This window comes from Akebia trifoliata, chromosome 6 (genome assembly GCF_017979445.1).
Source record: "Akebia trifoliata isolate Shusen 1 chromosome 6, ASM1797944v1, whole genome shotgun sequence".
Taxonomy (NCBI): Eukaryota; Viridiplantae; Streptophyta; class Magnoliopsida; order Ranunculales; family Lardizabalaceae; genus Akebia; species Akebia trifoliata.
Window position 1 is genome coordinate 7,195,020 of NC_141380.1, and position 55,923 is coordinate 7,250,942.

Sequence of the window (55,923 nt, forward strand, 5' to 3'; positions counted from 1 at the left end):
ATGGAAGTCATTCCAAAAATAAAGAAAATTTTTATTGGTTATGGGTCCAAAATTACTCAAAGCTTCATTAGCCCAAAGAGCTTCTAAATCCATAGGGGTTACCTCTTCACTTTGAGCTTCTTGTTCAAGTTTATTTTGGGTTGTAGAAGCCCAATCTCAATCTAAGGCTCGATAGAGGTCACTTCAATGGTCGAGTCCCCAATAAAGTCAAAATTGGGCCTATTTACTGGTCCAATATAAATCATTTGATCATCTAATCATGTTTTTCAATGACAAATCATCTTACATGATCTACATTTGGATTCTAAATTTTCATCTCCAAAGCGACCTACATTTGGTAAAAATGAATTTTTGGACCAACCCATTTCACAAGATGGCCATATTTATCGCATCATGATCAACAACGTACATTTGGCGATCACCTACTCTTCATCAAAATTCACGTTATTGAAATCTATTGATTTTTTGGAAATTCATGATGATTGTTGATCACCATTAGTTTGAGGGATGATAAGAGTATTAGATCATAACAAGGTGTACAATGGCAAATTGAATCATGTTCTAGGATTAGATCAGATAGTGATTGCAAAACGACGTGAAGGGTGGATTTTCTTTTTTTTCCTATATAAACCCTCTTAAAGTTTTACATGTGATCAATTAATTCAAGGGTAAATTCCCAAATAATTACAAAAGTTTTCAGTATTTCCGAAATGTTGCTAATGTTGACAAAGTCGTCACATATTATTGACAATTTGATAACATTTTGTCGACATTGTGTGGTAATTATGTTAACATTAGCAAACTTTCGGAAATACCAAAAACTTTTGTAATTATTTGAAAATTTACCCCTAATTCAATTACCAAAGAAAGAATCTTTGGACTTGTCATGCCCATGAATTTTCACTACTTTTAACCCTTTTCAATCAATAGTTTTCAACTCACCTTAATTTAAACCAAAAAATAATCTACCCAAATTTACACTCTTCAACTTTTCCAAAAGTCCAATCTTATGGTTTGAAGGTTGAACTAGATTGCATGTTAAGATTGGAGATAAAGGCAAAAAATTTATTGACAAAATTAAAGATGACCAATTTTGGAAAGAAAAATTAAGGCTTTTTTACCACAAGTTGAAAACGAGAGCATTTAAAAATCATTTTACATAAATATTGAAAAAAGGGGGGGGGGTAATTTCGAAATATCTTGTGAGAAATTGATGATATTAGGTTTAGCTGTGCAGAAAGCAAGATTAAGTTTATCCCATCGACCAAAAGTCAACATTACTTTTTGTTGATGATTTAACAATGAAATTTTTGATTTTTTTTTTCAATTTTAATTTAGTAATTTAAGTTTTTGGAAGGCATCTTAAAGAAAAATCAAAATTTCACCATTAAATCATCAACAAAAATAACATTAATATTCAATGTAGGGGTAAACCTAGTCTTGCATTTTTTAAGGTAAACCTAATATCACCAATTTCTCAGATGGTGTAACTAAATGACCTAAATAGAAATTAGGTGAAGATAAACAACTTTTTTTAGTAATTTCCTTTTAAAAATACTATTTCTTAAGGAGTTAGCTTAGAGGTGCAACTTGGTCTAGTACAAACCAAGAACCAAACCAAACCGATAGTTTTTGGGTGGTTTGGTTCGGTTTGGAACAAGTTGCGATTCCATTTTTTATGAATAGATTAGTGATAATTGTATGAAATTTTATGTTTATTATATGTTTATTTTTTTATTGAAAAATATTACCTGCAATTTATAAAATATTTGTAATCCGTAGAATCAAACCGAACCAAATTGACTTTATTTCGGTTTAGGTTGATCTGATTTCAATGAAATTTGATTCGATTCTTATTCTTATTTAGTGGAATCAAACTATGTACGTGGGGTTCCAATTTGAACTCAAACCTAACCAAGTTTCACCCCAAAGTTAGGTGGCTTCAAGAATAGGCGGCTTTGAAACAAGTTTCAAGAGCCAGAAACGTGTTTTTTTATTCTGTCACATTTTATGGTCTCGAAAAGATAAAAAGGTGAACCATGTTTGCTGTTGGTGACTTACATCGTGGTCAAATCAAATATTACCCATTCTCAATGCTTTAGCCCATCTCTAGCCTTTAAATTTTGTGAAAATTAACCACGGTCTTGAAAAATATAATTTATCCCTAACCAACGGCAAAGATCTACCTCATAAGGCATTTGGTTCATCAACTTCTTTCTTACATTCGAGGTTTTGTCCGTAATATCCAAGTTCCAATTCAGCAATTATTCCGAGAGTGATTTGTTCCATTTAATATGGATAAATTCAGAAAAACTTTGAAAAAATTCAAATAATAATAATAATAATAATAATAATAATTGAAGATCATAAAAATTATGAGTTTAGTAATTTCTCAAGACTTAAAGATTGAACTTGAAGAAGATAAAATCTTTAGGTTTAAAGTGGGTAGGACAGATTTAGGAAAATTACTGATTAGTTCATCGATTCATTGATTTAATATAATTGTTGGAGAATTTTTCAAAATTTTGAGGAAAAAAAAAGTACCGAATTTTTTAACATATAGTTTGATCTTGATAAAAGCCGTCAGATCCCCCCAGTCTATGGTCAATAATGCACGTGTATAATATGTCATACACGTTTCTTTTATTATTTAAAATAAATAAAGAAATTAATAAATTATGTGTCACGGCTGCGACCAATATAAACAAACTTGTAGGACAGTTGACATTGGCAAGACCCAGTCGTTTGTAGCCAACCAAATAAAAAAATCCCACTTGTATACTTTATTGTTTATATATAATATATAACACAACTATCATCATCAATTATAAAACAGAAGAAGAAGAAGAAATACTTACTTACATTAATATTTCAAGAACCTTAGAAGCTTTCTTGTTTAGTAGAGAGAGAGAGAGAGAGATGGTGAGAGGGATATTAGAGGTGTTGCTCGTGGATGCATCTGGTTTAAGAGACACCGAGTTCTTTGGTATCTATTTCCTCCTTCAATTACTCTTCTGTTTTGATTTCATTCTTCACATATACTTCGCAAAACCAACACAATAAAAACGAGGACATCTGATTGGTGATTTTCAGCCATGGGTTTTATGAACATGCCCATGGTGGGTCCAAGGAAATCAAATGGATGGTAATCACCAATCTGGCCGTTTGTTTGGTGTGTGATGTCTTCTCAAGAGTGGACCAAACATTCATAGATCAATGGGTTTCAAAGAGTAGAGCGTGCCACATGGTACAAACAAAATGGAGAAACTCCTAGTGGAAATTAAGAGTCCACACTCTAATGAAAATATTAAATTATATTAAAATTGGATTTTAGAACTTGTTTTGCTTTTTTTCAGTCTCTTTAATAGTAATCAGTCATTTTCTATTTTTATTTTTTTTTAGTTGGTTATCTCTGTTCTTTCTTTTTTATCTAAAATCCAATTTTGATGTTGGCAGGTAAGATAGATCCGTATGTGTTGATTCGTTATGGTAATCAAGAACGCAAAAGCAAGGTTGCCCAAGGTAAAGACATATATAGGGAAAATCACTTTCATCTTGTGTTTAGGTTAATAGCAAGTTTGCCTCGTAGAAGCATTATCTTTGAGTTTGCATTGCGAATCTGAAATCCAAGTAAAAGAGGAGAATTATGTTACACTGTTAATCAACATAAAATGGTATCATACATTGGTAATGGGTCAAAATTTTCATTAACTTTATAATATATTATGGCAAAATAATCTTCATAATGAGGACAGACATTTGTACATCAGTAAATAACATAAAAATATAAACCACCATAATGAAGATGATAAGAGCTTATTTAGATTGTAATAGATTGACACTTTTTTTGTGTCACACTAGTAGATATATAACACATATTACGAAATTAAGTAGTTTTTTCTATAACAAGATCATGGGCCCACGTGGAGATGATCCAAGAATTGAATTTTGACAAAGACAGTTCCTTACTATGAGATGATTCTCACAGAAAATTAGGGCATCTCAACATCTTTACGCATATCAAAGTTGTATTATTGAATAGAAAGACATCTACATTTCATTATACAATTAACTTGAACTTTGTACATTTAATAGAATTAGAAGTTTGGGATGTCAAAACTATAAATTTTAATCAAATGGATCGATTTCCCTCTGAGCAAACAAGGAAATACAAGGATATAGCCATGGAAAATGGGAATGTTTTCATTAGCATGTATAAGGTCCTAAGTCTTGACTTCCAATTCTTGACATCCCAATCCCACAGGCATTAAAAGAAGAAAAAAAGGCCATAAGTTCATTGCTTACTATCATTACCAAAGGTGGCAAACATTTTTTTTTTTTTTTTTTTGATGGTTAAAGCCACGTAACTTTTGGATGCAGGGAAAGGTAGGAATCCAGTATGGAACGAAAGATTTACTTTCAAGGCAGAGTATCCAGGGAGTGAAGATCACAAACTCAACTTCAAAATCATGGACCGAGACATCTTCACAAAGGATGACTTTGTCGGACAATCGACGTAAGTTAACTATTGTTTTTTCACTATGATCAAGAATGATTTCAGCCGCCCTTATTTATAAAGTCGTAGGTTTCCCAATCCGAAACCAACTCTCCTCCTTTTGGTTACCCAAATCACCAACTCTCTTCCTTTTAGATCCTTCAACTTCCCTATTAGTGAGTGATCTATGCTTGCACTTGAGACTAGACCATCTGAATCAACTCTTACATTTTCACAAATGCTCTCATTTTTAATATTATCTTTGCTAATTTTTCCACTTAACATAAAACCCATCAAAACAATAGCCTTTCTAGCAATATTTTACAGAAGGCCTGGAATGGCATCATGTGCAGGATATATGTGGAGGATATTCTCTCATTAGGTGTGGAGAACGGAACTGCTGGAACACAACCAACCAAATATAGAGTTGTCCTTCATGATCAGACTTACCGTGGAGACATACGAGTCGCTGTTACTTTCACCCAAAAGGTATGCAACATGTACCGTCAAAACCATAACTTCAACATGGCAACTGTTCTGTAAAGCTCTCAGTAGTATTAGAATGCAAAATCAATATCTACCATAATAATATTGTTAGGAATTTAGAGAGTGTACTTGTTAAACGTAGCGGAGATCAAAATCTAGAGTCGTGTCATGTTGAGTTGATCGTCGGAGATCGGAAAGTACAAACACTCGTCACGTCGACGCTACTAAAACAATCATGATGATTATACGCCTTAAACCCTAGGATGTTCGATAGAAACCCAGAAACCTGCTAAACTTAAAAAGGAGAGGGAATAGAGAGAATTTTTGATTTTTTGATGTGTTTCACGTACATAATTTTACTCTATTTATATAGATAAATAGATAATGAGATTGCAATTTCCTAATCAAATAAGGACTCAATCTCACTAGAACTCTAACTCTTAGGAGAGTTCTAGAGTACGTGTATATGAGATGGGCCCACATAGACACCCAATAACTAACAAAAATATTGTCATGTTGTTGTTAGAATTTCTCCAATCCAAAGGCCTGGGATTCGAGAAATCAACCACAACATACGAATTTATGTGCTAACATTGACACCAACATGACCAATAATAACCGATTTTATAAACCAATATTATAAGATTGATGTTAATTGGATTTATGATTCTTCTTTGGTTATCAATAGGTAGAAGACGACATGGACGAAGACTTCGGGGGATGGAAACAAAGTTCAATCCCTCAATGAGTTTGTATTTGTAGTCTCCTTGCCTACATGGGAGTGTTAATTTGTGAATTTATCAATTTGTTCTCTGATTGGTTGTGTACGTGTGTCATTTGTTGAAGTAAATTTAAAAAAAACTGTTCAACTCAAGAGACTCCTTATTCTTAAATTTGTTCGTTTATGAGTAAGATTATGATAAAGATTAATAGTTTGGAATTATGATAAGATCATTAATTGGAATTTACTTGTAATTGGAACATTTTCATATTATGTAATTTGGACTATTGAAAGTTGGGTCCAATAATCAAATAATTATTTCTTTAGCATGGTCCATCAAAGTAATTTTTAAGAAAATGGTATTCATATAGTCATTTATTGGCCAGCCCTCCATGATTTTTATAATTTTATCATCATCGTCAAGTTCATCCCAAAAATTCAGAGTTCGTTAATAATGAATTATGTTGGGAGCGGATCCTTGGTAGCAATTTTTTTTCCTATAGCTCCCTCTAGCACTTTGAAAAAAACATAAATAACACGTAAGTTGTCACGCTCTCAATTTAGGATCTAGATTTTTCCAAATCTTGAGGGTGGAGCGAAAAAAATAAAAATCAAGATCTTCAAATCTTAAATACGATGTGAATTTCTTTCAAATAATATCGATAGAGTTTTTCCTAAAAATTAGACTTATAAAAAAAATTTCACCTGTAGAAAAATACTTGTATAATCAAAATTTATATATCCAACTACATTCCAACCATCATATCATATTGAATATATATAATTATAATTACAACTCAAAAATGTACATACATCAACTACACATCACACATCGACTGACAGATATCCACATCATAAACACTAATTCTCATTCTCTAAGCATATACATACAAGAAATCACAACACACATGATGTTAATATATACAAGAAAGTCCAAAAGTACACAAAATAATTACACTAAACTCCAATCTCATCTCACATATAATAATAATAGTGTGCATCATCTTGATCCTACAATCCTTCTAAATAACGTATTCCATCAAGAACAAGTATCTCGGTAACTGGGACATCTGTAATGTTTGTTGGTAGGATGAGTAATAAAAAAGTTACTCTATAGTAAACTCACATTTTAAGTTAGTAGTCCTAACATGAATAACTAAACAAGGTAATTTATTATAAATAATGCAGATTTTTAAATAAGTAAACAAAAAAAAAAAAAAAACTCGAAACATGTTAATCTTTAATAAAACAGTAACGAAATATCTCTTATTTCATAATAAAATAAAAGAACATAAACATATCATAAAAATATCAATCTCAATAATTTACTTGATAAGAATAACGAGGTACACAACCGATACAAAAGTATCAATCTGTATATCGATCCTCCAGTACTTAACCAGTGTGAAACTCACCATTAGTTCCTAATTTTATGGTTGGTTTGACAATTTACCATAATTTGTTGACTGTGTTTTATGACTCAAGTTGACTATTAATCCCTAACAGAAATTAGTCGTTTGACTACTATAGATTGTAAATAATCATTTGACAAGTCAACTTTATCGTACTTCTGTGATATGCATGTGTCATCAATCAATTAAGTCATTTGCAAATCGTCTTTATATTATAATTTGTTATTTTCCAATAAAGATAAAATTAAAAAAATTTGAATTGTAGGTACAAGAATATTTTCAAATGGTATTTCATATTACCGGAGAAAATATCAAATTCCTATTATTCTAAATTAATTGGTTACTTCTAGAAAGAATTACTGATTAATCATATAGGCATTTATTATCCTTTTAATGGATAAAAATAATAATTATTATATTTTTCAAATTTCATTTGAAATAAATTAAAACAAATTTACAAGTGTGATGACTTTCCCAGGTATTCTAGAATTATAAACATGTAATAATATATTGAAAGTAGTAAATAATAAAACAATAAAATCTTATAAGTACACCGTCCCATGATTATCATCATAATTGCATTTCATGCTCTATTACACAATGTTCAAAAGCACTTTAAATCTGAAAATTCCTCAACACAAACATATGGTCGAGAATCTCATTGTTGATTATTAACAATTGAAACTTTCATTCTCAATTCAAATTTAAGCTTAAACATATTTTTATATAAATTATTATATAATGAAAATACACTTTCAAAATAAAGAAAACGTATAAAATAAATTTTGGTGAGTTTAATTAGAATATTAATCCATTATAGTTAAACTCACCAAAATTCACTTCTTTTTATTATACAATTTTAAAATATCAAATAAAACATTTAAAATGAATTATTATACAATTCGATTCATGAATTTTGAATTTAAAACAATAATATATTTAAAATTAATTATCAAAATCATTGAAAATTATATTACGGATTTGAAATTATAAATTTCCTACATTTGCAGGTGGGTTTTACATTTTTCTACAGTATTAAAATGATTTTTCTAGTTAATTTCCAAGGCGATTCAACAAAATATTATTGTTACTAAGTAGATTTTGATGTCGTGAATATTTTATTCTTTAGTGTTGGATCTTAATTCATATCTGAACACATTTAAATCTCAATCGAAGGTAATGTACACGAATTCACTATCAAAATCCATCCGTATCTGATTTTTGTTTTTCTTACAGGAATGAATGAACATCATGTTACATTATAATATATAAAATGAATATACCTAGGTATCTAAACCGTTAACACGTTTATAACTTATAATATATTATAATATTATATTATATATTATAATATTATATTATATAATATAATAGCATAATAACATAATAATATTATAATATTATATTATATTAATTACACCTCACCCCTTTAATATTTTAGTAATTTAAAATCAATCATTCTTATATAAATAATACACATAAACCCAATTTAAAAAAAATATTATTTTAATATTTTAATGAGAAATATAATAATTAAATAATATTTTTTTCATATATTTTCATTTTCTCCGTCATATCCATTATATTAGACCAATTTGAACTGTATATCTCGAATTTTCAAAATTTCACATCGATTTTTCTCTATTAATCAAAATACCCCTTAAATCCTAAACTCTCTTTAATAAAATTAATTTTCTCGTAACTTATCCTACTAAATTCGGATTTAAGTTTATTGACAGTCTAAACTATGTTTTTCGATGCTTTTGAATTCAATGATAATGTTCATTTGACCAATAGAACTTCCTATAAGATTTTGAGTTTTATCTACTTTGATTAAATATTTTAATTTTAAAATTATAATCATAGTAAAATTTCTTTAATTGTACATTTCATTTGTCAAATTCTCCTTCTAACAAATCCTTATTTTAAATTGACAATGTCACACTTTATTTTTAATATTTTTTTTAAAACTAAATAGGAAAAAAGATCAGTATAATTGACTTAATTCCTTGATATACGTAATAAATTTTTATGACGTTACATAAGTCATCTAATTTTTATAAGCTAGATCAATTTTTTTTAAGCAGAAAAACTCCTAGAGTTTTTTAACCTTAATCAAGGCTTTGAAATGAACGACCATTGAACTCCTAAATTTGAATAGGATGAATTTAGTGTCTCATGCATGGGGTGGTCTCTCAACTTATCTAAAATTTCTACATGAAGCTACGAGAATACAGTGCTACTCACAATTTGTCCCCATTTTGTTCATTCAACTTTATCTAAAGCCATATGATTAGAATAAATTAAGACTCCAAATGTCAAGTTTTTATATAAAGCTACGATCACAAAAAAGACTCTTCATACAATTCAAAGTTAGTTGCAAAAGGCTAATCAAAATCATTACCACATTTTTCATCCCATGTAGCTTTAGTTGTTAGTCGATTGATCATTGAGATTTTCGAGTAATTTTTTGCTTACAGGCTCTTTAGTGGATCCCACATTAAGCCTAACGAGGGTAATTTTGTAAATTGAGGATGCATCCAATACATGCGGGCTCATGTGATTGGTGGATCCCGAATTCTGTGAGCTATATGAGCAAAAAAAAATAATAATAATAATTCAAGATTTCCCCTTCAGCATTTAATTGGTTACTCACCCAATAAATATTCTAGAGCTAAGTTACCAAACTGCAAATTCATATCGAGGGAATTAGTTTGAGGTAGACAGGGGTGGAGCCAGGATTTTGTTTTCGTGGGGGCAAATTACAAATAGAAAAATTGTCTGATTTTCTATGGGGGGTAAAGCAGTAGAATGTTAAAATTTTTTGTGGGGGCAAATTACAAATAAAAAAAATTTCAAAACTTCTGTGGGGCCAAAGCAGTAGAATGTTAAATTTTTTTTTAAAATTATTAATACCTCCCTATGCATTTTAGAAATTCTTGTGGGGGCAATTGCCCCCACTGCCCCCACTGTAAATCCGCCCCTGGAGGTAGAGGTTCTTATGACTTCATAGAATACAACAAATTGTTTACCAACAGATCTACAAATTCTCATTGCAGTTGGATGAATGTTTTTTTTGTTGGGTTCTGTTGTGTGGAAGCATAACAAGAGTAAAGATTTAAAAAAAACAAAAAACTGAACACACAAGATTTATATGGTTCGGCAAATTGCCCACGTCCATGGAGGAGAGGGAGAAAATTCAACTATCAACTATAAAAATTACAGACTCTTTATCCACAATCGCAAGGAACCTCACAGAACAAAACATAAGAAACCCCACTCAAAAATACAATATATATCAACAACAAAAAATTATTTTGCCTCTTGCCGTCCATTTTCAACTTGGGTTAAGTTTTGAAAAGCTCTCTTTTTTTTTTTTTTTCTTTTTTTTTAATCTGAATTTTTGGATGAAATCTAAAAGTTTTTGGTGTTGGATTTTATAATCCATGTGGGCCAGAGAACCTTAATAAGATTAGAAATCTTACTTAGTGAGGTTAGCCTGCTTCATATGTTAAGATTTGTTGAGTAACAACCTTTATCGGAAATTTTGTAGTAAAATTGCACAGATGCCAGGTAATTCTCTCCTCTTTAGTTGTAGGGCCATCTGGTCATGTGATCAACTATTCCCGAGAGTGTGCCACATGTCATATTAGATTCAGACTCATCCATAGACCAGACAAATAGACAATGTAACGACACCTTTCCAAAAATGTCAGTGTTACGTCAACCAATTCGAACCTTCAATTGGTGGGTCAAGCAAATTGGAAAGGAGAAAGCCCAAACGCATGAGTTCCATGTTAACAAGAATGATCCTTCTCTATCAAACTATAACTTCCCTTACCAACCGTTAGTTATTATACTGTTCATGCATTTCATGTCATCCATCCACTCCACTATCTATAAATCTAGGTGGACTTCATGTGATGAAGGCGGTGGTGCAATGTTTCAAAGCCAGATCCAAAACTGTCCACCGTCAGTAATCATTTTCTTTCTCCTCTCTTTTGTGTTCTTCTCCAGCTTTAAACTAACCTTCATCTTCATTTTCATTTTAATAGATACTACTGTGTCTTCTGAAAACCCATTACTTCTCTCAGACTATTAAATTCAAAGTGTTGTTGTTCCATCTCTTTAGCGCATAATGAAATTCGAAGATTTCCTGATGCAACAAAGGGAAGAGCAGAGGAAAAGACTAGATCTCGAGGATTCGGTGAGATCATAATATTTCACCTGGGTACCAAACATAGTTTAAATCATATAAAAATTAACATTCTCACAACAAAATCTTAACTCTTATGTTATATATCTATATAGGTGGTTAAATTGCAAACAGGTTTAGAAGAAGAACAGAAACTGAACCATGTTCTGAAATGTGCTTTACGCGGATCCAATATTTCTCAAGCATATATTTCTTCATTGCTTCCACCCCAGGTACATTTTTAATTTGTGTCAGAATATAAGGAATCCCAAGTATATCACAATTAAACTTCTATGCAAGCAAAAACAGGGAATTGTTCGATGCAGGTACAGGTTCTTCTTGCAGAAATAGCACTGGTGGAGGAAGAAATAATAAGCCTAGAAAGAAAAATTGAAGAGTTGAAGATATGTCTGCATCGAGAGAAGAAGCAAAACAAAGAGTTCAAAAGAAACCATAGGGGGATTGGAGATGTTGAACAACATCCAGCAGGACCATCATTCAACAATGCAGAATTCAGAAATCAGAGATGGAGAAGAGAAAGGAAAGCTTCACTGGGCTCCGCTTCAGAGATTCGAACCATGTCATCCACACGGTTAAATGGTAAATTTCTCAAAACAAATAAGAATCCTAACACAAAAAACTCCAACTGAAAGAGAAAAAAAAATGATCAACGTAGAAAATTAACCAAATCGGATGGTTAAGAACATCTGATAGGTAATTTATTAGAGGTAGGTGATCTGATTGAGACACAAAATGATGGGTCTCAATCTCCTGCATGTCAAGGTAGTAATCACATTATAATAGCATAACTATAGATTTAACCATTACTCTAATCACATACTTGATGACGGGGAACAGATGAGATTGAAAGATCAAGAAGTAAGGAAAAAAGCCGAAATGAGAGGCTTGGCGGCCATGGAACCAATACAGAGAATCCCAATAGGCTCTCAGAAGAACTGATCAAGTGCTTGATAGGTATTTTTCTCAAAATGAACCGACCATCATCTCAGCTCAATTGTGAAGGATCACCTACTATCCCTAAGTTGGCTCTCTCCTGCATGAATTCGAAAGGCCTTGTGTCCAAGACCACATTCAACTGTAAGGCACCCATGTTTTACTGGGAAGAAAACAAATCAATTCTTGATCCTTATGGCATACAGACAGATCTAGATGGCACAGTCAGAGATGTGGGCTCATATAAGAACTTCATCCAATTCACAAGAAGCTCATTGGACATGAGTCGTGTCTCTGACTGCTTTGAGAACATTGGGAAATTAAGGTAGCGTTCAAGCTTTGCTAGAATTACATGTGGAAACATTGATGTTTGGGGTGCTTAAAAGTGCATTTTACATTTTTTTTTTTTTCTGGTCAGGGATTTGATGCAAAAGCTGTGTACTGTGGACCTAAGTTTGTTGACATACAAGCAGAAGTTAGCATTCTGGATCAATATCTACAATGGCTGCATAATGCATGTACTGTAAGATGCTTTTTTCAAATTCAAATGCAAATGCAAATGCGCACATATCAATAATTGAAGCTTACTTGAACAGTTTCAATTAAATTTCAGGCATTTCTCCAACATGGACTGCCTTCCACACCAGACAAACTTCTCGCGTTGATGAATAAGGTATGTCATAGACATAATACAATCGATACAAGTGAGGTGACCATTTAAGGGGATTTGAAATAATCAGAAAAGCTAATTTACATAGTAGAGGCATGAACAATGTGAGCAAAAAATTCTTTTGCATGAACTATAAAGTAGAAGAAAAGTGAACTACGTCAACAACTTGATGAGGTGTTTACACTATATAACAAAGATTGAAGTAACAATATACCTTTTTTGTGGTGCTTGATCTCATAGAAGTATGACTAATGATGACTGATATAAAAGGTGTTAGTTGTGATTCAGGCTGCACTGAATGTGGGTGGAATAGTACTAAATGCTCTAGCTATCGAGCATTTCATTATCAGGCATCCTTGTGAATCCAAAAATGTGAGTAGACTAGCAAAGTAAATGTCATTCTACATCTATATAAACATATATACATATACATACAATTACAAAACCAACCAACAGTTTCTCACTATTGATATTCTGATAAATTCATCGCTAATTAAAAAGGGTGTCATGGATAAAAAAGAAATGCTGCTGCGGAGTGCCTATGGTCTTGGGTATCCTGAACCAAATGTCACATTTGCCCTTTGCCGAGGCAGTTGGTCTTCACCAGCAGTAAGTAAAGCATTCCTCTCATCCAAGTTTCTGAAACATACTCTGTATCTATTTATTTATAGGAATTTTAAAAACAATAAAGGGATGATATGAATGTCGTTTGCAGCTAAGGATTTATACAGCAGAAGATGTGGTGGATGAATTGGGAAGAGCAAAAGCAGAGTATTTAGAAGCTTCAGTAGGGGTTACAATAAAAAAGAAAATTATCATGCCCAAGCTTCTTCACTGGCATATGCAAGATTTTGCGGATAAGATTGAGTCTTTGCTAGAGTGGATTTATAGCCAATTGCCACGGTCTGGATCACTGAAGCAATTGATAATGGAGTGCCTGAATGGGGAGACCAAATCTTCGACATTAAAAATGGTGGAAATTCAGCCTTATGAATCAGAATTCCGTTACCTGGTGTCCCTATAGGGAACAGGTGTCCAAACTTAAGGGAACCGTGTCACCATATCCAAAATTGAGTATTGCAAATAGGTTTGTCTTGTCAAAATCTAATGAGACACAAATTATGTATCTTAATTTCAGTGAGTGGCTCAATAAGTTGGAACACAAAGAACCATAAAGTGAGATTGATAGGCATCCATCACAGTTTCAAACAATACAAGTACAAAACGGAGGTAGTGCCCACCTTGGGGACCTTGCCTCTATCAACAATAGCAGATACGCCCATCAGTTTGGACTCATTGCCATATAGCACACATGGGATGGACATGGCTTAATAATTACCCTCGTCAGACTATCACATCCACTGAATCAGCTCTTTTTGGCAGACAGTAAAACTATGTGCAATAAAAAGTCCAGTAATCAGAAAATTATGATGCAGTTTTCTATGAATAGCTCATGATTCAATTAAGATGATTGATGACCACATACCACAATTGATACGTAAAGATAAAATCAAGTAGCAATCATATGATGGGAAGCTTCTCGCAATAACTTGTCTCCAGTTAGCTCAACATTAGATAAGAAAGACAAGTTATACACAATTCAGAGTTAATAATTATGGTTAATTTTGCATATGATGTCCCTATATTTTGCCTATCACTTCCATGTTAAATGACAGCGGACAATATCCAAGTTAAATGACAGCAGACAATATCCAAAATAAGAGATTTAACCCAATCGAACACATCAAAGAAAACCACACCAAGTCATCTTAGTACAATAAACAAGATCTCCAATGAAACAACTATGCTTTGATCTTAAAAATACATGTAACAAAGATGTTTCTACTATTCTCAAAAAAAGGAAGCTGGTCGATAAGGTACAATTTCTAGAAATAAACTTCCATCACATAGTAATACAGCAAATCATGTTCAAATCTGTATCTGTTTCTCCCAAAATAAGGTGGACAAAGTAATTGTGAACAAGGTGAACCAAATCCCCTTCGCGTTATTTTTCTTCCCAAAATTTAATCAAACCAATTCTAAGTAGGTAAATGGGGGTGCTCAACTCAGAAATGCCACTATTCTGTTCAGCAGATTCAAGCCAAATATGGTTTCTTCACAGTTGACTTTTGCATAAATATTCAACTGTGCAGAGCATTTACCTTCAACAGTAACGGTTATTAGGCAGGGAATCAAGTTGCTCAAGATCTCACCACTGAATCTTAAGCACAAACCAGAAGCATCGTCAAGTTTGGCAGCAACTGGCATATCCACAGATACAAGGAAAACATTTGCATTGCTGAGCATCTTTGATGCTAGACTCCGACAGACTAGAAGAAGATTATCTTTCATGCTATGATCGTCCTCACAATTTTGCTCCATGATATGATCGGTGAAGGTGCAGCTGTTGCAAAACAATACAATAATACAGCCAATCTTTTAGAGAGCTTTGTTGGGAAATGTTTTCTATAATACAACCAACTTTAATATTACAAAATAAAAGAAAGGACTCTGGGAGGCATACCTAACATCTAATCCTTAGGTTGCTGGTTCAAATCTAGCAGATCAGATTTCTGCCATGGAGACCCTAATATATATACATACATACATACATACATACATACATATATAAATATATATATGGACCAAAGGACCACTTATTTCTATGGACCACAACCATGGGGAATCCAAAAACACAATCAGGTGAGACATCGATGTAGAGCATAAAATTTTATTAACTCCCAATATATATATATATACATATATATATATATATATATATATATATATATGGGTCCCTTCAGCAACAAACATTTTGACAAACATTTTGGCAAAACATTTTTCAAAACATGGGTTAGAGGTTTTGGAATGGGCTGATTTTTGGTGAGGATGATCTCTACGGTGAGGAGATCATCCTCATCAAAAATCAGCCCATTCCAAAACTTCTAGTCCCATGTTAACAGGTTGAAAAATTGTGGACCGTCCATTTTTTGTAAACCATTTTTGATGGGTTAGAAGTTTTGGAATGGGCTGATTTTTGGTGATGATGATCTATTCCCTGTAGAGATCATCCTCACCAAAAATCAGCCCATTCCAAAACCTGTAACCCATATTTTCAAAAATGTTTTGCCAAAATGTTTGTCAAAATGTTTGTTGCTGAACATTTCCCTATATATATATATATATATATTGAAAAAGAATCACCATTGGATTTAAATGTTACATTTGGGAGTTCAGTGGACATCCATTTTCAAAGTCAAGATTCGCACCCCCCCACCCCAAAAAAAAAAAAAAAAAAACATTGTTTGGAATTTTTCTTTTCAAACCCAATCATACCACGAAATCTAGAGGGCTGATGTCATTTGGACACACGTGGCAGTCCACATGGCTCAAATGAGGACCTCGGTTCAGGTTCTACATGGTCCTTCGGTACACCCAATCCACTTAAAGAACTGCCCAGATCCAGATCAGAGCAGATAACTAGGAACATGTTAGTTGTTACCTTCCAACAACTTGGCAGGAACCAACAGTTCCGAGGCATAAATTAGACTGCCGTATTACAATTTGGTGTAAAACAGTCTACCTCTAGGATTTGGAAACATGAACATCACCCAAAAGTTACATTTTCAAATTGACAATGGAATAAATTTGAAGTTAGTGTTACATTTTGGGGTATAATTGAGGCTATCTTCTAGTATTATGAGTCACTTTCTCTGAAAAAAAATGAAGGAAAGAAAAGCTGGCTTACCTTCTTTTGTATTCGAACATTCCGCGGAGCTGAGATTCTTTATTCAAAAAAGTTTCAATATCCATTGTAAGTGGCTTTACAAAGTATCCAATGTCAGGCCACAACTTAACAGGCAATTTTTTTCCATTACAGCATATGACCAGCTTGAGAGGTAGCAGATGGTGATGAAAACAAACTTGAAGGGTTCTTTTTGTCGTCTGACCAGGTTCTAGAGATGCAATTTCTTCCATATGAACTACCATAGGCACGACATCAGAGGTTGAAGAGCTGCAATATTGCATAAAAACCTCTCAAATAAAATAAACAACAAAAAGCCATATACTAACAAATAAAGAAAAGAATACCGTGGTGGTGACACCATAAATTTATAGACCATACATGTGCCCCCTCCAATCCATTAGTAAGAATGTGAAGTAGGCGACCACCTCACTTACTGGATTTTATACAGCCTAAAAACATGCCAACAATCTAATAGACCTGACCTCAAGTTTAGGAACTTCTTTTCCAACCATAAAATCTGTGTTCTACTTGACCAAATTTTAGCAGTAGACCTCCACGACTGCCAATCATCATGATTTTTTGCTATACCTCAGTGAAGAGATGGCTGCCATAGTTGCTAGGTTACAAGAATGTGGTGCATGATATTACCAGCCTCTATGGAGCCAACACCTTCATATATTTCCTCTTTTTTTTATAGATGCACCTTCACATTTCCAGATAATTACTAGAGAAATTTCCAAAAACATGTGGAACTGTTGTTAAACTTCCCATTCCAGTACACTTTCATTTTTATTCCGAAAACATGCACAGTGAGATCGCAGGAATTTTAAAGTGACAATCTTGCAGATAAAAGGTAGCGAGATCACTGATATTTTTTTTTTTCGAAAAGTGACAATCACGCTAAAAAGTAGCGAGATTGCTGCTATTTATTCTAAATGTGATGATCTCGCTGGTTTATAAAAGTGAAGACGTCGCTAAAAAACATGTTTTGGAAATTAAAATGAACAGAACTAGAATCTGAAATTTGCCATATTCAGCACACGAAATGGTAATTTACCCTTATTACTACCTACTAGGTGAACAAATAAAGCAGCCAAGTAAGAAGAAAAATGAGAAACCAGTAACTCAACAACCATTATGGATTGAAGTATAGCAAGAGATCACCTTTCGTATGTTTCAGATGCATGGTCAGTAGATTCGGGACTTCGATTAGATTCTTCATCTGTCAAAGTTATTGCTGTTAATGGTTCTGTGGAGCAGTTTTCCAAGGAAATCTCCACACATACAAGTAATGAGGATACGCTTGAAATCTCAGATGAAAATGAATAATCCACCTTGAGGCCATTTCCATTAGTAGGATCTAAGAGTGTATAGATATTTGGTCTAACTCTAGCACCAACATCCCTTATAGAGATTCTTGCTAAAGATGGTTGCACAGGACTTTGTGTAGATGAGGTCAATTCTGACGAACCAGGTTGCCCATTCAACCAAGATTCTAATGATCTGTTAGACATCAACTCCCCAAGGTCATCAGATAATGGAATAGAATTATTTTCCACGGTACTATTATTAAGCTTATTAGAAGCAATGCCAACATCTGAAAACTGAATCAGTGGACCAGCTTCTTCATCAACTTCAATTTCAGATCCAGATCCTTCACTCGCACCTGAAGTGCTCAGAGAATGCTCAGAACTATAACTGAAACCACTTTCTTCATTCAAAGAACCGGATAATGTGTCTGGATCATTTGCTCCAGAGGAGTCACTGTTAGTGGTTCCATCCCCTGCAGTTTTTATCTCCCGGACATTCTCTGTGTGTTGACCAAGGTCATCATAAAGTAGACTACAAGGCTTTGGGAGAGGTTTGTACCCCGGAGCTGCGTGAAGAACTATCTGTGAAAGAGATCCAGGAAGATAAACACGAAAGTTATTTGATGCAGTTGATGCCAATTTCATTTTCCCACCAAATATGTGCTCTGCAACCACATGTTGTAAGTCAGTATTTTGTGGTAGATAGAATGTTCCATCCTCCATGGGTTGAGCTGTTATGTAGCAAGATAAGAGTTTCTCTAGAACAAAAGCTCGATCACGGACATCATAGTCTATATCACATTTAGCAAGTTGAAGAATGTAACTGAGGACCCTTTTGAATGTCAAGGAATCTTCCCCTGGCGCATTTAACACGACCTGGAAAAAGTCCAAGAAAACAATAGAGAACTTCGTGAAAATGTATGTGGGGCATGGTAATCAAGTTCTACAAGTGATTTTTATGACATTCATTTTTAATAGCAAATGCAATAAACCATGACATGCATGTACCTAGTGATTCTAACACTTGGACAAAGAATGAGGATAGAATCATTAAAATAATAATCAAAAACTAGAATAAAAACAACAAAAGCCATATGTGGCCTCGTATACTTTTTTTTTATAAAAAAAAAAAGAATTATTAAGGAAAGAGGGAGATTGAGATTGCCTCCTACACTAGGCCTAAAAAGAAAGAGAAAGGTGAAAGGTAAGTGGAAAAATGAATAGTCCTCAAAATTCATTTCGTAACAAAATACCTTAACAGTAGTACTAAGAATCTGATGCTTCGTTTCCGATGCTTCTGATGTAAAGCAGCATGCAAGGTACTTAAGTACAGTCACTAACATCCTAGGAATTATCCGACCGATAGAGTTGTACTCTCCAACTATCCAAACAATAGTTGCACGAGCTGCAGGCACCTTGATTGAGTCCAAACTTCGAGCCAACTGAATAATCACCTTCAAATATATAATGAAATAGAAGATCAGGAACAGAGTAATCTGGAAGATCCATTAAAAGAACATGTAAATCATATAAAATTCTTAGAAAAGTCAAATCAATATTATATATTTTGAGGTGTATTGGGATATAAACTTATATATCTGTAACAGAGCATATAAATATAGAAAATTCTAGATAATGAGACATCTATATAAAAATATTTACATATTGTAGTGACGAATACTTGACTAAATTGAAGAGAGCATCAGGCTGCTTAGATGAATCCAAAAGGATTTCTAGAAAATATGTAACCCATTATTCCAGTATTAATTGCTTGGCAGTGAAAAGGAGTAGCTGTAGCCTGGTGACCGATTGAGTTCATCTGCAAAAAATCTTGTCTTGAATTAGACACACACATACAAATATATTCACCCGGCCAAATGGAGACTCTCACCCAGATGGATCTGCAGCATGACTCTTTCGGATACACCAGTAGGGAAGTTTTCCTCGAACATCATAAGCACTACACCCAATAATATATGTCTAGGGAGGTACAGATTTTGACCATAACCTCCAATTAAAGAATTGTAGCCCAGCTCATCAGTGATATTGGAGATCCAAGGTGTTAAGAGTGATCTTGACATGACCCAACTACGTCTCTCCTGGTCCCTTGTAGATAAAAGAATGATAACAAAGAGAAGGGGACCAGACTTAATATTGGGGATCACTTCCTTTCCTTACAGATCACTATCCTAGATCCTATCATGGTTGGATCACCCAATTTCAGTCCATTTCTAGCAAACACCGGTTACACAGGCTTGTGAATGTATATGTGGCCATATTATGAATGATTTTCGAAATAGACCATGCTTGTGTATGTGTCATGGATATTGGAAAATGACCTAATATACCCCCTTCCCATACCCATGCTCATACTCATTGCCATACCTAGGCATCATAGAAAAAATATGACTAGACCATCCCACCAGCTCAATCATACTGAAGAAATTATGTTGTGAACCACCAGGTTTTTTGACCTATTGATAAAAACATCTACTAATTCACAACGTAGCCTACATTCGATAGACCTTAAGAATTGGAGGGAAAGAACGACAAACATAAAAAAAAAACCATCCCCTGAGTAGCAACTAAGTACACACACAATGCAATGAGAGAAGAAACACTGGTGAAAGAACCATGCTTTCACTAACTCCTTTTTATTTGCATCCCTTGAGACCATTCATAGTTCACACACCACCAAAACCTCTGGGAAGAAAATGGTCCATGTGACGGAACAGAATTAAGGCAGCACAACCCTTTTCATATTTTGTTTGTTCCTTTTACATTGGGTTCCATCTATAAAAAACATGAACACACTACAAGCATAGCATTAATGGATAATTAACAGGGAAAAAACACATAACATTATAGCAGTTGCATTGAAACTAAAATTACCTTTTCATGACTAGCTGGATCTTGCTTTATAATTGCTTTGATGGACATGATTGCTTGAGCCAAAATACCCGCTTCCCCATCCATCGAGCCCAAATCACAAGTCAAATATTCTGCAATGTAGGGTGTAATTCAATAGAAAATAGATTTAAAAAAATTATGAACATATGAGGCTACTAACTATATATAGAAGGAATTGCCACAAACCCTGTCTAGTCAAAGCTAGAAGCCCTTCCAAGCAAGTATCTGCAACAGTAGGAAGTCTTTGCGCACATAAGCCAATTGCAGCAATTGTATCAGCAACAAATCTCCTATCTGGATCTTTAATGTAATCCTAGCAAACCACTAAAGGATAAGTATCAGTTCAAGCTATCATAAACTCCATCAAGAAAACTGATGGTTAACAAATCACACTAAAGGAAACAAAAAGTACAAATACTTTAAATCAGATGAGGGGAAATAACTTAAACTATGTTATGAAAACATACAGAAAAATTTTGATACATCTGAAATTTTGAAAAATAATACCTAGTTCAATTATGCCAAAAACTCGAATGTTTCGGCCAAACATTTTAAATGAAACAAAACTTTTAACCAAAATATAAAACAAATACCTGAAACTCTTGAAAAATAAATGGAATAGATGATTCAGTAGCAATGATAGACAGTATGTCGAGCTTCAAAGCTTTTATTTGATATGAATCTGAAGAAGATATGAAAAAATCTTCAAAATGAGGTGCAAATAATGACGGCATTGCCTTAGCAAAAACTTGAATGTTACAAAGGACCTGCAAGAGAAGGAACATAATCAGCCTTAGCCTCTCATCAATTGCAAGCCAAACGGTAACAAACCAAATATAAGTAACTGAAAATCCCGACGCAACAACAAGAATAATCAATAAAGCAAGAATAATAAGAAAAGAATGCCACAACTAAAATATAGATATAATCCTAACAATTAATATGTGTCCATCCATTTAGCCCTTAATTTTAACTAATCTATTTGCTCATATCAAGAAGAAAGGAAAGTTTGTCACAAGAATATGCATGTGTCAGGCCAATTGAAGCCATCAATCCATCCACAATGACAAACATGCTAAAAAGGGTAGCAGACATAAATCATAAAAGATGAGTTGAATTAATAGAAAGGTGAGGTACAATGTTTTTGCATAGCCAATGATTGCATGTGAGAAGAATATATCTCACAGAGGTAAGCTAACCACTTATTTCACAAAGAAAAAAAAAAAAATTAAAAGAATTTGCTAGTTAGTAACATAACCATTATGTAGTGGGCTCACGTTATGTAAAGCCCTTTGATTACCAATATTTTGAAAAGAACAATAACGGCCTATGGTAGTTAAACCACCTAGTATTGTTATTTTACACCTTGGATATAACGACCATTGTTCAGAAAATTGCATCGTTTCATAGTGGATCGGCCAATACGTAACACTATTTGAACATTCCAGCCGGAATCAAAGCTTCAATTAATGTTTCGGTCTGGGCTACTTTGTCTCAAATTGTTTCGGTGTATTTTGATTGTTCTGGTTAGTATCAAAATGTTGTTTTCCAGAGTATCGATGACTGTTTCAATCTGTTGCTTTGTCTTGATTTGTTTCAATATGTACTGATTTGTCTCGGAATGTTTCGGCCAAAAAGATATTACAACAAAAATTGGAACATAACGAACCAAACTACAAATCAAAAAATAAAATAAAATAAATAAAAGAGGAGATAGAGAGAGGGGAAGTTTGAAATAGTGACTATTTCGTGGGGAGCGTGCACCTCCACTTGTAAGGAATATTTGAGATACCCTTCTATGTTTAATCAAAATGTCCTCACCTACAACTTCTAGCAAAAAACCCTGATTTTTCTCCTCAAAATCTATCATATGCAACCACTAGGGTAAAATTTCCCACCCTATTTTTAATCTTGAGAGTATATCTCCTTCAACCTCCACACACTATGAACAGGATAGGATTTTGGGAGAAAAACGATGGATTTATAAATGTTTATCAGCATGAAAAAGGGTGATACATTTGAAAAATAATAGTTGTAAGTTTTTATCAATTTTTTTACAATTTTTATCATGAAAATGCTGATTATATGAATGTTTTGAAATGTTTCAAAAAATATTCGAATGTTTCATTCTGTCTCGGTGAATGTTTTGGTTTCCTTGACCAAATTTTAAGCCTAGATAACGACTACCCATTAAAAATAATCCATTCAACATAGAGATGTAGAGTAAAAAAGATAAGTATATTTATATCAGCAAAGAGTATCAATAACTATGGTAGTTTTTAACCAAATAATATTGTATGGAAGACAAGAAACACCAACCCTCTCTTAGAAATTGTTAGGAAAGAATCACTGTAATATGGTGACACTGCGTACGTGTTAGATGTGTGTTGGAACAATCATTACCATGTTTGTGAATTATACACGTACTTTACATACATATTCATTAGTTCACACCAATCAATTTATAAGTGTCATACACGTATTATTCGTGAGCTTAAAAAAACATTTTTTTTAATAAAAAAAATTTTACTTTTATTTTCATTGTCATTTTTCCGACTTTTTGAACAATAAACCTGAATGATACTCAGAATTTTCCCACATCGTATGTTTGATGTGTGCCAAATTGTTAACCATGGTCAGTAAGTGTTGAATGCTGATATACCTCGAAACAGCCAGTCCTTGTTACATCAGTCAGAAGCCTACTTAGGGTCATATATGGTATGAGGGAATTAACAAGATAAGACAAGAAGTGATCACAGACATACATACACAGTAATACAAATACATCTAAAGCTTGATGGCAAATGCAATATAATTGAAACTCGGGCAAGTTCAGAAGAAACCGGAAAGCACCCGAAAGAGAAACCAAATTTTAAATAAGTTGCGTCATAACCATTCTCTTTAGAAATATACTTGAAAATTTTACCACATATTTCGAGGCATGGAATGATCGCAGAAGAAACAAAAGTGGCTTAGCAATTCTCTTGATGTCCTCCCTTGGAGACATAATCCAATGTACTCCAGCAGCTGCAAGTACGACTGCACTATTATTACTCCATAACAAGGGTGATGTGCACTGCAGCAAAACCTTCACGTCATCATTATTTTTGTTGGATGCAAAACTTGCATAATCCAATCCAACATCCCTACTCAAATGACTTGAGCAAGAAAAATATTCTTTGGGTCCTTCTATGTAACACCTACATAACGAAGTAATCAAATCAGCCAAGTAGGCCCCATCTTCCATATTGCCACTAACACCATTAGATGCAACATGAGCATCTGGACCATCCTTTTCATTATGGGAATTATGAGTGCAATGGGAAGAAAACATAATGGATTCTTTCACAAGCCCATGCTTTGCAACTACGTATCGTAGAAGAATCCCGATCAAAACAATCTGGCCCCACTCCTCCACATCAGGAAGTGTTTCACATAGCCTTCTGAAGTTTTTGCCTATCAGTGATAGACTATTAGGACAAACAGAATTAAATGCAGCTGCTGCAGCTCCAACTACTCCAGGGGAATTGTCACTTAGCAATATACCGACTATCTGCATAACATAACATCACCTCACTGTCTAGTACTGGAAAAATAGACGGCATTTAAAATATATATGTTATTCCATAAAAAATGAGGAATCTAGATTATCTATAAAAGGTGGAAGATCTAAACCTCCTCACCCCTCGTCGTACAAATGGCACACAATCAGGGGTATGGTTTAAAATACCAATATGGATCGTAAAGTATCAGCTGATACGTATCGGCAGCGGCTGATACTGATACGAAACATTGAATGTTTCAAGAATGTATCGGGTGTATATCGAAACATATCGGTCTGTTTCAAAGGTATCGGCCGATACCATATCGATTTGTTAATTAAACATTCAATTGATACGACATTTTAAACCTTGATCCGGGGTGTCAAAACCCACCATCAGATGGATCCCAAGTAGGAGACCCAATCAGTCAAAATCAGGCCAGCGACAATGACCACTATCATTCAACCCATATACTCCTGGATGGACTGCTCAAAAAGATATATATTATATCAAATGGTCAAGGAAATCTTGTAGATCGGAACCATTAACTAATAACCCCTGCATGCATATCACCTGTACAGCACAGAGGTTAAGGATACTCAACTCCCTGACCTCTCATGAAAACCCTAAGTTGCTTAAAAGGGGATTAAAGGAAGTTGACCTCTTCAAGCGCAGAAGCATTTTCGTCCTGCCGCAAATCATACAATTTGGGGAGAGCATTGGCAGCACATTTCCTAACGTATACAGATGGATCTCTGGCACACTTACCAGCAGCTACCAGAACAAGAGGAGCTATTGCATGTAGACGGATTCCGGCCATAGCACGGAGTGCCCATGCACGGACCCATGGATTAGAATCTGATAAGTCCTTTTGGAAACAGTTGATTGATAATAATGCTTCATTTGGGCGCCTGATGCAAAAAAATAACAATGGAAACAAATGAATGAAATGAAATATCCCTCAAATGTTGTGCATGTTGAATGTATGGTTCAAAGTATCACACTTTCTTGGAAAAGATCTCTAGTGCCAGTACAAGGTATGCATCATTTCGTAACAGAATCCTAACCTATAGAGTCAAATTTTACTAAAATAACAGCTGCCTTTTGTAGCCTATAAAAGATACATCATATTTTTAGCTTAGTTAACACAAAAATTGTATGAAGTGACAGCTTAGCTAAGTGGTAAGACATGTGGAGTGTTGCCCACACGTCCTAGGTTGAAACCTCCTTGAACCCAACCTCACTTGCTAACCACTGACCACCCTATACCTATTCAAAAAAAAAAAAAAAAATTGAAAATTGTTCATACATTTACATATTATGTATGATGTACAAGGATTTTCCAATGTGAGCGGGGCATCTAGTACCATCAACTAACCGAGACCTGGAACGGGACTGAGAATTTAAACCTTGGTTAAAGGAGTAGCAGCCATTTCGGCAATCACCCAACTTTTAAAGAGAGGGTTCGAAAACATATTTATTCTGACTCAGAGGGAGAAATGCACTGGAGTACTAATGTGTACCATGCACCCGAATATACATATGGTAATGTTCATCTCCTACCAAAAACAAGTCATTTATGGATATTATCAGGAGATCCGTACAGATCCAGTATAGTTCCTTTTTCGCTCCACAAGGATCAAGATCAAATGAATGTTAATTCTTTTTCTCTCGAACGAAGATATATTTCTAACCTCTCAGTGACTAATGATCAAGTGAGACATAAATTGTTTCATTCAGATCCTTCTGATAAAAAAGGGGAGAGAATTCTGGAAGTTGGGTTATTCTGGACCTGATCGAATCATATGCAATGGTCATTGAAGAATAAAACAACTAATCATACATATGCTTTTAATTCTTTTGTTGATAGCAACATCTATTCAGGCAAGACAGACCTATTCTTCTACCACTCAGCTACTATTTGCTAAAAGTTTTGGGCGGCTTATGCCAGAGTATCTAACTACAAACCCAATAAAATGCATAAAACTAAGATATTCAACAGATGTCTGCATGAAATTATGATGATATTTCTGCAACTAACCTAATAAAAAAAGATAGTCCTAATAGATTTATAATATAACAGAAAGGAAAATGGAATTACTATTTATGACATACTTTTCAGCATAATGTAGCAGATACAAGTAAACGAGCTTCTTTACTTCCAATGACTGAGATGCCACATTCTTAACAACCTGCAGATCCATTAGACAAAGAATTAGTCTCTCGAAATGTTTCCGGCCTGAAAATGTCACATTATGATCTGATTCTCTCTCTCTCCCCAAAAACAAGCAAAAAAATTTTACCTTTTAAGAATTGCTGGTGATCGATTTGAATTAGTGATAAACTACATTAGCTCTAATTCATCTTTTTGGTAAATCCATGATCTAATTCGCCCTCTCTGAGCTCTCCACAAAAACACGGGATTTTTTTTTTTTTTTTGTTTACGTTTTAAAAATCGCTGGTGCTTGATTAGAATTGTGATAACTATCGAAAGTCTAATTTTCATCTTTTTAGTTAATCGATGATCTAATTCGCCCTCTCCCCACAAAAAATAGGACTTTTTTATTTTTTAAAGATTGCTAGTGCTAGATTCGAATTTGTGATAACTATCATAACTCTGATTTTTCATCTTTTTAAGTAAATCCACGAAAGAGATCGGAAAGAAAAATGGTAAAAATCTGAAATTTGATCGATGCAACAGGTATGAAAATTGCGCAATTCAAATCGGATGTATTACAGATAGAAATAAATTGTAATTATAGATAATTAGGGATTAAATAGAAGAAAGTGACCTGGGGAAAGAAATTGGAGACATCGATGCCCTGAGCGATCAGAGCGAGCAAACGCTTCAAAGCTTCGCATTTCTCGGAATCAAATCGGCTATCGAGAAGAGCAGCAATGTTGACGTCATCAGGATCGTCGTAGAGATGAGCATCTGTGCCGATCCGAAACATCACTGAAGAGGCCTTGCTGAGGGTTTCAGCTGTGGCTCCGAATTGGGGGAACATTTCTCCTTTCGATTTAGGGTTTTTGTGATTCAGATTTTCGGATTTTTCTCATGTGGAGGATGAGATATGTAGAGGATTTCAGGAGGAACTCTCTGTAAGACGAGAAGTCGAAGAAGAACGCTCTGTCGCAAGCTCTCGTCTCTAAACCTCAAATGGCATCCAATTTCGGACCTGGACCAGACCCAAACACAACTAATTAGATCCGACATTTTTGGGTAATCCGGTCCACCCATTGACATTAGATTGGATAAGCGGGATAATAGGTTCGATCGAGTGAACCAGTGGTTTTTGTGAACCGGTGTTCTATATAAAGTTTGGTAATAAAGAAAATTTTATTTTCAAGATAAGATTTTTTGAAAATACGTTATTATTTGTTTTATATGAATATTCTATGATAATAAAACCAATAAATTTTATGTTATTCTTTTTGTTAAATTAAAATAATATAATTTAGAAAAATAATTTAATCTAATTGAAAATCCATTGGAAAGATTATGAAAATTCTTTTGATATGCTAAAAATGGGAGAAGGCAAGGCTCAATCGAGATATCTGTAGGCAATGGCGGTGGGTTGCTGTGGTAGTCCTCCCCGAAATTAGTCGTGGTGCGCGCAAGTTAGCCCAGACACTCGGTTAACAAAAAAAAGATATTTGTAGGTACTCAAGAAATGGTTCTTGAAATATTAAAGACTTAAACTACAAAAAGTCCCAATTCTTACTGTTTCGCATCGTTTTTTATTTTTTGTTAGAATTTTTAAAAGCAAGTTTAACAAAACAAACAAAATAAAACGTTTAAGAAATTGAAGATTCATTTTCCATTGGTTCATCAAAGTCTCAAATTTTTTCTTCTCTTTTCCCCCTCTTGATTTGATCTTCTCCTTATCTTGGGTATGTGTATCATATATTTGAATTAGTAGGTTAAAAGTGACATTTAAAAATAAAAAAAATAGCCGATGATCCCCACATGATGTGAAAGAAAATGCATAAAGAAGTTCAATGGATCCATCTCATCATGCATAAGTGGCAAGAGTCAGGACCACATGCACCAAGAGCGTTGGGAGGCATTTAAAAGGTCCAACTGGCCAATAATCTTTTTAGCCCACTTACTAAAACTACGACAGTTGAATGAATGCGTTATTTTAAAACCTAAAGGATAATGCTGAAGTAGCATTAAAATATTCATCGATTGTACATTCTGATGTGGTGGTGCACACATAATCATAAATGATCTCGTCGAGATACGAGCGAAAGCATTTATGGTTATGTGTGCACCATCACATTAGAAATGTCAGAATCGATGTAAGTTTCAATGTTACTCCAACACGACTCAAACCCAAATTTACTCAACTGATTGATCTAAAATATACTCGATGTTCGAATCGATCCCTATGAAAAAAAATGAAAAATCAGATTTAGATTTATGCTAATCTATTCTGAAAAAATATGATCCGAACCTATTTTAATAATTTTTTTTATTATTATTTGTTATTTCATATAAATACATTAGATAAAGCGTTTAGTCTTTTTGGTTTCCTCTATATTTGCAGTTGGAAAAGTAGACTTCCTTAAAATTTATATGATTTTATATTTTTTGAACATTGATCATTTGAAAATAAAGCACGTGCTCGGATCAGATCGATTTCAGATTAAGGATAAAATGAAATGGATCATATTCGGATGACATATTCATTAATCCATTCAGATCGGATCGGGTACATGTTTAAAAAAAATCGGATCAGTATTGGAGTGATACTGATCCAGTACCAAACTGAACCGTTGTCAGCCCTAGGTTGTGTTGACTTGTACAAATGATTAATCAAATGAGTAAAATTATTGAAATCAATATGAAATTATTCATTAATACATATTAATTATAATTTGTACATGGCAAACTCATTTATAATTTAAAATATTAATTAAATGGTTGTTTTGAAGATTATATTGTAAAAAGGAATATTTTGTAAATTTGAAAATTAAAAACGTAATTTTAAGGACATGTGATTGCAATTTTCTTGATTTTTTTTATTACCCAAAATGACTCTGATTATATTAAAGTTAACTGGTAGGGTGGGCTCAATTTTGGAAACTAATTTTGGTTTAGAACTACTTCTACTCCACCTTCATTTATTATAGTTACTTATCCTAGTTCTACTTAGGAAAAAAGAGAATTGCTATTGGCACCCCAATTTAAAATTATTACACTCCATTTTTTTTAATTATTAAGGGTGAATCTTAATTTCGTGTGTTGTATATGACGAAATTCCAGTTCAATAGTACACTATTCATTTTAATTCCCAAAACATGCATTTGTCATTTTTATAACTTACGAACTCATGAGTTCGTCACTTTTAATATCTACAAATTCATAGATATACTAATAAATTCACTCAAAAATTGAAATGCATGTTTTGAAAATTAAAATGAACAAAATATTAAAATCGCAATTTGGACATAAGTTGCACTCGTTTAAGGAAAATTCCAATTATTAATCACACCCAATTAAAGATTAGCATACACTCTTCAAACATTTCAAAGGTTAGGCTTAAATTATAATCTCCACACTACAACACATTACAACACTAGTTGAAACAATTTCAGTAGTTGTTTACAATTAAGAATAGGTTCTTCTAAATCCTAAACCCAAAAAATTGGAATATGAGGTAAAAATTGTTTTTACTGACACTCCAATTTTTACTTATTCTTAATCATTCACTTATTTTCTTTATTTCTAATTGGAGTGTAATAAATAAAAGTTGGGGTGCCAATAGCATTTCTAGAAGAAAAAAAATGGGTTGCCCCGCCTCTTTATTCTCTCCTCCCTACCCCTACATCTACACCATATGACAGCAACCACTAGCAGGTAATCTCCTCTCTCTCTCTCTCTCTCTCTCTCTCTCTCTTCCATTTCAACAAATCTTGAATCTGTAAATTTTTCTTTCAAATATATGTTTTCTACCCCTCCAATTTGAGAATTCTTATGTTTTTATTTTATTGGTTATTTATTTTTGGTTTCAACATATAACTTCTGATAGGTTTCTAATCCTTCAATGGTTTAAATCATGTGTTATTGCCAAGAGTCATTTTTCATGAGTAACATTTGCATAAGAGTCGTGATGAATGCACGTGATAAATCATACACGATTTGTATGTGGTTGACGTGGCAATGGTACAAAACAAAATCATAGATCTTTTTCTTTGAGATACACATGAAAAAGATCTATAGTTCTGTGCCTTTGCCACATCAACTGTGTACATGACACGTATGATTTATCGCGTGCATTCATCATTAGTCTTTTCATGAAGTAGTTGAGTTGTTGGCACGAAGATGACTAGCCTTCGAAGAAAAGGATTTTGATGTCATTTTTTTTTTTCAGTTTACAAGATAAGACCAAGGTCAAGGGGCGTATCACCAAGGAAACCTGAAAACCTTGGCAGCCGGTTTCACTTCCTACTAACTTGGAAAACTTTTAGGTGGGGACAGCGGCGAGGGAGATCCCAAAGGCAACTCTCTCTCTCTCTCTCGATCTATTGTGTTAGGGCTGTTTGATCTTTTTCTCGATACCTTAGATAGGAATGCTACCTCTGATTTGGTTGATTCCTCATTTCGAAGGGATGGAAATCGTGTTTTATTGATCGACTTGCGGAAACGAGGTTGAATTCGCGTTCATGATTTCGGATTTTAAATTTGCGATTAATGCTTGAATTCATAGTCTAATTCGCTTGATTCAGATATTGACGGGCGTAATGATGCTTGAATCAATTTCCATTAGTTAGATCTTGGTTTTTATTTTATTTTCCTGTTGAATTTCTTGCTACATTTCGGTCAATTTATCTTTCTAATGGATATAACTGCTTTAATTGGTTGCCAATTCGGTTTGATCTGCAATTTGATGCTTAAAACCTTGTTAGATTCCAGTTTATTTGGTTGAATATTATGTGTTTGCGTTAAAAATGTCTTCTTTGTCTCATTCGATGTGTTGAAACATTCAATTTATTTATATTTTGGTAGATAATAGTTATCTTTGCTCCCATTTATATTTTGGTAGATAATAGTTATCTTTGCTCCCATTGAATTTGCATTAGTTATGTTAAATCTTGGTCGATACCGTCTCCCTTGTTGAATTATTGTGAATTTGAGTACTATGGTCACAATTTTTCTGTTTGATTTGTATAAGGATGTGGCAGTTAGGCTGGCATAATGCAGCCTACAAGGAGTGCGTCAGTGCATAAGAGGGCTGTGAGATTTTCATTTCTAGCTGAATTTATGGTAGAAAATGTGGCGGAGCCGATCGAAAGAACTTAGTGAGCTTGCAAATGACATGGCAGATCGAGAAGTTTGTGCGAATGGGTTTCGCATGAAAACTTCAGAGGTTGAAGCAAAGCTCGATGAGGGGAACATTCAGGAAGCGGAGTCTTCACTCCGGGAGGGTTTGTCACTTAATTTTGAGGTTAGTTGTTAGAATTTTTTTGCTTCATGTTTCTTTGTATCTTTTTCCTTGTGCTTTGATTTTTTTAATCTTGGGTTTAACAAAGCATGCTCATTGTTTGGATTTATTGCACAATATTTTTCAAATTGTTGATCATCGAAAGGCGTACGTCTTTTTTTCCTTTCAATTATTTTTTATAGATAAAGGCAGATTTTATTAAAAAGAGAAAAAAGATCGGAGGCCAAGGAGGCCAAGGAGGCCGCCTAATACAAGAGAAGACAAAGGTAAAAAAGCCACTAAGTGAGTCAAACAGAGCAGATAGTTTGCCATCTATACAACAAGTCCTCAAAATATAACCCTCTAAATTCCTTAAAGAGCTTGAGAAAAGGAACCCAAAGATTGATAACGACACCACCTGCAAAGAATGCTTCTTCTCCTCAAAAGCTCTACTATTTCGTTTCAGCCATTCCCCAACAAATAACAAAGGGAGTTAAGGATTAGAGAATTCTTTCTTTCAAGTTTAGACCCTTGTGCTGCCAACTTTTTAAAATGATCCGAGATAGAATGCGGGAGACGTCAATTTGAACAAATATAAGTTTTATTCCTCTCACAATTGAATTCCAGTTGCCATCTTATAACATAATGCGACCTGATTAAACAATATTTCAACCATCCGATGAAGAATAAACGTATGAGGCCTGTAGAAAGCATATATTTCCAATATTGCATTTTAGTTGATTTCTATTCATGAGTAGAGTTGGCTTAGTTATGTTCTAATGTAATCCTGTAGGATTTTTAAATGCAATCGATGAAACACCTCCCTGTTCAACTTCCACGATGTTCTTTCTTTTGTGAACTGAGGTCAATAATTTCCAGTGGTTAACTTGAACAAATGCCTTGTACTTCTAAGGATGTGTATACTCGAGTTACGATCCTCTGTGTTTGACTGTGTGGCATTTCATCTCAAGAAAAATGTACCTTAGTTTTTGATATTTGATCAAGTTCTGATGTTATTTTTAAGGCTGTAATGTGCTTCTGGTTATCATAAGAAATCATGACTATGCATATTGTGTGTTGTTGACAGAGGTGTATCAAATGCAATGATTTTTCATAAAATTTTGCAGGAAGCGAGAGCCCTTCTTGGAAGGCTGGAGTATCAACGAGGTAACCTGGAAAGTGCACTTCGAGTATTCGATGGGATAGATCTTCAGGCTGCTATACAACGGTTGCAACCTTCTCTCAATGAAAAACGACCTTCTAGGAGGAGCCGTTCCAGCAGTGAATCCGTACATACAGTTTCCCAGCATGCCGCCTGCTTGGTGCTTGAAGCCGTATATTTGAAGGCCAAGTCTCTTCAAAAGCTTGGGAGATCAACTGGTATGAATTGTTCAAATAATCACTCTCATAGGTTACATAACCTCTTTTAGAAATTATTTTGATTTTTGATAATATTGAAAATCTTCAACTGAGCACAGTTTTGTATGGGGTGTTGCAGAGGCTGCCCAGGAATGTAAAAGTGTCCTTGATGCCGTGGAGAGTATATTCCATCAAGGCATACCCGATGTGCTAGTTGACAATAAGTTACAAGAGACTGTTAGTAAGGCTGTCGAACTCCTTCCAGAGCTTTGGAAGCAAGCTGGTTGCTTTCAGGAAGCCATGTCTGCTTATAGACGTGCTCTTCTTAGTCAATGGAACCTTGACAATGAATGTTGTGCAAGGATTCAGAAAGGGTTTGCATTGTTTTTGCTTTACAGTGGTGTGGAGGCTGGCCCGCCCAATTTAGCTGTTCAGATTGATGGGTCATATGTGCCAAGAAATAATCTTGAAGAGGCGATTCTACTGTTGATGATTCTTTTAAGAAAGTGTTACCTTGGCAAGACAAAATGGGATCCTTCGGTGATGGAACATTTTACTTTTGCACTATCTCTATGTGGTCAGACTTCTGTATTGGCGAAGCAACTTGAAGAGATTGTACCCGGAATATTTCATCGTTGTGACCGGTGGAACACTTTAGCTCTTAGTTACAGTGGTGCAGGACAAAACAAAGCTGCCTTGAATCTATTAAGGATGTCTCTACACAAGCATGAAAGACCTGATGATCTCTTGGCATTGTTGTTAGCTTCCAAGATCTGTAGTGAGGACTCCCTTCTAGCATCTGAGGGAGTGGGGTATGCACGGAGGGCAATTGCTAATGCCCAAGGTATGGATGCACATTTAAAGGGTGTAGGGCTTCATATGTTGGGCCTTTGCTTGGGAAAACAAGCTAAGGTTGCTTCATCAGATCTTGAGAGGTCTTATCTCCAATCTGAAGGTTTGAAGTCATTAGATGAGGCAATTACTTTTGAACAGAACAACCCAGATCTGATTTTCGAGTTGGGGGTTCAATATGCAGAGCACCGGAACTCTAATGCTGCCTTGCGTTGTGCTAAACAATTCATTGATGCGACAGGTGGGTCAATATTGAAAGGTTGGAGATTGCTTGCTTTGACTTTGTCGGCCCAACAACGATATTCAGAGGCAGAGGTGGTTACTGATGCTGCTTTAGATGAAACTTCAAAGTGGGAGCAAGGACCATTGCTCAGAATGAAAGCTAAACTGAAGATCTCTCAATCATTGCACATGGATGCTGTGGAAACATATCGGTTCCTCCTTGCACTGGTTCAAGCTCAAAGAAAAACTTTTGTGCCTCTTAGAAGTGGTGTTCCTCAGGTTAGATTCTATTTATAGTACCCATATATTTAAAATTGGATGCTATGTTTGTGTTGGATACCTCATATATAAATGATGTATTCATGCAGTGTTGGGGCAATCCTTGAAATATCCGCATTGCTTATTTTTTTAGAGTACATGTGTTCTTTTTACCAACTGTTATCATGACATTGTAGCTTTGACAATTTCAAATCATTAAGTAATTTCTTAATTATATCTAATTAAATACTTTTGATGGTAAGGAATTTAGGATTATACTCTGGAGTATATTTTTAGCATAGGAAATTTCTTTGGAGGACCCCTGTAAATCATGGGCTCTATTTCCCTGCATCCGTGCCTAGTGATAGTGCCTTAGATCTTAGAAGTGGGGAGATCTGGCCATATACATATATGGGGGCGGATCAGGGGACATAAGTAAAAACATATGTAAAAACAATGATTTTTCAAAATATGGGTTAGAAGTTTTGGATTGAGCTGATTTTTGTGAGGATGATCTCTATGATGAGAAGACCATCCTCACAAAAAATCAGCCAAATCTGAAACTTCTAAATCCATCTAAGGTGGTTTACAAATTATTGGTAAAAAATCGACGGTTCACATTCTAAATCACTTTAGATGGGGTTAGAAGTTTCAGCTTTGGCTGATTTTTTTTAGGGCTTCTCATCATAGAGATCATTCTTACAAAAAATCAGCTCAATCCGAAACTTCTAACCCATATTTTGAAAAATCATTGTTATTACATTTTTTTTTTACATATGTTTTTATTTGTGTCCCATATATATATATATATATATATGGGAAGCGTTCGGAGGCCCTAAAGAGAGCCAAACATTGTACCAAACATTTTTCAAAATAGGGGTTAGAAGTTTTGGAATGGGCTGATTGTTTGTGAGGATGATCTCTATGGTGAAGAGACCATCCTCACCAAAATTCAGCTCATTCCGAAACTTCTAACCCTAGTTTACAAGTTGAAGAATCGTGGACCGTCCACTTTTTGTAAACCACTTTTGATGGGGTTAGAAGTTTTGGAATGGGCTGATTTTTGGTGAGGATGATCTCCTCATCAGCGCATTTGAAAACTTCTAACCCATACATTGAAAAAATGTTTGGGACAATGTTTGGCTCTCTTTCGGGGATCTGGATGCCACCCTATATATATGATGCATGTACATACAACTATTTACATGGCTGTACTATTCTCGTATTTTGTAATGCTTTTACATCACAACGTTACACATCTGGATATGCTGAATTTTCTCATGTTGTCATCCATCTAGTTCGATTTGGTATTTTCATCCTGTAATATATTTACATAACAAGATTGATGCCCAGGTATGATAAATTTTGATATTTCTTATTGCAAACAAGTTTACGATATTATATGTATTTGTTTCTTTAATTTTAATCCTTTTGCCCCATAAAAGTATTATAATGGACAATGGGTCTCATATAATCTTCTCAGGGACTCATTATTTTGAATAGATTTTAAAGAACAAGCATGTATGAAACTACAAATGTTACTTACATACAACAACAAATGTTCATTTTAGTCTGCTTATGTATGCATTTTAGCCATTTGAATTAACATTCATATATCAAGCAAACAAAGTATTTTATTTTCATCTTTTATTTAATGTTTATACCTTAAGAATTTAAACAATACTGTTTGCTTGTCAATCTATTTTAGCTTTTTGAGTTTCCATCTAGTTGTGTTAGGAGACGTTTCGGCAAAGGTGTCCAGATTCCATTTCATATATTATATTGATATAAGTCCCTCACCCATGGATGCCATAGCTTTACCCATTTTGATCTTCTCTCACCTAAAAAAAGGGAGAAACTGAAAACCACAACAAATCACTATGTTGTAATTATTACTAATAAACATATAGTAATTTCCTTGTGTGTAAATATTGCTTCTAAATTCATTTTGTAGCCTTTTCTAATGTGTTAGGTCAAGGATGATAAAGTCAGTGAATTTGAAGTGTGGCAAGGTCTTGCAAATTTATACTCCAGCCTTTCACATTGGAGGGATGCTGAGATTTGCTTGGAAAAGGCTAGAGCGCTGAAGCAATACTCCGCTTCTACTCTGCACTCGGAAGGCAAGATCTGAATCCTTTATCTATGAAAATTTATCATTGGAAAAACCAAGTAATCTTTTCTAATCTTCAAGGGAAAAAGGAAGAAAGAGGACAACGTATAGGTCCTACACTATTTTGTGGTTTTTACTAGCATCCTTCCCATTGGATCTTATTCAGTTAAAGCTTGAATTCAGCCCCATTCTGTAAAGTAGGACCTTGGAAACTGGAGGGTCAAAAATATGGATAGTCCTTATAGATTCTAAAAGGATGTAATTAGAAACATAAACATGGACGCATTCATGCTCTCCTCCTTTTTTACATGTATGGAATACTTTTTAACTTTCATGCAGGTGATTCCAAGTATTGAATCCAACCCATAAACTCTGTTTTCTTTATTTTCAAGAAATCTTGATTGTCTTGAACTCTCAACATAATTCTTGACCTATAAACCTAAAACTTAACCCTTTCTTTTACCCTATAAACATAAATTCCTAACCTTAATTGCAAAACATCGTTACTAAACCCTGCAATCCAAACCCTTTTGGGTTTATTATAAACCTTTACTGTATCCTCATCGTAGTCCAAATCATTGACCCAAGTCCAAAGTCCAAACCAGGTTCGCTTACCCCTAATTTCATCTTCTTCCCTCTTGTCCTACATCACATTGTCTAACTAGGTAGATTTTTTATTTTTAAACAAGAGACCCTAGAGGTAGGTAACCTTGAAATGGTGAGTTCCAATCTAGTATATGATTATTATTTCCATCTTTGCATAACATTCCTGTTCTCATCATCATAAATTAAGGCATGTAGATTCACTCTTACTTTGAATAACTCCGTTAGGTGTTATTTACGAAGGACGTGGACAAATTTACGAAGCATTGAGTGCTTACAGTAATGCTCTTATTCTGGACCCAAGTGATGTGCCTTGCAAGGTTGCTGTTGGTGCTTTGCTATGGAAGATGGGCCCCAAGTCATTGCCCGTCGCAAGAAGCTTTCTCTCAGATGCATTGAGGCTTGAACCCACCAACCGTTCTGCTTGGTATTACTTGGGAATGGTTCATAGGGATGATGGACGGGTGGCTGATGCCTCCGACTGCTTCCAGGCAGCATCCATGCTTGAAGAATCAGATCCTATCGAAAGCTTCAGTTCACTTCTTTGAGTAGAGGTTCTCTTCAAAGCCATTTTTCAGTTAATTCTAGAAAACCTTCACTTGGAATTGCATCCTTATGAGGCAGTCGGTAACTTTTTTTCGGATCTGAAATGAAAATAGTAGAAGAAAAATGAATTTTAAGTAATTGCTGAGATGGCTTATCAAAAAATAAAAATGAAAGTAAAACAGTAATTGTTTTGTAGTGAGCTTAAATATAACGTCACTTTTCGTGCCTTCTGTTGCTCAGATGGTATAACCATTTATGTGATTATTTGACAGCAGAAAAATCTTGGAAGTCCCTAATGTTATATTCTATATTATTATTATTGTTGAGTTTCTGGGGTTCTTGTTATCTGTTAATGACATCTTATATGTTATCTTTGTTGGATCAATTTATCTTATCCTTAACCTTTATCTTTTTAGATTTGTTGGTGTCTAGGTATTATTCTCTCTCTCTCTCTCTCTCTCTATATATATATATATATATGTGGGTCCCGTTCCCCACCCTAAGCTTTACCCTACACTTTAACAAACGTGTTTTGTCCTACATGGGTTAGAAGTTTTGGAATGGGCTGATTTTTGGTGAGGATGATCTCTATGGTGAGGAGATCATCCTCACCAAAAATCAGCTCATTCCAAAACTTCTAACCCCATCAAAAATGGTTTACAAAAAATGGACGGTCCCTGATTTTTCAACTTGTAAACATGGGGTTAAAAATTTCGAAATGGGCTGATTTTTGGTGAGGATGATCTTCTAATCATAGAGATCATCCTCACCAAAGTCCATTCCAAAACTTCTAACCCATGTAGGACAAAACACGTTTGTTAAAGTGTAGGGTAAAGCTTAGGGTGGGGAACGGGACCCATATATATATAAAGTGTAGGGTAAAGCTTAGGGTGGGGAACGGGACCCATATATATATAGGGAAATGTTCAACACCTTAAGCTTTACCCTACACTTTAACAAACGTGTTTTGTCCTACATGAGTTAGAAGTTTTGGAATATGCTGATTTTTGGTGTCAGCTCATTTCAAAACTTCTAACCCCATCAAAAATGATTTACAAAAAATGGATGATTCTTCTAATCATAGAGATCATCCTCACAAAAAATTAGCCCATTTCAAAACTTCTAATCCATATAGGACAAAACAGGTTTGTTAAAGTATAGGGTAAAGCTTAGGGTGTTGAACATTTCCCTATATATATAACCCTAAGCTTTACCCTATACTTTAACAAACGTGTTTTGTCCTACATGGGTTAGAAGTTTCGGAATGGACTGATTTTTGGTGAGGATGATCTCTATGGTGAGGAGATTATCCTCACAAAAAAACAGCTCATTCCAAAACTTCTAACCCCATAAAAAATGATTTACAAAAAATGGACAGTCCACGATTTTTCAACTTGTAAACATGAGGCTAAAAGTTTCGGAATGGACTGATTTTTGGTGAAGATGATTTTCCAATCATAGAGATCATCCTCACCAAAAATCAGCCCATTCCAAAACTTCTAACACCCTAAGCTCCTACATGGGTTAGAATTTTTGGAATGGCTGATTTTTGGTGAGGATGATCTCTATGATTAGAAGATCATTCTCACCAAAAATCAGCCCATTCCGAAATTTTTAGCCCTATGTTTACAAGTTGAAAAATCGTGGGCCGTCCATTTTTTGTAAATCATTTTTGATGGGGTTACAAGTTTTGGAATGAGCTGATTTTTGGTGAGGATGATCGTCTAACCGTAGAGATCATCCTCACCAAAAATCAGCCCATTCCAAAACTTCTAACCCATGTAGGACAAAACACGTAGGGTAAAGTGTAGGGTGGAGAATGGGGGTCCTCACCAAAAATCAGTCCATTCTGAAATTTCTAACCCCATGTTTGTAAGTTGAAAAATCGTGGACCGTCCATTTTTTGTAAATCATTTTTGATGGGGTTAGAAGTTTTGGAATAGGCTGATTTTTGGTAAGGATGATCTCTACAAAACTTCTAACCCATGTAGGGTAAAGTGTAAAATGCCGAACAGGACCCATATATATATATTATATCCTTCAATCCTTGTAAGGCAGATTATTTATTATCTAATATGCAAACACATACGTGTAAACAAAAAAATTGTTTTAAATGTTCCTTATGTTCTACTCTTGTTATTATCGATTTCTTCCATCTCCTCTATTCATTTGATTGCAACTCAGGGTTACCCACTATTGGAATTTGGTTAATTTGAGCAGAACTTTGATGGGCTTTAATCGTTCAAGTGTTTTGTAGGATCTTTATTGAGTCAATTACAACCCATTATTCGAAGATACCTAAGGTAGTTTCTTGTCTCTGAAACAATAGAAACAACAGAAGTTCAACACAACAAAAAACACCAGTATTGTTGTTATTTCTACAAGTGAACCTATTTCCACAGAAACCTACATCCACAAGCGCATATGAATTCCTTGGATTCAAATAGCTCTGGCATTTGTAGACTCCTCCCCTTATCTCACACGTTAGTCTACATTCTATGAATCGATTACTTTCTTGATGGAATTTGGATCCTATGAAGACCTCTTTATCTTTGCCAATTTTTAGAGTGTAAAATCATCCAAGAGTTCTTGAGAATGCTTTTGATCCTTCAAAGAGAAGGAACACTCAATGCATGATGAGCTTATTTTTATTGTGGGTTTTATGTTTTTCTCGTGTAGGGATTTCCCAAAATTTAGGATGACATCCCATTATACATCTATCCACGTGACTCTTCTAGTAGACATCACACATCGCACTACAAATGTATTAAAGAAGAAAAAAGAATGTACAAAGGGAGGATGTGATATCCAACCCGAGAATAAAAGAAAACAAACAAAGAAAAAACCTTATCTACTAGGCTAATCCTCTAAGTTACATATCCTATCTCATCTTACAAGAAAATCTTCCAAAAATACTCCTTTAAATACCTTAAAAAGCTTCCCTCGATAGAACAAAAAAGCTAACATTGAGTTCACTACACTATTTACATCTGTTTCTACCCCATCAAAGACCCTTCTATTATTTTCCTTCCAAATGGTCTAACAAATTGCAAAAGGAGTAATGTTCCAAAAGATCCTCTTTGCCTTGCGAAAAGGGAAGTCCCAATGCGCTCAAAACTCAAACAAGGCACTAACTGAGTGAGGGAGGCAACCATAGATACCAAACAATGAGAGAAAGTGATCCCAACTTTGTTGAGTAAACTTGCAATGAAGAAGGACATGATTTGAAGATTCTCCATTTCCTTCGCATAAGGCACAAAAATTTGTTGTAATCATTCCTCTCTTAATGATTTGGTTCATTGTAGGAAGACGTCCCGAGGTAGCTAGCCAAATAAAGATAGAAATCTTAGTAAGGACTTTAGGAACTCTAATAGAGTTTATATTGAGAACAATGAACATAAATCTTAACAAAAAATAAATCAAAATTACCTCATCCTAATCTTCATGAGAATGATATTGTGTATCACACTACACCAAATTTCAATGCATCGTAACTAATATAATCTAAAACCCTCCCTCAAACTTATGAAGATCAAAGATTATCATAAGTTTGACAAAAATCTGAATCCTTGAGATCTGTTTCCTTCATCTTGTTAGATAAGAACCACTGTTACGGAATCTGTCGTCATGGAAATTGTTGAAGAAATGTCCTTGCCATATGTTTCCTGGACAATCATTGATTAATGTAGGCAAAATCACAAAATGGGATGAAATTGATGAGAAGAGTTTACTCTTTTGCTGGGTCCCCATTTCAGCCCACTCTCTCTCAATAACTATTTTCCCTCACTGGGCTTCATCTTCTCACCGGGTTTGAAAATGAAATCTACTTAATTGAAGGATCAGAAATGGCAAAGTATATAACTCTCCAACGTCCCTCTAACGTTCAAAATTTGAATTTCACCCCAATCAACGTTTCCGTTGTCCACGTTGGATTAACGGATATGATTTGAATACTTGCATGAACTAGATCGATCTCTTTCCACCTTATCCTCCACCTCGGAGCATCATATATGCTACATAAGCCACCCAAACAAGCTTGGGATATTCCTTCTTTTATTAAGTCTAGAAGAACACATATATACTTTTGCCTCATTTAGTTTTGTACCTTTTTTTCCGTATCTTGATTAATCTAACAAAGCACTATTGATGGATCTTTAATTCTTTATTAGTATGCGAATGTTAATTTTGTTGCATCTTGATAGGGTATTGATGGATTAGTTTTGTTACGTCTATCAACATTCATCACTGCCTCATGTTTTTTGTAGAGGTATTGATCTGAACTTAACTTGAACACCTCAACGGTAGCTTTAATGGCAAATCCGATCTCCTCCGCTGAGTTGGGGCATCGGTGTGATACTTGCAAAACATCTTCCGATGCTCAAGTTAGAATAGAAGTTGCAAGAAGTAATTGCTAGCAAATTGAGCCAATCTCCAAAGTCCTTTTTTCATGGCCTCCTTCCTTACTTATAGGTAAATCTCATTCCTTAACCACCCTCTTAGGCATGTCAAACATTTCCTTATTCAACGGGATTTTGGGTGATCTTCTTCTGAATCTTCAGGTTAGTTGATGGAAAGCCCTCTCAAGATAAGAACTTATCCTTTTAGGAAATGATGTAATTGACATGGTCAATCACTCCTAGATTCTAGAAATACTTTCTCATTCTAATTTGGGGAATAGTTGAGCTTTTCCCAAACATCTACTCAGCTCTCCCACTCCAATAAGTAATCAACTCGACTCGACCATGTTGAGCTGAATTGTGCTGGAATACGGTCTTGCTTAATCTTCCAATCCTTCTCACATCATGACATGGGTAGGACTAGGATTTAATCCGAATTGTATCCTATACATTATCTTTATTGAGTGATCATTGTAAAAGTGAATTTGAAGTAAGGAACAAAATCCCAAATTCTAAATAATATGATTCTGTGCATCTCGGTCGATGTACTTTAATACAATGCAACGTGACTAATAAGAATCCAAAAAATTGGATCTATGTCCAATGAATCACACCTATTGTTCAACCCATAATCACATATGAAATAGCGGACGGGATAAATTTAGCAACGCTTTTCCCCGAGGATCTGTTGCAGGAAAGGGATAATGTGCAACTGCGAGTTGTCAATTATATCCTTTATGGAAATGGTAAACCAATTCGAGGAATTTCTCACACAAGTATTCAATTAGTTCGAACTTGTTTAGTATTGAATTGGGACCAAGAAAAAAATGGTTCTTCTAGAGAGGAAGTTCATGCTTCCTTTGTTCAAGTAAGGTTAAATGATCTAATTCGAGATTTCATAAGAATGGACTTAGTGAAGTCCCTTATTTCGTATACCGGGAAACGGAATGATTCGGCAGGGTCAGGATTGATCCCCGCTAATGGATCAGATCGCACCAATCTCAATCCTTTTTATTCCAAGACAAGAATTCAACAATCACTTACCCAACATAAAGGAACTATTCGTACGTTGTTGAATAGAAATAAGGAGTGCCAATCTTCGATAATTTTGTCATAATCAGGAGGTATAAATATTGGAATTTATTTAAAAGCTCTCATAAGAAATCCACAAATTTCAATTCTTTCTTCAAGTGATATTGTAATCATATCAGATTAAAATTAAAAGTTTAGGAGTACTACTCCATGCCTGAAATCTTTGGTAAAACGCTTCTTAGGATCCAAATAACCCCAATCCTGCAATGGCCTTGCAAAGTCCATTATTTGGCCTAAAGGCTCTCACCCTTGTCAAGATCGAAAAAACTTTGCCACCAGAGCAAATTGAAACTTTGTTGAGCCTGTCTTCCTCTTGAAAGACGATTGACGGTTCTCCAAATAGAATGGTGGATTTCCTTATCAATCTCCCATCATCTTTAATCACAACAAAATCTGAAAAAAACCCAAAGGACTAGAATCCCCCATTAATGATTGGAATTGCCATGAAATCACACTCTACGTTCATGATCTAAGAATAATCTAATTTTGCATTCTATACATAAATGTACCCTACCCACACAAAAGCAAATAGTGATAGTTTGAATTTTGAAAGAGTCGTTCTGGAGTGACCTCAAGTTGGAACCTCATATCCCACTTCTTGACGTGAAAGCGTATGGGAACCATAGATGCTTTTCATCAAGATTCGATGCGATATGAAGTTCTAGCCTGAGGTCACTTCAGCATTATTGATTTTGAAAAGAACAGTTGTAACGTTGTTAGAATGGCAATACCCCTACTCTACTATTGTTTTATTCATCATATTACCGTATTTTTTACGATTAAAAGGCCACACATGCTTGGTAAAATAACAATAATGGTTGTCAGCATTACAATCCCCTACTCCTTGGTGTTGTGGTTTGTGGACTTTGATGGTACTGGTCAACAAGGAATTATTGTTAGGGGTATTTAACGTAGTTTTCTGTAGAATTCCTTTGATTTAGGTTTTCCATGTAAACTTGTGTATGGTTGATTTCATGGTTCTTGTTTTATTATTCATTCTCTTCAATTAATTCGTATACCAAGACTGTCAATTCTGGATTATTTTCCTACACTTGGGAGGGGAGGTATATATTGTGAGGCTGTTACAATAGGGAACCGTTTGGCAACATTTGAGATAATTGGTTATGATGTGAAATAATCATTTATCAATCTAAATGGTTCTAAATCATAACACACACATACAATTTTAGTAGTCAACATGAAGGTGGGTTTAATGAGGTTTGAACCTACATCGTGGGATCAACACTCTACATTTCTTTGCCAATTTATCTAAGTTGGCACCTTTCATATTGTCCATTTCAAACCATGTATATATAAAATAACTTGTTTTCTCTTATCAAATTTCATGACGCCCTTTTTTTAGTCAATATATGAGATTAGTTAATTGGTGAGGGCGGGAAATGAGCCCAGGTTCATGGTATTATTACCCATAGATTTGATCAATTAAGCTAGTTCACTACGTGAAAATTGAAAAATTCCACAGAAAAAATTGACGGGCCAAGGCCCACAAATTTTAAAAACTGAATTTTGACAGTCTAAGATCGTCAAAATTCTTGATGTTCCTAGATTTGACGGTTTAGAATTGTCGAATTTCTCCCGTCCTTCATTAATTTGATAGTTTCAACCCGTCAAAAACAAAAATTTGATAATGAAAAATTTGACGCCAATTCAACTCATTTGTCCCTCGAATTTTATGAAATTTGATGGTCAAGACAGTCAAATATGGGCTTTTTTCACATAGTGGTTGGCACCTTCACAACCATTATAGTTGTTGTAACCATTTCAGAGTGTTTCGTTTGGACACTAGTTTCGACCAGAATGAAACATCAACCTCAAACAATTGAATGGTTGTGTTGAGACTGTTGTCAACACTTCCATTGTTACCACCACCACCACCATTGCATTGCCACTGCCACAGAATAGTTCCTAGGTCTTGCTATGCATTTCATATAATCGTCACCAAATGGGTTCTAAGCCTACACAAAAACATGCAGGCACACATATGTTTTCTTCCCCTTATGTTAATCATTGAAGTTTCACTTATGTTATTTAAATTAGGCATCCACCATTATTATTATAAATTTCTGATTTACGGCCATCAACCTATTAAAAACTTATACGTTATTATAAATTTTTAATCCACCTAACTAGTATTTATCATCCATTTTCTACGAAGAAGCAAATAATAAAAAAAAAAAGCGGCAAAAGACAAGTGAGAGAGAGACCATATCCAAAAATATTGAGGCTGATCATGCTATTGAAAGTAAAGACTAGAAAGAAAAGGATGGTCAGAGAAAAGCTGCAACAGTCCTTTAGCCTCTTAAGGCATGCAAACCCATTAAAACTTATGGTTTCTTGAGTTTCCATGCCTTAACATGCATCCACTTAAACATTAAGTTATATAGATAAGTTAGCTATCTCTACTTCTACACACTCACACAAGCAGATCCATCTGCCAACAGATACAAATCAAACTCAAGCATTTAAACAAGTCAACCTCCTCTCCTCTTTACATCCTTCCTCTTGAATAAATTACTGAATAATATTGTCTCCTGTTTGTTCTACCAAACTCACTAGTTCTCCCCTTTGTTAAGCTTCATACCATAATTCTCCCACATATTAATATTCTCCCCCTCAGCCATCAGAAAGCGAAAACTATCATGCACTATGGTGCCTGCATTAGAATTAGAAGGAGAACGCCCATCACTCGATTGAATCCCGATTGCTTCAGGCCCTTGATCATTGATGCCATGGCCACAAAATGTACCTCCTTGGTTGTAATTCTCTTTACGTTTCTTATTACACTCCTTTGTTCTTCTAATGAACTTTTCGCTCTCCCATTTCTCTTCACATCTCTTCGAACTCCTATTATAGCCCAAGGAAGCCATCATCAACGAAATTTCTTCCCATAGGGACGCATTTGAGCACTCACCTTGTTGGAATCTTGGTTCCAGGCTTGTCCTCAAATGTATTAGACCTGAAATCTCAGCTTCTGTCCATTTAGTACAAGTACTTTCACTTCCATTATCATTTTGGTTCTCGACATTTTCATTCGATTCTGTTGCCATTCGCTTCTCAGAGGATGAAGCCTCCACTTCTCTACCTGTTAATTTCTTCAAGGCCTCCATTAAAGCGGCATCTCGAGCTTTAAACCAAGCACGCTCATTGTCCCAAAACTTATGTTCTCGGTCGATCCGGGCTACTTCCTGCTTCCTCCATTCTTCCTCTCTTGACATCCTCTCCTGTTCCTTGTATTCTAGAGTCTTCAACATCTTCTCCAACCATGCTTCTTGTCTCTCCATTAACTTCTTCATCTGTGAGTCTACGAAGTCTCTTATTTTCACCTTCCAGCTCTTTCTACCCCTCTTAAGACTTTGGTTATCTTTCATTTTCTTCTTTTCAATTGAGTCATTATCCATCAAGGCAATTGCTGTAAGATCATTATCATCGTCTTCGGAGGAAGAAGTGTGGAATTCGGAGGAATTAGAGATGCTAAGGCTCTCAGAGTGCTTCTGAGTTTGCAAGCCTTCTTGATTCGATTGAGTAATTGTATTGTTTGTGGCTTGAAATCGAATATTAGTTCCAACAACATGGGCGTCTGAGACTGAAACTGGATTGCTTAATTCTCCATAGAGAGCTTCGAGCTGGCGAAAGAACCTATAGTGTTTCCCATCTTGTCTCCCAGACTTGCTTTCTTTGGTCTTCTTATAATACTTGTACAGGTTCTCAAACTTCTCTCTACATTTCTTCCCACTTCTTTGGTACCCATGTTCCTCTGCCATTATTCTGTAAACAAATAAAGGGGGGGAAAAAAACATGAATAATATATATAGAAAAAAGAAGAAGAAAAAAAAATCATAGTTTTCACTTTTCACTCGTTAATAAATATTTAAAAAACTAACAACATTCCTCTAACAATAATTAATGATGGGTAAATGTTATAATTTCCTATATGGGTAACTTAGTAGAGTATCAAGATACCACATGCCAAATGTCTCTAACTAATCTTATCCTAATCCTTTTTTTTTTTTTTTTTGATAAATGATAAGGGTGTATGTGATGCATCTTATCTAATACTCTATTATCCTTCCTCAAACTCATGGCAATTTTGAATTTTATGTCTGAAATGTTAAAATCGTCTCCGTAAGATCAATTGCCATTGAAGCTATGGTCCTTGATTGTTACGCACCTTGTTACAATGCATCATCATTGAAGACTTGTCCTTGTTAAAATACTTCATAGCTGTAAAACTCTATAAGTACTTACCTAAGTAATGGGGGTTTAAACTTTGAACTTTAAACTAACACAAACTATAACAAAGACCATTCTTTGAGAGACATGGAAATGCCATTTGGTTAAAAAAACCAGTAAATGGGTACATAAGCCACCAAGGGTCACCCATATTTAGTAACAAAATACTAGTGAAAGCTAGATAAGGAAATAATAGCGGTTAAGTCTCAAAGTAAACTCAAAATGATTGTCATTTTCCATCACTAATAAAACCAGTAAAAACATGGATTGCATCAAAGGTTTGTCATTTATTTAACACAAAACCAGTATGAAAGACAAGTAATTGTCATGTTTGTTACACAGAACCCACATGGGTAGGTTACCTTAAACATTCTAGAACATTAACACCTGACTCATTCGTCATAAACAGTTCATCAATTACAAACGAGAGAGAGAGAGAGAGAGAGAGAGAGAGAGAGAGAGAGAGTAATTTAAATTAAATTAAAGTAATTTAACATACCTAGAGACTTCATCCCAAAGGGGTCCTTTCTGATTAGCCTCCTTGAACTTAGGATCAAGAAGAGATCTGATCTCAAGAAGGGTAAGAGTTTCTTGCCTGGGCCATCTACCATTGCCTCCATCGCCACCAATACAACCTTCCATCTCAAACCCACAAACACCACCACTACCACCACCAGTAGTAGTAGTGTTGTTGGTTTTCGTAGTAGAGTTAGTAGAATCAGAACGAAAATCAGCCACCCCACGAGGCAACACCTCACCTACTTGACGACCCAACATCATAATCTCATAATGCTGTCCTGTTGTCAGATTCCGATGACCGGAAAACTGATCTGTCGCCTGTGAGAAGGTAGGAATATGGGTTCTTCCAGCCATGAACTGCCGTAGATCCGGCAGTCCGTACTGGTCTCCCATCTCCATTAGATTTGTGTGTGTGAGAGAGAGAGAGAAAGAAAAAGAGAGAGAGAGAGAGAGAGAGAGGAGAGTAAATGAAGCGTTAGAAGCGGATCGTGTCGTCAATGAAAAAGGTCCAATTTATGCAGAGAGGTGTTGGTCCCATATGTGGCTGTGTGTAGGTGAGACTGCGAGGAGAGCTCTCTCTCTCTCTCTCTCTCTTCTTCTAATCTCTCTCTCACTCTCTTCAGTCTTCTCTTGGACAAGAAACGGGAACATACGTAAATGTATGGACCAATGAAAGATGATTACGTGTCAAAAGGTAAGACCGTGGATGGAAATCCAAGGAGTGCACTGGAAAGCTGACGCGTGTACAGTGCCTAGGATCCGGTCCTTTTGACCAACTTCCTTCCTCTCTTACGGCTCGGCGCACCAACTCTCGTACGAGCCAAGCTTCCTTTCACTACAACCGCAACGCCTTTTTTATTTTTATTTTAATGTAGGCCCTTTAGAAATATGGTGAATTAATGTATCGCCCGTTAACTATAAGTTACTTTTATTTTTCCCCAATGAGCGTGATATTACCTCACCATTATAACATAAGGCCACACATTATTATATTAAAAAATCACACAATAAGTGAATGTGTTACAGTTAAAGGTTACATAAAACACCACTTCAATAAATTTGAACCTTTGCTCAAAAAGCATAGATTTTTCAATCATCTCTACTTTTTTGAAGGTAGTTTTCAATCTAAAGATTTTGTCTTCTTCAACTATCAAACCTCTGAACAAGGTAGGATTTTGGAGGAACTTGAAGACGATAGATACTTGAGAATTAAAATAAAGGATTTTTTATAAGAGGTTGAAAGAAAGTATGAATTTGTTCAATTAGTTTTTTCTATAAAAAATATATTACCTTTGGGATCGAAGACAATGGATTTTGGAAGAAAAAAAAAAAGAAGACAATTAGGAGCTCTTATCATGGTATTCAAGGTGAGGGTGTGGACATTTTATGTTGGTCTCTCATATAAGAATGAAGTCATAGGTGTTGTGCCACCGGTTTGAAAACATAGGGAGGTACCTTTAATTTCCATCAAACTAGGAGGGGTAACTTAGAATTATCATTGAAATTATGGGACCTCTTCTTGTATTTTATTTTATCTTTCTAAAAACCTTTGGAAAAGAAAATTTATGTTTCCACACCATTTGTTGAGTAACAGATCAATTAATAGAGTGGTGATGAATGCATGTGGTAAATCATACGCGGTTTGTACACAGTTGACATAACAAACGCATAGAATCAAAGATTTTTTTTTCGGGATACACAAAGAAAAAGATCTGTGGTTCTATGTTCTTACCACATCAACCTCGTATAGACCACGTATGATTTATCGCGTGCATTCATCATTATTCATTAATAAAGGATCGTGTTCCAGTGACTCCTGAAGAACGACTCATGAGAAAACATATGATCTCAACCTCGTAAACACAAAATCCAAGGATTGAGATGTATGCATATCTCAGTAACATAGATCTTGGAAATATTTATCCCCGAGGATAAATCGCAACCACTGAATATTGTGTTTAACCCATCAGGATCATGTGTTTTTTGTTCATGAGTCAGTCTTCATGAGTCAATGGAACCTCAACCCATTAATAAATTATGAACACTAATTATGTATAACACAACAAATAGAGAGACAAAATGGTTATGGAAAATGCTAGTCTCATCCCATGGCTAAGGCTCTCAGTCAACGTGACCGCAGGGATGTTAGGAAAAAGTATCCCTAGGGAAAAGTGTGTTAATCCCTAGAAAATCAAAATTGATCTGTAGGAAATCTGCATTTTTCCACAAATTATAATGGTCACATTGATGGAGAGCCCCCCCCACCCGTGGCTTGAGGTTAGAAAAGTCCAATGGTTATATCCAAGAAAAAAGAGAGAGAGAGAGACTCCAACAGCATATAACCTTCGATTTCTTCATCTGTTATTCTTTCACTCTCATAATGGACCCTTTTAGAATTTGAAAATCTTTTCTCCCATGAAATGAAATCCAAGCTGAAGAACTTATTACAAATTACAACAAATGAAAATAGGAGCTATCATTATCCATACCCAAACACTATATTTAATTTTGATGTTTGGTAAATGAGAATAGGATGCTATTCTCGTGGTTTCTGCATTAAAAGGAGGTGCTTTTCCTTGGGAAGTTAGTTCTATCATTTACCAAATCAAATCCTTGAAGAATGTTCCATGAGACATCAATCATGCCTATCGCGAAGGAAATCTAGTTGCTGATAATTTAGCTTCGAGGTTTGCTACTTCTACTAGTTTTGATTTGGTCGATAGTTTCCCATGATTAGCTAAGAAATCTTATTTGGGAGACCTGTTGCGCATTATGTGAAAACTAGAAAATTTGACAGGAAAAATCAATGGGCAAGACCCACGAAATTTAGAAATCAAATTTTGATAGTTTAGGGCAGTCTAATTTTTTATATTCCCCAGATTCGATAGTTTGGAGCCTTCAAATTTCTTGGATCCTCCATTAATTTGATAGTTTCACCCATAAAAAAAAATCGACGGAAAAAAAAAAAAGAGTTTTAATTTGTCGAATTTTATGAAATTCAACGGCCTAGAGCCGTCAAATATTAGTTTTTTCACATTGTGGAGTATCTCTTGTGTAAGACAATTGTAATGATCTAATGGCCTTTTTCCCTCTTTAAATGAATGATATCCCTCACTTCGTTCAGCAAAAATAAAAGATAAAAATTCAATGTTTGGTATGTTATAGTATAAATAAATTCTCACTTTTTTTTTAATGGATACAACTGGGGTCTTATATATAGAGTCGTGATAATATGACTCACGGGGTGGCATACTCAAATGATTCCTTGACGTGACAAGTCTAGATACCGTAGCTCTATATGCCTCGAATTCACGATTGCAGTTCATCATAAAAAAGTCTACCGGAAGGAATCATGTATCCCGAGGCGAATAAATCCATGGTCCTCGGACTTATCCACGTCATGGAGTCAGTTGAGTATGCCACCTGGCGGGTCATGTCCTCAGGACTCTTATATATAGGCCACAAATTTAATTTTTCTAAACCATTTTTTGTAAGCGATAAGTGGGTCCTGGTATTGGGACAATTCAAAAACCATGGATCAGTGTGTTTACAACCATCAGATCAAACTAGGTTTGAATTCCAATTTCTTTGGTGTTATGGACACCCACGTTTGATACACATGGTAGGACAAAGTAAAATATATGTCTTATGCTGTTGGGCACTATGATAACAGTACTGTGATGCCTTTGTGACCGTAGATAAGCTGTTTTACAAACATCATTCATCAGGCCCATGTGCCACACAACCAATTGAAGGTGATACATGGACTATGGTACCTTTGCCTTTGGTACTACATACCCCACCTCATGTTAATAGGATCACATTATTATTTTAAGAAGGACAATGCTGTCATAATGATACTGACATGTGGCAAACATATTTGGGCCCACTGACTCTATCAATTTTCAGCAATCCACTTGGTGGGACTACTCTTGACAATCGGCTTGATTGGTGATTTTAGGTCATCTGTCATTTTTGATATCATCAAGACAACTTTTGGTACAAGTTTTTTTTTGTCCTATGTCGTGTGTATCTCGAGAAAAATCGATCAAGTTTACTTTACTTCTAAACTCCTTTGTGGGAGGACAGATTTTATTTTTTTTTAACTTGTTTCTGCATTTAAGGAAATAATATTCCCACCGATAGTAGTGAGAATTATAATTATATGGCAGCAATAATACAATAATGACAACATTTTGAATGTTGTTTAAATATATAATTCTACATCTATTTGAAAATTTTGAACTAATGAAGATATTGCCATGCATGAGACATCTATGGGTAGCTGACACTAATCAAACAATGGCAAATTGAGTAAAAAGGCAATCTAACCATGTATGAGGGCGTGCAATTCAATTAAACAATGAACACTAATGAAGGGAAATTAATCCATTTGACATTTAAATTTTAATTCTAGACTTGGAGTTCTTAGGAAGCATTTCTTTAACAAAATGAGATTTTTTTTATAAAAAAAAGTCAATCTAGATTTCATAGAATTAAGATTGACTAACTGTATGTAAAATGTCACGTGTATTGAGGGCAACCCCAATTTACAAAAATCCCCATGTTAGAGAGAGAGCTCAACCCATAAATCATCTTACAATTAGTTAATTTAGAATTTGTGAAATCTCGAATTGATTTTTCTGTGTGTAAATAAATTCTCAATAAAATATATGTATTCCATATTAATCAAATCAAATATATCCAATGAAACGCACTCTATTATTTCACCATTCAAGAACCTTTGTAACAAAAAATGTTTTGATGAATCTTTTGTAGCCATGGAACTTTTGATTTTGCATTAAAGGCCAGATGTGGTTATTTAAATAATATTTAAAGCCATGATCAAAATTAGTTTAGATGAAAGGATGGAAATCAACTACAAGCTGATTTATATTTTTTTTTCTACAAATTATTGTGGACCAAAAGTTTGTAAATTAGAGGCAGGAAGAGTGCTCCATGTGGCATTGTTGGGTGTGACTCCACAGGGAACATGTATTTATGACAAACATCTCAGGGTTTTCCAATTAATTGTGAGGGTCGTATAACGTAGGTACCATGCACCATCCTGTTATAAAATTATACCACAACTTAGTTTATTTTTTCAAAAGTCATATTACAACATCATCTAAAGTTAAGTAATTATGAAGAATATATTTATATTCCCGAGAGGCTAACATAAAATGGTTGAAAAACACTTACGCATCCACAAACTCTTTTGTTTTTTTTTTTCTTTCAAGAGACAATTGTCTTCCACTTTTAAAAGAAATTTTACCCTCTCATCTTCAACCTAAAGGTTCTATCTCCTTCAACCTTCAATCCTTGAGAACAAGATAAGAGTTTTTGGAGAGGTCGGAAATGATAGGATTTTAATAAAAAATCAATGACTTTTGCTAAGAGGTTGAAGATGATGGGTCCAAGAAAAGTTTGAAGAGCTTCAATGAATTCAAAAAATTATGAATTTTGATAATATGATGTAGGTGTTGGCTAACGCCCCTAACGCCATTTTCTCTCTCTTGCCCATAGTGGAAAAAAGAAAACTTTTTTATTTGATCACCTTGTGACATTAAAAAATATGATCCGATGCAATGGAGTTGTAAAGGACAAAACTATATGAACTTAATTTTTTTTTCTCTTTAAGAAATAGTTATTTTTCACTATTGAATTTTATTTTTAAATTTGAATGCTCTCTGGCCATCCATTTTCAACACCTTGGATCAAGCTTGAAAAAATACATATATATTTTTAATATGAATGTTTTCATGAAATCTAAAAGGTTGGGTTGTTAGATTGTAAATATGATCATCAATGTGGGCTCAATGACCTTTTTTAAGATTTGAAATCTAAAAAAATAAATATGTGGGCAGCGGGCAAGAGAGAAAATCTCTTTATTGGTGATGTCATTTGCGTCACATGTCAAATGTTTGTTGGGTTGTGAGCAAACGCTATAAGGGCATGCGCCAAAACCACGTCATATTATCATCACTTAAAACTTATAATTTGTAAAAATATAAAAAAAAATTAAATATTTTTTATTTATTGCAGACACCCCCATTTGAACGACCCCTATGCAAAGACGTCCAAAAAAATATGTTAAAATTAGAATTGGCTCAAAAGCCCATACCCTAAAAAAATGTTATTTTATTTTAAATAATGGCCTAGGGTCTCTTTGTTTGATCCATAAACTAAGAATAGGTCACTTCCCACTATAAACCTAAACCCTCACCACCTCACTTCTCAACCCAATCCAATCCTACATATACCCTAACCTAACAAAATTCAACCTAACTCATAAGCCCATTGGACCTAAACCAATCCTAAATCCAACCCAACCTAAATCATTACCTAATCCTAAGTCCAAGCCCTACCCAAGCCCAAGATCATACCCATAATCACTACAAAAATTTATGATCATAAAAAAGGACACATGTCACCCTCATAACCAACTTCCTAAAAGAAATCATTTTCATCACCCCATTACTATTTCCACATCATACCACCTAACCCCACCACATTCTCCTCAAAACACACCACAAGCTATCTCCATACCCCCCCTCCTTCTCCTTAATTAACTCACCTAATACACACTCTCATACATTTTTAGCCATGTGTCACCATCTCCTTCACTCTCTCAAAATATCAACACTTACTCCCTATACACAGTTATTCTTCTAATTGAAACTTACTCCTTTCAATCTCACCCATATGGGTTGAAAAATCCAACTCATTTGAGTAAAAAATAACTCATTTACACCACTTTCTGCATACGCCCTTCCCATAACCTTAAATTTCATACAGTTCACTCATAAGTCTCATGCCATTCTCCATTATTTCACATTTTCTCCCCATCTTACCCCTAAAAGTTACCTTAAAATTCTATAAAAGCTCATCTTGCCCTTTGAAAAACCAAGGCTTTAACATCCCCTTCAAGTCATCTCCCTCAATACTCTCACCTCACATACTCTCAACCCCCCTTTTAATGTAAAATCTCTAATCACCTCAATTCATTTTCTCTCATACCTCTTCATCTCCCTAAATCTCTTATTCTTACACCATCTATTACTTAACTCCCAACTCTACAAATACATTCAAAGAAATCAAGATTCCTTCATTGAAGATAAAAAAAAAAATCAAGTTTCAAGGTAGGGTGTACTAAGGATAATGCAATTATCCTTATTTTCGCTCTCTCTTCTTTATTTCCCTTCTCCTTTAAGGTTTTTTTTTTTTTGTGTGTATAAAAAATGTAATTTTAAGGTAAGATTTTGGGGTCTCCATATCTCAATGAGGATATCTCTATGATATGTGCCAAAATTAAGGTCCATTCACATAAGGACACAAATGAAATATTTTTTTCTTAAATTTTACTTATTTTATTTTTATCAAAATGACCAAGTTTATAAAGTTGCCATCTAAGATGGAGAGGGAGGGGTGCCTAATATTTTCCCTAATCTCGAACTGAATCTCTTACCTAGATCTCTAGGTAAATTAGTTTCCTTATCCAAATCTCGGAGTCAATAATTGCTTAAAAAAATGAAATTTTCAAAATAATTAACCGGGTGACTATTCACACCCTTTTAAAAAAAAAATGGTGGTGACTCAAACCAACGTAGCATTTGAAGATCACTTAGTGAATTCCTCATGTCTACACTTATAGAATGAGTTTTTGGAAAAGGAAAATCAAGAATTATTATTTTGAAGTTGTGAATGAGAGCATTTTAATCATTTAATGTAAGTTGCTCGTGTAAGACAAAAATCAAAGGGTATGCCATCAATTTGGAAACATAAAGGCATATATATATATTTTTTCTTTTTACAAAAATCTGAAGGAGTACCTCAAGGGT

At 34.7% G+C, this 55,923-nt stretch overlaps 5 protein-coding genes across 7 annotated transcripts; 3 read left to right on the plus strand and 2 right to left on the minus strand.

Annotated features, from left to right (window-relative positions):
* The first annotated feature begins 2,853 nt into the window (after nt 1-2,853).
* Nucleotides 2,854-5,776, plus strand: LOC147399984 (16 kDa phloem protein 1-like). Its single transcript, XM_086445568.1, has 5 exons — nt 2,854-2,986; nt 3,457-3,522; nt 4,381-4,516; nt 4,849-4,984; nt 5,670-5,776. Exons 1-5 carry the CDS (start codon nt 2,920-2,922, stop codon nt 5,727-5,729), a joined length of 465 nt encoding a protein of 154 aa, XP_086301694.1. The 5' UTR covers nt 2,854-2,919; the 3' UTR covers nt 5,730-5,776.
* Nucleotides 5,777-11,060: 5,284 nt separating this feature from the next.
* LOC147399985 (ternary complex factor MIP1 leucine-zipper protein (Protein of unknown function, DUF547)) lies at nt 11,061-14,008 on the plus strand. The gene is made up of 10 exons (XM_086445570.1): nt 11,061-11,086; nt 11,247-11,321; nt 11,426-11,542; nt 11,636-11,909; nt 12,168-12,588; nt 12,682-12,781; nt 12,877-12,936; nt 13,222-13,305; nt 13,435-13,542; nt 13,649-14,008. The coding sequence occupies exons 2-10, from the start codon at nt 11,253-11,255 to the stop codon at nt 13,955-13,957; spliced, it is 1,542 nt and encodes a 513-aa protein (XP_086301696.1). The 5' UTR covers nt 11,061-11,086; nt 11,247-11,252; the 3' UTR covers nt 13,958-14,008.
* A 634-nt stretch (nt 14,009-14,642) lies between these two features.
* Nucleotides 14,643-27,610, minus strand: PAT2 (protein affected trafficking 2). Its single transcript, XM_086445569.1, has 11 exons — nt 27,236-27,610; nt 26,559-26,635; nt 25,105-25,354; nt 23,828-24,454; nt 21,495-21,668; nt 21,088-21,214; nt 20,884-20,993; nt 19,245-19,445; nt 17,846-18,867; nt 16,682-16,948; nt 14,643-15,337 (listed from the first exon to the last, which is right to left on the minus strand). The coding sequence occupies exons 1-11, from the start codon at nt 27,449-27,451 to the stop codon at nt 14,995-14,997; spliced, it is 3,414 nt and encodes a 1,137-aa protein (XP_086301695.1). The 5' UTR covers nt 27,452-27,610; the 3' UTR covers nt 14,643-14,994.
* A 3,319-nt stretch (nt 27,611-30,929) lies between these two features.
* On the plus strand, nt 30,930-38,154 carry NPG1 (tetratricopeptide repeat (TPR)-containing protein). 3 transcript variants are annotated; one of them, XM_086445573.1, is made up of 6 exons: nt 30,930-30,950; nt 31,635-31,897; nt 33,001-33,253; nt 33,372-34,585; nt 36,537-36,684; nt 37,506-38,154. In XM_086445573.1, the coding sequence occupies exons 2-6, from the start codon at nt 31,724-31,726 to the stop codon at nt 37,823-37,825; spliced, it is 2,109 nt and encodes a 702-aa protein (XP_086301699.1). In that variant the 5' UTR covers nt 30,930-30,950; nt 31,635-31,723; the 3' UTR covers nt 37,826-38,154. The 3 variants fall into 3 exon arrangements, with proteins under 3 accessions (XP_086301699.1, XP_086301697.1, XP_086301698.1); XM_086445571.1 differs by lacking the exon at nt 30,930-30,950 and adding an exon at nt 30,957-31,100 and having other exon boundaries at nt 31,625-31,897; XM_086445572.1 differs by lacking the exon at nt 30,930-30,950 and adding an exon at nt 30,957-31,100.
* Nucleotides 38,155-45,541: 7,387 nt separating this feature from the next.
* Nucleotides 45,542-48,697, minus strand: LOC147399988 (trihelix transcription factor PTL-like). The gene is made up of 2 exons (XM_086445574.1): nt 48,063-48,697; nt 45,542-47,098 (listed from the first exon to the last, which is right to left on the minus strand). The coding sequence occupies exons 1-2, from the start codon at nt 48,479-48,481 to the stop codon at nt 45,886-45,888; spliced, it is 1,632 nt and encodes a 543-aa protein (XP_086301700.1). The 5' UTR covers nt 48,482-48,697; the 3' UTR covers nt 45,542-45,885.
* Nucleotides 48,698-55,923: the final 7,226 nt, after the last annotated feature.

Coding starts and splice junctions, on each gene's coding strand:
- LOC147399984 (XM_086445568.1), top strand. CDS start 2,920: ATGGTGAGAGGGATATTAGAGGTGTTGCTCGTGGATGCATCTGGTTTA. Junction 3,523..4,380: donor CAAAAGCAAGGTTGCCCAAG/GTAAAGACATAT, acceptor TTTTGGATGCAG/GGAAAGGTAGGAATCCAGTA. Junction 4,985..5,669: donor CTGTTACTTTCACCCAAAAG/GTATGCAACATG, acceptor GGTTATCAATAG/GTAGAAGACGACATGGACGA.
- LOC147399985 (XM_086445570.1), top strand. CDS start 11,253: ATGAAATTCGAAGATTTCCTGATGCAACAAAGGGAAGAGCAGAGGAAA. Junction 13,306..13,434: donor ATCCTTGTGAATCCAAAAAT/GTGAGTAGACTA, acceptor CTAATTAAAAAG/GGTGTCATGGATAAAAAAGA. Junction 13,543..13,648: donor GCAGTTGGTCTTCACCAGCA/GTAAGTAAAGCA, acceptor TGTCGTTTGCAG/CTAAGGATTTATACAGCAGA.
- PAT2 (XM_086445569.1), bottom strand. CDS start 27,451: ATGTTCCCCCAATTCGGAGCCACAGCTGAAACCCTCAGCAAGGCCTCT. Junction 26,636..27,235: donor TCTCCAATTTCTTTCCCCAG/GTCACTTTCTTC, acceptor ATGGATCTGCAG/GTTGTTAAGAATGTGGCATC. Junction 15,338..16,681: donor ATGTTCGAATACAAAAGAAG/GTAAGCCAGCTT, acceptor GTTTTGCAACAG/CTGCACCTTCACCGATCATA.
- NPG1 (XM_086445573.1), top strand. CDS start 31,724: ATGTGGCGGAGCCGATCGAAAGAACTTAGTGAGCTTGCAAATGACATG. Junction 31,898..33,000: donor GTTTGTCACTTAATTTTGAG/GTTAGTTGTTAG, acceptor AAAATTTTGCAG/GAAGCGAGAGCCCTTCTTGG. Junction 33,254..33,371: donor AAAGCTTGGGAGATCAACTG/GTATGAATTGTT, acceptor GGGGTGTTGCAG/AGGCTGCCCAGGAATGTAAA.
- LOC147399988 (XM_086445574.1), bottom strand. CDS start 48,481: ATGGAGATGGGAGACCAGTACGGACTGCCGGATCTACGGCAGTTCATG. Junction 47,099..48,062: donor CTTTGGGATGAAGTCTCTAG/GTATGTTAAATT, acceptor ATTTGTTTACAG/AATAATGGCAGAGGAACATG.